This window comes from Juglans microcarpa x Juglans regia, chromosome 1S, assembly GCF_004785595.1.
Source record: "Juglans microcarpa x Juglans regia isolate MS1-56 chromosome 1S, Jm3101_v1.0, whole genome shotgun sequence".
Taxonomy (NCBI): Eukaryota; Viridiplantae; Streptophyta; class Magnoliopsida; order Fagales; family Juglandaceae; genus Juglans; species Juglans microcarpa x Juglans regia.
In genome coordinates, this window is record NC_054595.1 from 9,799,174 (window position 1) to 9,871,262 (window position 72,089).

General features: G+C 35.7%; 1 protein-coding gene across 1 annotated transcript; it reads left to right on the forward strand.

Moving 5' to 3' along the window:
- Positions 1-1,787: 1,787 nt before the first annotated feature.
- Positions 1,788-37,903, forward strand: LOC121247054 (calcium-transporting ATPase 9, plasma membrane-type-like). The gene is made up of 33 exons (XM_041145384.1): positions 1,788-2,020; positions 4,149-4,265; positions 4,355-4,394; positions 6,396-6,505; positions 6,604-6,735; positions 6,818-6,907; positions 15,837-15,906; positions 16,302-16,372; positions 16,454-16,537; positions 16,625-16,702; positions 17,051-17,122; positions 17,436-17,519; positions 17,611-17,693; positions 17,778-17,886; positions 18,171-18,226; positions 18,349-18,391; positions 18,504-18,587; positions 20,685-20,822; positions 21,963-22,025; positions 22,111-22,209; positions 23,104-23,214; positions 23,940-24,107; positions 24,681-24,740; positions 29,050-29,214; positions 29,382-29,498; positions 30,146-30,244; positions 32,561-32,698; positions 33,415-33,515; positions 34,213-34,258; positions 34,358-34,486; positions 36,888-36,995; positions 37,088-37,179; positions 37,683-37,903. Exons 1-33 carry the CDS (start codon positions 1,817-1,819, stop codon positions 37,786-37,788), a joined length of 3,267 nt encoding a protein of 1,088 aa, XP_041001318.1. The 5' UTR covers positions 1,788-1,816; the 3' UTR covers positions 37,789-37,903.
- Positions 37,904-72,089: the final 34,186 nt, after the last annotated feature.

Genomic DNA, 72,089 nt, shown 5'->3' on the forward strand with positions numbered 1-72,089 from the left:
TAAGAAAAAGAAACATTATTTGCTCCTTTTTGGAAACAACAAAAACATCCTGGGTGTTTCTTGTTTTATTATTACAATATTTTTTTTTAAATAATGCAATAAATTTTTTAAATCATAAAATTTTTAATTTTTTATGAAGAAGAATTTACCTTAACAATTAGATAAAATAAAAAATATCTATTGCATAAATAAGATTATTGTAGCACGATCTTGGGTATAGATCACAATCTCCCCAATCAAATTACAACTGAAATTCAATTGAACCATTCAAAGCCCAATTCCAAGCACTATACAACCAATGTGGGGCTTAGCAAATACAGGCATATTGCCTTCTATGTCTAACCACGGGATCCAAATCTACCCATAGGACTTTCTTGAAAATATTATAGATAGTTTTTTAGAGATTTTTTTTAATGCAATAGGTCCCTGTATTGGATAGTATGTTTGAATTTACAAATTAAGTTTTTAAAATGTATTTTCAATGGTATTTATGAAAGTGATTTTGTAGAATCTGTTTTTTAAGGTAGTTTTTGTTAAGGTTATTTTATCATGGAAAATGGAAACATTTAATCTAACAATGCAATCTCAATATAACACCAAAATACACTTTGCATGCACAAGAACACAAAGAAAACATGAACACATGCACATTTTAGTTTAACATGCATCCGACACATCATAAATAGATGCAAATTTAACTGCAAACAATTGCATATACCATTCATTGATAAACACAATAAATTTGATTTTTCAGTCCCTATGCGTATTAATATACAATGTCTATTCATATGGTGCGCATTTCGATGGACTGGTTCAATTGCATAGCCACTAGTGTCAAATGTAAAGTGAAGTGATAAAATTTGTTTTTAATTAAATTGAGTTATGGATTACCCTCCAAGCTTGAGTGCCTCGAGGGCACATTCTTGGTGTGGGCAATGTCGAAGAATCAAACGGTGGGATCTCAATCTTGTCATTGCAAAGGTATTATTGGAGCGAGGTCTCGCCTTCTCATCATGGTGGTGGTGGTCTTGGTGTACCGAGGCGGTGGAGAGTGGCGGCAGGAGGCTATTGGTGAAGAATTGGAGGCAATCAAGGCCATTGAAACCTCAACAACTCCAGCATGGGGGAAGAAACTTTTGCAAAAGAGATGGCACAACCCTCATCATAGAAATCTATTACGGCTGTCTCGGGCCATATTACCAAAAATGGAAAAAGAATTTTTTTCGGAATCAGAAGAAGCAAACAAAACCACGAATCAGAGCAAAAATGATAGAAAGGCAGAGGATTCCGTCACCATTTGGTGGTTGCGACAAAAACGGGGTTCGTTTCTTGTTAATATATATATATATATATGTATATATGAATCAATGATTTTTAATTTTTTGCGGTGGGTAACGTGAATCGGAGAATTGATAGATTTAAGTCCCGCAAGAGATGCATCAAGCAAAACAGAGAGCACGAAAAGATAGGAAGAACGATATTTGCAATTTGAGGTGCTGAGAGATCATGGCAAATTTGAAATTTCTAGTTAAAACTAATACCGTACATAAAATATAAATAAATAAAAAAATAAAATGATGTAAAAAAATATCATCCAATACGGTAGAATGGCTGCAATTGAAAACTGAACTTTATTTTTGAAAGGCTGCAATTTTTTTAACAAAATACGCCGTTTTTGTCGCAACCACCAAATGAACTCTTTTTTCATTTTTGGTAGTATGGCCCGAAACAGCCGTAATAGATTTCTGTTCTGAGGGTTGTGCCATCTCCCTTGCCAAAGTTTCTTCCCCATGCTGGAGTTGTTGAGGTGATTTCAATGGCTTCGAGTGGCTCCAATTCTTCCACCAATAGCCTGCTGCCGCCACTCACCACTGCCTCGATACACCACCACCATGACGAGGAGGCAGGCCCTCGCTCCAACAAGATCTTTGACGATGAGGAAATTGAAATTTCGCCGTCTGATCCTTTCGATATTGCCCACACCAAGAATGTGCCTCTCGAGACGCTCAAGCGATGGAGGGTACGTAATTCATAACTCAATTTTTAGAAAAAAAATCTTTATCACCACACATTACATTTGACATTATGAATACATTCATACATAAATACATCATATCTACACGCATACACTAGTGGCTATGCAATTGAATCAGTCCATTTAAAAGCGCGTCATATGAATGGACATTGTCTATTAATACGCATAGGGGTTGAAAGATCAAATTTATTGTGTTTATCAATGAATGATATGTGCAATCGTTTGCAGTTAAATTTGCATCTATTTATGGTGTGTCAGATGCATGTTTACCTAAAATATACATGTGTTCATGTTTTCTTTGTGTTCTTGTGCATGCAAAGTGTATTTTGGTGTTATATTGAGATTGCATTGTTAGATTAAATGTTTCCATCTAATCATTTGCATCGATTTCCATGATAAAATAACTTTACCAAAAACCTTAAAAAACAGATTCTACAAAACCACTTTCATAAATACCATTGAAAATACAAACATACTATCCAATATAGGGACCTATTGCATTAAAAAAAAAAATCTATATATTATATTTTCAAGAAAATCCTGTGGGTAGATTTAGATCCCGTGGTTAGACATAGAAGGCATGTATTTGCTAAGCCTCACGTGCATTGGTTGATAGTACCACGTGGAATTGGGCTTTTTGAATGGTTCAATGGAATTTCATGAGTCGTAATTTGATTGGGGAGATTGTGATACCCTAGTTGTGCTCAGGTGCTTAGTGTACAATAGTTATTACTGTGACGTACGTCATATGGAAAAAGGATAGAGGTAAGAGATACAAGTGTATTGAGGTGTATGGAAAAAGTTAACAGAGCACGAGTGTAACGAAGTCGCAGCGGAAAGAAAAGACAGAAGTCACCAATCTATGGCTTAATTTTCAGTATCATAGGAAGTCTATAAACTCCAAATTCGGCATCAAGTGCCATGCATAAGTCACCAAATTCGGAAATCCACAACTTCGACGTTATTACAAACCACCCATAATGTTTCAAAAAGATTACAAAGGCACCCCTCAGGGGTTAAACCGATACATAAAAAGAAAACTAAAGTAACAGATCATGGCCGATGCAGGGCCAGTCCCTTTCTATTCTTCCGGTGGCGCCAGGTCCTCTTGCTCGTACCCACCTTGAACTGCGACATAATCTACCGTTTCAAGGAGTAAAACTATATATATATATATATATATATTTGAACCCTCATTTTAGATTTGACTATTATGATCGATGAAAACTAGACGTGGCACATGGTGAATGAATTGTGATCAAAGGTTCAAATTTCCAATGGATGGTAGTTGGAGTGCAAAATGTTGTTTCTTAAGTATTATTCTTAACATGGTGCATGGTAAAATCCTGGAAATGAGTATCGGATGTTTAAATTAATGTTCAAGTAAATTGCCCTTCACCTAAGCACTGTATTCTAGTAAGTACGAAGTTCTCATTACCAGCAGGCATTGGGCTAGCTTGTGGCTCAGAACTCCGTTCCATTTTAATCTTCCAATCCGTTTTCCTACAGTTTCTTGGTTTACCGTTGTCTTTCTTTTTGCTTATAGTAAGATTTTTTTTTTTTTTTTTTTTTGGTTACGATGCTTGCTCATTCACGTGACTAGTGGTCTATCTTGAGATTTTGTATGTACTACATGAAGACATGAGTAAATCATGAACTCTGCCACTCGAGCTCTTAAAATTTTTGATCTGTTTTTATAGATAAGATAAGATGAGATGAGTTGAAATTATATAATTAAAAGTTAAATAAAATATTGTTAAAATATATTTTTATTTTGAGATTTGAAAAAATTGAATTATTTATTTTATTTTGTGTGAAAATTTGAAAAAGTTGTAACAATTAGATAAAATAAAATGAATTAAGAAGAGTTGTGAAAACAAACGAAGCTTAATTTCGACAAACGTTATGAGTTTTTGCTCGTTTTCGGTGCCTGTTTTACCCATACATAGTGGACATATAATTATGTTTTGGTCTATATTTCCCTGCACACTATACCAAAGTTATAGTTTGTTACATGTTTTTCGTTTGTTAAAGTACTCTAGTTTGAGCTGATAAAAAAAAAAGTACTGTCTTTTGCTTGGGATCTAACTGAAAGAACTTTTATTCTTAACAGAAAGCAACTCTGGTACTAAATGCTTCCCGTAGATTTCGGTACACGTTGAACTTAGTAAAGGAAGAAGATAAAGAGCAAAGAAGAAGGATGATTAGAGCTCATGCACAAGTCATAAGAGTAATGTTCTTAATGCTAACACATGTTTCTGTTTGGTGTTTTAGATTGTTTTCCTATTTGAACTAATTAATGATTACTTCTTGTATTAGGCAGCATTACTTTTCAGACTGGCTGGAGAAAGGGAAATTGGTATATCACTCTCTGAATTGAATTTATATTCTTGTGACCCCCTTCCCGTTAGGAATAGATACTACATATCATTCATATCATAGCTTAAAGAATGAAAAAATTCCGTAAACCAAGAGCCTAATATCTCGTTTGTTTTTACAATTCCTCTCAACTCATTTCATCTAATCATTACAATTTTTTCAAATTCTCACACAAAATAAAATTATAAACAATTCAATATTTTCAAATTCGAAAATAAAAATAATATTAAAACAATATATTCTAATAATATTTTATTTAACTTTTAACTTTAATATTAACTTATCTCATCTCATTTGTAAAAATAAACGAGGCGTTATACAAATATATTGATAAACTTTAACAATGATGTTTTTAGAACTCATTGAAAGAACTTTATTATTAAACTTTTTTTTAATCTAAAAACATCATACTAAACACAAACCTCCATTGTTATACAAGTAGTAACTAAAATCATTGTCTATCTTAGGGTTCCAACTGTATATGTCCCGGCTTATAGATTCTTTCTCGATAGTATCTAGCTAGGTAGTTGAAGCATAAAAACAAAAAGGGTCAAATACCAGTAAAGAGATATATCATACAGTAAAAAGAGTTGTGAAAAATAGTAGATTTTTGAAAAACATCAGTAAAATATTTTACACATAATAAAACATTTCAAGGGTGGCAAACCAAGATATTAGTCGCAGTGAAAGAGAAAAAGGTATTAGTCGGAAACTAATATTAATAGTACAGGGATTTGTGTATTAGTCGCTCATTAAAAAGTGATATCCATAAGTCACTTCCACTTCATCCATAAAGTAATGATGGTCCAATATCTGTTCATCGCTCACTCAAATAATATTACACCTCATCTCCCAAATACAATAAAAATCCTAAATTTACAAAGATTATAAATTTAATGGGACAGACCCCACTCTAATCCTCGGGCTGCACCAGTCCCTCCTCCTTGAAGTAACCCTCATAAACTAAATTTGCACCAAAGCCTATTGTTCTACGGGGCAAAACCGTAGTGGAACTACTACGGTGATATTTTAATGAAACATGGGTAAGTTAAAACTCAAGACGATAACTATCAATGTAAGAAAATGGCATGAATATGAATGCATAAGCTTTATGTAAATAAAAGCTGAAATCACATATATTGTAAGTATACAGAAGATTTAATCCATCAAGTAAAACAACATAATCATGAATCATTGTAAACATTACCGAGCACCCACTCTAATATCCACTCTATCCACCCTAATATGTGTGTTTGAGAGCAATATAGGTATATTTTTTTTTTTTATAGTTTTTATAGGTTTTATTGAAAGCTAAAGATGGTATATATTTTGCTTGTAATAAGTTAGTCACAAGCAGGGTACTATGCGTATTTATGAACATTAAATTCCTCTCCAGTTTATGAAATATAAACACATTTTTACACAGTTTACTAAGATCAGAACTTGTGGACTATTTCCATTCATATTCCTTTATTTAAATTTTCATTAATTTATAGAATGAATTTTGAAATATAAAATTTCTAAGATTTTTCTCAGACAATCACATTAGTTGTCTTGCATAAGATGGTTTTTAAAATTTATATTATATCATATTTGCATATTCTCTTTATTATGGAACTCTTGACATTAATCAATGATCAAGTTGTACTTTCTTGTTACAACTACATAGTTTTACAAATTTGATCTTATGGTATGTTGTAACAGTGTTTATCGTTTGGATAATGAGATGAAATGAAATGAGATAATTTTAGATAAATTAAATAAAATATTGTTATAATATTATTTTTTTAATATTATTATTGTTTTGAGATTTGAAAATTTTGAATTATTTATTATATTTTATGTGAAAATTTGTAAAAGCTAAAATGATAAGATAAGATAAGATGAAGTGAGACGATTTCTATATTTATTTTTGTTGCTCATATATATCATCCAATTAAGTTGCATGCTCGCTGATTGTTTTTGAATTACCTATTGTTAGGTCCCACAGCAACACCCTCAACTCCAACTGGGAATTATGCAATTGGTCTGGAAGAACTTGCTTCAATGACCAGGGATCATAATATTTCTGCTTTACAACATTATGGAGGGGCAAGTCATCTATGAATTGAATTTTCTTCGATGATATGATTTTCTTATGCATTCTTCTAAGGTTAACTGATCATGGCAATGATCACATTCTCCATCAGGTTAAAGGCTTATCAGAATTACTGAAAACAAATATAGACAAAGGGATTAATGGGGATGAAACTGAGTTGTTAAAACGGAGGAGCTCATTTGGATCAAATACATATCCTCGGAAGAAAGGGCGCAGTTTCCTGGTATAGTATCGTACTGAAAGACTGCTTTTCTTTCTTAATTTTGTTTTTCATGATCACTTCATTCCGGTGCTGTTTTCTGCAGAGGTTCCTTTGGGAAGCCTGGCAAGATTTAACCCTTATCATCTTGATCGTAGCTGCAGTGGTTTCATTGGCTCTCGGAATAAAAACAGAGGTGCGATTGGCCTTTATAGTTTTTTTCTTTTTTTTTTTTTTTTTTTTTTTTTTTTTTTTTTTTTTTTTTTTTTTTTTTTTTTTTTTGCATTTTTTATCATTAGCATATTATTTTTTCTTTTGATTTTGTGGAGTACGCATTTCTTTCCTACATGCAAGGAAGCTCCTAAATTTTGGGTGAATTTATCAGGCTCTATTTAATGAAAAGTTGATGATACTTGCCATACTGTATAAAAATTGAGAAGGGAACTAGGAATTTATGTATGGGGGGAGCCACAAATTGCAGTAATATCATCTGTGCTGAACAAAGAGTACATAGAATCTTGAAGGTGTGAAAGGTCATCAAAGGTGTGTTCACAAGTTTACCTTAATGATATAAGACCTTTCACTGGTGGGTGTGACCACTAATTTGGCTGCGTTTGGAGGTTGAAATGAGTTAAGTTGAATTAAGTTGAGTTGAATTGAGTTATGAATAACAATATTTTGTGGGTCTCATTGAGATGGGTTAACTTTTTAAGTTAAAATGTATGAAGTAGGTTGAGATGAGTTTAACTTTTTATGAGAAATTGAAAATGCAGCGGGTCCCATCAATAATTGGTTTGAGATGAGTTGATATGAGTTGAGTTTGGTACCAACTTTTCGAGAGTTATAAGGATATTTACAACTATAAGCCAAGCTGCTCAATCTATCATATCTCAAGATACAAGTTACTTGACGACAAAGTAAATAGTTAACAGTAAATACCAGTAGTATAGATATTACTCTGTCAAGAAGCAATAATTCAATATTACAAAGCATTTCTTCAACATAGTTCAAAAGCATGTACATCAACAAAGCAATTAAAATCATTTAAACATGACACAATTATATCTAGGATTATGTGCACTTTCAACAAGTAAATTTAATATTGTCACACAGTACGTGTTATGTACAAATAACATGGTAATTTTATAAAACTACTTAGCATGAAGTAAAATTGTTTGATTAAATACACAAGCATTTTTGTAAATGCAAGTACAGTACCTTAGCTTTCCTTTTTCAACAACTAGGTCTAAAGCATCCTAGACTTCATCACTTTGAATGAAAAGGATTTCATTTTGGTGGTTATTGAATGGCAAAGGTGATATGAAATCTCAAGAACTCATGTGTTACGAAGTTTGGGTTACTCTAAAATGCCAATATATATATATATATGTATATGTATATATGAGAGAGTAAAAATATGATTGATGAAGTGAATGTATCTTTCACTATTTGAAACTTGATGAACAAAAATATTCTTAAGTCTAATTAGAAGAAAGGAGAGAAACAATGAGACAGATAAATATAAATATAAATACGATGCAGTTCATGATAATATGCTAAGTATAATGAGAGTTAAATACTACATGAAATCGAATTAGTACTGCAACTCAAACATTGTAGCACACGAGTTATTGAGATTTCATATATATCACCTTTGCCATTCCATAACCACCAAAACGAAATCCTTTTCATTCAAAGTGAGGAAGTCTTGGATACCTTAAAACTCTATTGTTTTCGCAGATGAGATGAGTTGAGATGAAAGTTGAAAATTAAATAAAATATTGTTAGAATATATTTTTTTTAATATTATTTTTGTTTAGGGATTTGAAAAAGTTGAATTGTTTATTTATTTTGTGTAGGATTATAAGAAATTTATAATAATTAGATGAGATAAATTGAGAAGTGCTGTGAAAACAAACGAGACCCGGATGCTTGGGGAATAAGATGAGATGAGAATTTTGTAAATAATAGTAAAATGGTTTGTGAATGGTAATGAGATAGTTTGAGATAAATATTTATTGGGTTTTGGGAAAGGAAAGAGAAAAAATTGAATAAAAAATATTATAAAGTTAAAATATTGTTAGAATATTATTTGTTAATATTATTTTTATTTGTAGATTTGAAAAGTTGTGAAAGTTATAATGATTAGTTTGAAAATGTTTATGTTTGAATGATGTTTGGGAAAGAAACGAGATAGGATGAGATGAGATAGGATGGAATGAAAAATGTTTTCAAAGATCCCCTAAGGTCGCAAGAGTTTTTATCAAGAGTACTTTCTTGTCATCTAAGATGTATCTCTTTTTTTCGCCTCTCTCTAGAATACCTCTATTGATACTTAGAAATTTTGAATTTAGGGTGAAAAATTTTGAAGACCGAGAAAGAGCTTTATTTATTGAAAATTTGAGGAACTAAAAACATTTATTATCTCACTCCTTGATAGAAGTTGTCAAGCTTAATTGTCCAAAATTACTAAAACCTCATAATCTTCAAATACGCTTCCAAGGAAAATGAGGATTATTTTGAAAAGTCAACGGCTTATAATAAGATCAAACAGTACACCCCATGGACTTCCACAACATCATATCCCCACCATTACCATCAAGCCTCAAAGAGTATAAAAAGCTGAGGAAAGCTGAAACTTCCTCAATTTTCCAATTCTAAACAACTCTAGTGAAGCAAACAAGTAGATCAAATACAAAAGCATACCAATTAGAAACCAACCAAAAATAGCTAGAAACACCCTTTGAGGGCTCGATCACCACACCAAATGTCAAATAAAAAACGGATCCTACATCCTCTTCAACAACATAACTAACATGGCTAACAAAACTCTCTTAGCCCTTCCTATTAATATCTCCATAACCACTTTCCCAATAAAGCTTTATTAAAGACCCTATAATTACGAACTCCCAAGCTTCCACTTGAAATAAGAGAACAAACTTTATTCCAACTAACAAGATAACTTAGTTTTCTCTCCCAATATTCCACCCCACAAGAAAGCACGAAACAACTTTTGAATCCGGTTGGCCACCCATACAGGCAATGGAAACAATGAAGCAAAGTAAGTGGGGAGATTGGAAGGAGTTCTCTTAACAAAAGTAGTTCTACCCCCTTTAGATAAATATAACAACAACTTCCAAACAATCAACCTTTTTTCAATTTTCTCAACAACCTCATCCCATATAGCATTAGCCTTAAAAGGTGCCCCCAATGGAAAACCTAAATATTTCAAAGGTAATAAAGCAATTTACAACCCAACAAACTTGCCGAAATATTGATGTTACACACCACCCCGATTGGAACCATCTCAAACTTTTCAAGATTCACCTTAAGGACTGAGACGGCTTCAAAACATAATAACACATCCCTTAAGGCTTGAATTTGACCATGTTCTGCACCACAGAAACTAAAAGTGTCATCTACAAAAAGAATATGAGAAAGTGTAATAAACCCATTATTAGCATTACCAACCGAGAAGCCTAAAAGGAAACCCCCTCCAACCACAGCCTCCACCATTCAAACCGACGTCTCCATAATAATGACAAAAAGAAAAGTGGACAAAGGATCCTCCTGTCTCAAATCATGAGAGTTATGAAAAAACCAATAGGGTAATCATTAACAACACCAAAAAATGGGCGGTAAAAACATAGTGGCGAATACGATTAGCAAGTACCTTCAAAATTATCTTATAAACTCCACTCACAAGACTAATTAGGACTGAGAGCAATAAAAGTAGCATTGAGTGATTTTCAGACTTTTTAAAGGAAAAGAACTCCTGAAATGCTTGCATCACATCTTCATTCACAATCTCTCAGCAAACTTGGAAAAAGGCCATTGAAAATCCATCCGGACTAGGAGTTTTATCTTTAACCAACCTACTGACCACCTGAAAACCTCATCTTCATCAAATGATCTCTCCAACCAACTCACACTAAGAGAATCAAAAGCCAAACCGTCAATTTTAGGCCTCCAAGAAGCTGGTTTGATGAGAAGACCTTCATAACAATGCAAAACAAGATCCTGAATCTCAGTGGAGATGAAATTACACAATTATCGGAATGAAGCATCTCAATAGCATTGTTTCTCTGGTGTGTTGTCCATTCTATGAAAACATGTTGTACATTTATTCCCTCCTTTCAACCAAAGAGCCCTTGATTTTTGTTGCCATGAAATCTCATCCATTAACATCACTTTCTCAAGCTCAGCCTCCACTATTTTTTTTTTTCTCAAAAAGACCTCATCAGCAAGAATTACATTCTCCTCCCCAACCTTCAAATCATGTAAGTCTCCATAAGAGAGTTTTTCTAACTGTTAATATTCCCAAAAACTTATGATTTCCACTTCTTTAAGTATAACTTCAATGCTCTGAGCTTACGAGCAAGAATGAAACTAGGAGTACCTGTGAACTGATAAGAAGACCACCAGATCCTAACCTTAGCAACAAAATCATCAACTCCTAACCACATGTTTTCAAACTTAAAATACTTCTGACCCCATTAATACTACCACTATCCAACAAAATAGGGAAGTGATCCGAATATACCTGAGGCAATCTCTTTTGACACAACTCTGGATAATGTACCTCCCAAGAAGGAGAAACAAGAAATCGATCCAATCTCGACCAATCCCGACTGTTGGACCAAGTGGATACACCCTCCCAAAACAAGACGAAGATCCAAGAGAACCAAATGAAAAATAAACTCAGAAAACTCTTCCATTGCCAAAGAAATACTAGATTCACCTAATCGTTTACCCGATAATCGAGTAATGTTGAAATCCCTACACATACACCCTGGCACATCCCAGAGAGAATACAACCCCACCAATTACTCCCACAGAAAACTTCTTTCCCTATCTAAATTTAGACCATAAACACTCACAAAGGCCCACTCCCACCCATCCTCCACAGTTTTAAAAGAACAAGCTATAGAGAAATTCCCTGGACTCTATTGACTTCACCACTCTTGTATCCCACATCAAAAGAACACCTCCATAAGATCCCATAGACGACAAATAAGCCTAACCCACCAAAGAACACCCCCACAGACTATGAATTAAACATCTATCAATAAAGCATAACTTTGTTTCTTGAAGACAAACAATATCAACCTAGGATTTGATACGAATATGCTTGTTCGGTAACTAATTTAACTATAATTAACTAACTTGACCATTCACTCTTAGTATTGATAAAAGAACAGTTTATTGAGGCCATTGGATTAATGCCAATCATATCCTGCCAATAAATATTAAATCTTTTAAATATATTATGACAATATTTTTTTAGAGGTATTTTGAAATTCTAGGGTTCTAGAATATCAAAGGACCTTAAAGGTGATGTTAATGCATAAATTTGAACAATAGACCGGAAGGGAGGAAATAATCATTTCTAGCCCACGATCGTGATTCAGGCTTCGATACGGTGTGCTTCGCGTTCGTCCATGAAAGTAAACACTAAAGAAGAAAATAAAAATAGATAAAGAGAGACAGAGATTTGCGTGATTTGACATAATGCCTACATTCACAGGTTGTTTGAGGGCGAAATCCACTATAATGGATGATTTTAAAATCTCTTATGGTCTCATGTATCTCTCATTACAATGGAGGAATTTAGGGGAGATCCTTTGGAGTCGACATGTGGTGGAATTTGCATGTAGGGAGTTTGTCTTGAAAGACTGTCAGATTTGTAGGGATCTCCGCCTTATATATATGTATATTTCCTTAGTGTGATTGAGTCCAACTTGCCTTGTGAACCATTTTCCTTTTAGGAGTTTGAGGGTCCTTCATTTTAGGAGTCTGGGTTTCTTTCCTTGTTTCTCCTTAGTCTTATCTCTTAGCTTGACTTTCAGCTTTATCTTGAGGTTAACTTTTAGGCTGCTGATTTGACCCTTATAGATGCCCACAATTCTTAAGGTCGATTTGCTCAACAAGAAGGCATTGAAAATCTTCAAGTTAAGAATCTACATAATAGATTTTGAAAATTGGTCCCTGGTTTTCTATTTGTTTTGAGCTAAGCGGTGAAGAGCTCAGCTTGGAGAGATAGGTGTGAGATGTACTCGACTGCATTAGGTGCGAGCACAGAGCTCTGCTTTGGTGGGAGATGTACTCGATTGCATTAGGTCTAAGCATGGAGCTCTATGCTTGGGCAAGAGATGTACTCGACTGTGGTAGTAGTGAGCACGGAGCTCTGCTTGGGCGGTAGATGTACTCGACCTCGTCAGGGGCGAGCGCGGAACTTGATTTTGAGTTTGTTTATTTGTGTGGATGTTTGCCTGATAGATTTTTTATTGTCGACGAAAGGTGCATATTTCCATGATTGGTTTTTTGTTAATGTTGGTAGTAGTGGATTCTCAGTCCCTTGGTTTAAATTGTTGTTTGATGTTCCCATTTTGGGGTTGATGTTAGAGTTTATTTGTAGTAACCCGCACTTAAAAATGGTCATGAAGCCCGTCAACTCCTTGAATCCACATTAGGCGGTTGCCGAGCCGGTTTCCCAAGGAAACCCACGTGAGGCAGTTGTGGAGCTCGGTGGCTGATCCTGAAAGTAACCTACTGGCGACTGTTGTGGCACGAGCATAAACACTAGGTGTATACTGGAGAAGATGTTGTGCTTGTATTGTTGCCCAGGTGAAAGAGATCGAGTAGTCCAGAGATGCCCACTTGTAGGTACCTAGGAGGTTGAGCAGTCATTGACCTTTCCCGCCTGTTGGCTTGTCATGAGTGAGGTTGGGCGGTCCCTGACCTTTTTCGCCTGTTTTGATGGCAAGGGTCGCAGTTTGTGACTTGCGCACCCTTTTCACCACGAGTCCTTGGACTTGTCTTTGGTGTTTGGGGGGTCACAGGGTCTTTTGACCTCTGCGCCCATTTAGTCATCGCGAGTCTTGGGGCTCGACTTTGGTGTTTGGGGGGTCGCAAGGTCATTTGACCTACGTGCCCGTTTGGTCACCATGAGTCTTGGGACTCGACTTTGGTATTTGGGGGGTCGCGGTGTCTTTTGACCTATGCGTTCATTTGGTCACCATGTGTCTTGGGACTGTATTTGGTGTTTGGGAGATCGTGGGGTCTTTTGACCTGCGCGCCCCTTTGGTCACCGTGAGTCTTGGGACTCGACTTTGATGTTTGGGGGGTCGCGGAGTCTTTTGACCTGAACACCCATTTGGTTACCGCGAGTCTTTAGACTCGACTTTGGTGGTTCAAGGTTCTGGGGTCTTTTGACCTCCACCATTCCACCACAAGTCTTTGAGCTTGGCTTTGGTATTTGAGGGATGCTCGTCTGCACTATTGTGACGGGAGGCTGAGTTCAACCATCCTGAGAGGTTTTCACCAAAAACGAAATAGGTTAATATAATACAAATTACAAATTTGAGATTTGTGAACCAGAGCCATTTGGCTAAAGCGTGATGAAGGCTTGGGGGTGCCTGCGATACTGAGCAATCTATTATAATGAAGACAAATTAAGATGCTTGAGAGGGGCTTTGTATGCAGTATTCCGTTTCGTGCGAGTGATTTCCTGCGAAGTATATTGTTGGGTTGTGTAGCTAGTGGGATTCTCATGGAATGTTGAGGAATTTTACTGGGAACCTCCAAAAATCAAATTTGTTAGTGGAAAAATGAACTTCAAATAACATGATTGAGAGGGACAAACCTGATTAATTTTTGCCCCTGCTTTCCATTTTTCCCATCTGGAGTTGTTCGTTGATGAATGTCTTTTGCTGTGGGTGAGCAAAATACTTTGGGAGAAAAACTCGCAGTGGGTGAGCACATGGGGGCAGCGATCTCCTCTGTAATGAGCAAAGTTTTTGTGAGTGGACAATTATTGGCCACTCTGTGGGCTGCTCATTGGTCGAGCAAAGGTGAGTTGTTGCCAACCATGAGGGTGGCGAGATGTTGCTGGGTTGTTTAGCCGCTCAAAGTTTGCGAGCTTGCTTCCGGTCGCTAGGGGCGAGCAATTGTGGATGCCTAATGTTTTCTGGAGAAGATCTCGTGAGCCGGAGAATCATCCTCCTATCGTTACCGGAAATAATGAAAAGTCGTATCCCATAGACGGCGCCAACTGTTAATGTGTAAATTTGCACAACAGACTGGAAAGGAGAAAAGAATCATTCCCGGCCGGTGTGCTTCGCGTTCATCCATGAAAGTAAACAATAAAGAAGGAAATAAAAATCGATAAAGAGAGGCAGGAATTTATATGGTTCAACATAATACCTACGTTCACGAGTTGTTTGAGGGTGAAATCCACTCTAATGAACGATTTTACAATCTTTTGTGGCCTCACGAATCTCTCATTACGATAGAGAAATTTAGGGAAGATCATTTGGAGTCGATATGTGTGGTGGAGTTTGCATTTAGGGAGGTTGTCTAGAGAGACTGTTGGATTTGTGGGGATCTCTGCCTTATATAGAGGTCTATTTCCTTGGAGTGATTGAATCCAACCTACCTTGTGAAGTTTTTTCCTTTCAAGAGTCTTTTTCCTTTAAGGAATCTAAGGGTCTTTCCTTTTAAAAGTCAAAGTGTCTTTCCTTATCTCTTCTTAACCTTATCTCTTAGCTTGATTCTCGGTTTTATATCTAAACTAAATTATAGGCTGTTGATTTGACCTACAGGTGAAATCAGAAAGATCAAATTCTGAATTTTTCTTAGCCTTCCAAAATTTCCATTGTTTTCTCGCATTTTCTGAACAATTCACTAGAAACTTTCTAGACCTCTAGGTTCAGCAAAAGGTAAGTTTTCTGAGTTATTTATTCATTTATTTTTGTTTGGTTTCCTTCCATCTTTCGTTCACTTTGTAATCACCCATCATTATCTCACTCCTAACCCTTAATTTGGATGAATTTCCTTAACAATGAGTCATTGAAATGGGGGCATTACATGAAGTGATACCTAAAACCCAGCTTGCAAAATAACAAAACATTTTGGTCGTCTTACACTTGAATGAATGCTTATATAAAATATGACTTGCTTTTGTTGCAATTAAAGTATACTTGTTTTTCCTCCTCTCCTCTCTCCTCTCTCCATTCCCTTGCACTTATGGGGCTTGTTCATCTGGTTATGTTGGCATATTTATACCTCGAACTCTTATTTCTTTGCTTTTTACTTGGCTGTTCTTTTTTAAATATATGTCACAGGGTCTGAAAGAAGGATGGTATGATGGGGCAAGCATTGCCTTTGCTGTTTTTCTTGTGATAATAGTCACAGGTATGGAATTTGATCTTGCCATTGTTTCCACACTTAAAGCTGTGCATTGAGCCATTTGGATGGAAGGAAAGTAAAAAAATTATTGATTTTGTGGGGTTCTGAGGCTAATAATGATGCATTCCTTATCGTCTTTCTCTTCATGTCTAAAACACAAACTCAAGCTAAGCCTTAATTCGATTTGAATTGGACCACCGATTTAAGTTGTTATTATGTTCTTGGTATGAAGAATGTATGCGTAGATGTTATTATAGATTCTTTACTGGATCTTTATGAGTGTTGCTTAGAGTAACATATTTGTACTAGAGTTGCAAGCTTCGGCTTTTCCTTCAATATCTTTTGTTTCAAGACTACTGATACTCTTTAATTATTTCTATTTTGTTTTTTTGGTTAACCAGCTGTCAGTGATTATCGACAATCTCTTCAGTTTCAGAATTTAAATCAGGAAAAGCAAAATATACAATTGGAGGTGTGTACAGTTCTGGAATGGAAGTGTTATTCTTCATGTTGGGGTTCTTAATTCATTGTATGCATTTGAAACTATGTACAGGTCAAGAGAGGTGGTAGAACAGTAAAGATTTCAATATTTGATATTGTTGTTGGTGATGTTGTGCCTATGAAAATAGGCGATCAGGTGAGGACCTTAATGTTAAGTTTCTTCTGCTGGAAAATTAAATTTTATCCTCTCAAGTATTTACTCCTTTGGGGGGGCTTTCCATAGGTTCCTGCTGATGGCATCTTAATTGCTGGTCATTCTCTGTCCATAGATGAATCAAGCATGACTGGAGAAAGCAAGATTGTGAGTTACTTCTATCTTCTAGTATTTTCACATTTTAGGGTGGGTTTAGATAGACAGTTCAGATGAGATTAGATGAGATGTTTTGAATTAAGATGAGATGAGATAGTTTGTAAAATAGTGTACATTTTGATAGTGAGATGAGATGAGATAGTTTTGATTTAAGAAATGAAATACTGTTTATTTACTGTTCATTTAAGTGAATGTTTTCAAGACTTAAGAGATGAAATATTGTGTTTGGATAGCCAAAACTACTGTACGGTACAACTCCAAATGAGATGTTTTCATCTGAACTGGCTATCCAAACCCACATCTATTTTGTATTATTCTTAAGTATGGCATCTCTTGCAGGTTACCAAAGATCAAAAGGCCCCTTTTTTGCTGTCTGGCTGCAAAGTAGCAGATGGTGTTGGTACCATGCTGGTAAAATTATTGTCATTTTCTTTTGCGTAGTGCCATAAATGTTTTGATTTCATGTTTAGAATGGATCGTTAGGCATTTTAATATGTACTGCACAGTGTTTTGGATGCTAGTGTCCACAAGTTTAGTGAAGACTTCATTCCATTTTTAGCTGTTCATGTATTGAATTACAACTGCAGCACATAAATTTTACATGCAAGGAGTGTACGTCCAGAATCCTTTCGTCAAGATTTTGATCCTAGTTTCTATCATAGTTCTATCATCCATTTAGCTATCTTTCTTTCTGTGAAGCTTCACCTGTTTTAGCTATCCGTAGGTGACTGGTGTTGGCATCAATACAGAATGGGGATTGTTGATGGCGAGCATCTCAGAGGATACTGGTGAAGAGACCCCCTTACAGGTTTTTCTTTATCTCCTTAAACATTGTTGCTTCTCTGTAGCTTGTGGTGTTTCATGTTTCAAAGCTCAACAATTTTTGGGTGACGTTTAAGGTACGCTTGAATGGAGTCGCAACTTTTATTGGCATAGTTGGGCTTTCAGTAGCTGTTTTTGTGCTTGCTGTCCTCTTGGTTAGGTAAACCTCTATCATTAAATAATTAATGTTCTGTTAAAAGAATTTGATGGTCCCCATTACCATAATCTAATTTTATATTTTTAGATACTTCACTGGACATACAAAAAATCCAAATGGAAGTGTCCAATTTGTCCGTGGCAAGACTAGCATTAGTGATGCAGTAGACGAAGTTATTAAAATATTTACCATTGCAGTAAGTGCAGTTTCTAAATTCTTTTAATGTAGCTTCTTAACAAAGAGTAATGCTACATGCAGTTGTGAGTGTGCAAGCACCGTACAATTATTTTGAAAAAAGTGAATAAATACGGGACTCATATGAAAATAAAATTAATTTTTAAATAGTAGACTTCACTATTTTTCAAAGCGACTATACAATGTTTGCACATTCTACGATTGTATGTAGTATTACTCTATAATTGTAACAATTATATTTGCTTTTATATTATGTCTTGACTAATTATAAACCCATTATATTAGGTTACCATTGTCGTTGTTGCAGTGCCTGAAGGGCTTCCTTTGGCTGTCACATTGACGTATGTATGAGCAACTACTTTGTTTCAGACTGCAAATATAGTAGAGCTAAGGCTAATCTGTTCATATTCTTAATCTCTATGATTCTTTTCCATTTTGTTTCTGTATGTCCATTCTGTGGCAGCCTAGCTTACTCAATGCAGAAAATGATGAAAGATAAAGCTTTGGCAAGTTTCAGTATCTATTATTCTCCTCATATATTGCTTTAGCTTTAACACAATTGATTTTGTTTCAGTTTACTTTTTTTTTAATCCCTTTTCTAATAATGGAGACTTGCAGGTTCGTAGACTTTCAGCATGTGAAACTATGGGCTCTGCAACTACAATTTGCAGTGATAAGACGGGAACATTAACCCTGAATCAGGTGTGTTCTCATTAGTAAGCATTGAAATACTCCACGTGTTCTGATGTTATTTGACATTTGGTGCCTTCAGATACTTCTCAAATAAATGCTGTATGTAGTTTCGAATACCCACATTTAGAGCATGAGATTGCTGTAGGAGTTTTAAAAAGTGTATAAATAGTCTTAAAAACTCTTTAATAAAAAAACAAAAATAGGTTGTTTTAGTATTACATATTCAAGTACTTTTTAATCTCAAATAAATTAAAATACTTTTTGATACTTTTCCTCAAACTACTTTTCCGGATAATCCGAAATGTAGTTGAAATTTTAAAAAGAATGTTAATGGGCGAAAATACCTATACAATTTTCATATAATTACAACTTTCAAACTTTTAAAGATATGGCCATAACCTTTAAGGGCTTGGTTGGATACATAATCCATCTCATTTCATCATTACAACTTTCTCAAATTTCCACACAAAATATAATGAACAATTCAATTTTTTCAAATCCTAAAACAATAATAATATTAAAAAAATAATATTATAAGAATATTTTAGTCAACTCATCTAAAATCATCCCATCTCATTTTATCTCATCTCATTATCCAAACAAACCCTAAAAGATCAATGATCGTCATTTCTACCTCATAAAGTATTTTTTTAATTTGTTTCCAAACAAATATAATGTGTTTGAAAGTACTTTAAACATATGGTTTAGCTATTTTTCATTTATATGCAAAATGGCTAACAATAGTTTAAAAAGGGTCTCCGTCGGATAATGTAAAATAACTGCAAACCTATTTGTGCTGAGGTAATTCACTATATGTGAATAAGCACTGTTCATCTAATAATTTTTTTTTTTAATTCTTTCTTTCCTTTCATTGTTTATATTTATCAACATCACACTATTTCGCTCTCACCCCTTTATCTTTCTCACAATTACTCTCTTTTCTTTTCAAAAAGGTAGAAACATAACACTTCTATAAAACATGATAAAGACCAATATTATGAGAACATTGTATTTTGATAGAGATAAAAATAATCGTAACTCTACTAAACATTGCAATCACATCAGTATATTTGTTGAAATTGCAAATCTTGGAAGATATTATGGGGATATTGCAAATTTATTTGTAGTTAGAGGAGGTAATCATATTTTTTAGAAGGAATAAGACCTATCAAAAATTTGTTTTAGAAGGAATAAAGAAAGAATAACTAAATTATATGGAGAAAGAGTAGATAAGGTGATGTAGAGTACATTTCAAAAGTCATTAGCTAAAATAGATAAAGTAGTTTTGGTTATCTATTTCAAATAGGAATTTACACGTCATTGGAAATGCTCTGACCTATCAAGGCTTGGTTGGACCAGATTATTCTGATAAATCTACTCATTTATGAAAAACCTTGTTCCAAATGTGCCAGGTGTACTGATGGATAACAAACTTTATCTTTAGTAAAAACTCTACGTGGAGTCACTTTTGCACTCTTTGTTCACTCCACTAATGTGATTAGCTGCGTCAGTTTTTTTTAATATAAAATAACTACATTGGTCAATCACATCAGTGGAGTGCGCAAGGAATAAGGAAAAGTGATTGTATGTAGCAAAACTCTTAAAATGGTTACCCTCATATAAGAGATTTGTTTTTGATAGTCTATGCTTTTCAAATAGTTATCGCTTGTGGTCAGAAATATGCCTAAGATGGTTAGAATAGTGTTTTTGAGGCTCTCACTATTTTGCATAAAAATGTGTTATGCACTGTATTAGCACTAGTCTGCTAGGTAGATTGTAGTTTGGATTGTTATATCATGGAAAAGGATCATTTTCAACGAATATGTTTTTTGTTTTTTCATAAATTTTCTGTAAATGATGTAATTTTGTTGAAGAATCATCTGAAATATTTATATTCTTTAAAAGGAAAGCCACCTCAGAAATTTGGGATCAAATGCTGCTGGGGTGACTATTGAATAAGTTTCTAGTAGCACAATATCTTCATTGGGGGATTTTATATTTCTTTTTTAAACTTATTACGGGCAACTATTTGGATTTTTTTCTCCTAATTTTGTGCTGTTAATTTTTTTTAATTATATATGCATGTTCTAATTTTGTGCATTGCAGATGACTATTGTTGAGGCATATGCTGGGAGAAAGAAGATAAAGTCACCAGGTGACTCTTCGCAGTTGCATCCATTGTTATCCTCTTTACTTATTGAGGGAATTGCACAGAATACCACAGGCAATGTTTTTATATCCAAGGTTAGTGCCTCTCTTTTGTTCTACAGTATCTAGCAAGAACTTAGTTTCTAGGTTGTAATCTTAGTTATTGTTTGTGAGTGGTTTTTAGAAAGCAAAATGAACTGTATTCTTACAAATTCTTATTTGCCTCAACCCTCTTGACAAATGATTAGCTATGTGTAATGATCCAAGGAAAACCTAAATCAACTATGAGTTTATAATCCAAAAGGACTGGTCACCATTAAAACTGGAACTTGATAGAATTATTATTTATTGCAAGAAATCCTTCTTTCTGTATAGTATCATATATCATCCCTCTTAAGTTGAATTTGGGGTGTTAAAATCTCCTACTGTTAAATCCCTAGCATCCATATCAGATCAATCCTAAGCTGGCATGGCTCAAGTTCCACAATTTTGGCCGAGATTTTCTTTAATACCACTTGTTATGATTTTAGGAAAGCCTAAGCACATATAAGCTTATCCTCTACATGGACAAGTCAATTTTACAATTCGAGCTTCTTGGAATCATTATAAACTGTAAAAGTGTATCCTTTCCAGGCAACGTGGGATCCTATTTGGCACCTTCTACACAAAGTCTTAAGTACATCATGTCTCCACTTGGTATATTATCCTGTACACATGGTTGTGAATATGCTTGTCGTCCCATTGAACACCGGGTTTGAAGCAATGTGTATAGAGTGGGATCTGAGTAGGTGCTAGAAGGCCTAATTCCTGAAGAAAGTGTTGTAACCATGTCATCTCACTTGCGATATGAGCCATAGATGAACTACAAATTGAAGGAAAAACGAGATATGTGTAAAATAGATAAAAACTCAAGGATGGGACTAAAATGAGTATTTTGGAGCCATGAACTTTGGCAAGGAACCATTGGCTAGTCTTAGAGGTGATTTGTAAGTTTGATCATCAGAGAGATGAATGGAAACACTAGTCATATGCTCAATGGCACTGGAGTTGATGTTGCATTGATTGTGACTAGATGAGAAAAGATAATGGGAGGCACCATCTAATTGAGCAAGAGTGGATATAGTTAATATTTAGTTCCATGAATTTATCTGGTTGCTCTTTCATAGTTAATTTTTCCTATACATTATACGGTTGTTTCTATAGGATTAAATTCTATCTATGACTTTTCTATGGCAGGATGGACATACAGAGGTTACTGGATCTCCTACAGAAAAGGCTATTCTTTCTTGGGCAATCATGGTATCGTTGTTAACTTGATCTAGTGTCCAAGGTTGTTTCTTCTTGTACACTGTAGAGTTCATTTTAGCATTGATTTGTACTGTAGCTGGGAATGAAATTTGATGTTGTGAGATCAGAGTCAGTTGTTCTTCACGTCTTCCCTTTCAATTCAGAGAAAAAGCGTGGTGGTGTTGCTGTAAAACGGGTAATTGATTTATTCCAAGATCTCATTTTTCTTAACTGTGTTCTTCATGTTTGATGAGGAAATTTAACATTAATTCTGTATTGGGCCTCGCTCATTGAGGGAGAACTTGGGTCCACACTTGAAGAGGAGTGCTATAAGACTTGTTAAGACATTAAATTTATTTATTTTTCTCTATCGGGTTAAACTTTTGGAACAATTGGTAATTTATCAGTTTTATCGATCAGTATCATCCCAAGGGTATTTTTGACCCATAATTTGGTACATCTGTGCATGCTATTAATGTGTGATAAAACGTGACAAATGGTTGTCAAAAAAGGTTTTTTCAAGACGGATGCCTTCCAAGCTCAAATTGGACATTAAAGAAAAAATAATCTAATTTGACTTTATAATGGATAACCCCACCCCCCCCCCCTTATTATTTAATACAAACTTTTGAAAACCTTGAAAATAAGATGGTAATCTAAGCTCAAAATGGATAGAGTACATGATGTTCATGTCAAGTTTAATGTCTTGTCACTTACATTTAGAGGAATTGTTTACTGCTTAAACCAACTGGTGCCTACATTCCAAATTATCTACTCTGAAACTTTGGCAACTCCAGATGTCAGGTTAAAGGTTTACATGGATGTGATAAAAGATTTGTAGTATTTTTTTAAACAGTAAATAAGAATTTTATTGACAAGAACTAGGCATAGTCTAGGTACACGGGACATATACAAGAGCAACACCTAGGCATGATTGACTAGGGATAGATGGAATTCATGGATATACATGATTGACCATTGAACTAGTATCATTGCATGTTAATTTTATATGTTGAGCATCTCTATTGTTTGCCTAATTCACCCAATTTAGCAATTGCTCATGAGCTTTCATAAATAACTTTTGTGGCAGAATGAGTCTGAAGTTCATATACACTGGAAGGGAGCAGCTGAGATTGTTCTAGCCTCATGTAAAGAGTATCTTGACTCAAATGGTTGCCTGCAATCTATTGAAGAAGATAAGGTCAGCATGGTGGTTTCTTGCTTACAATACCTCTGAAGGAAGTTTCTGTGAAAGCAATGGCAACAAAAAATGAAAAAATAAAATAAAAACCCAAAGGAATTAAATAGCAGAAGTGATGTAAATTAAGTGAAAATGTAGATGCAAGAAGTTATGGATGAAGAGTGCATACATTATTTTATATACATGAATCGTGGCTTTTGGTTACGTGAACAGAAGTTGTCCTTTAAGATGGTGGTAATTCAGTGTGTGCAAATAGCTAGCCATTAGTTGCATAAACACAATCATATCCCGCCACAAAGATGGTGGTAATGCACAATATATAGAAAACAGACATGATTGTCAAGGTAACGTGAACTAGAAAAGAAATTATTAGTTTCAGTTCTAACTAAAAAAATGATATTTTGATCTTGCCAGTAAGAAATCTTTATTGTTTTAGCTACGAATTGGTATGTTAAGCTATGCGTTTGTTATGTGACCATTGATGCAACCGTTTGTAATGGTTATACTCCAGATATTTTGTGATCATTGAGACAGCTCATATGAGACATAACTTTTACATGTTTGTCTTGGACTATAAGTCTGAACAGAACCTTGTTGATTAATATATGTTACACGAAATGACTTAGCATTAGCGGATTGATATCATTTTGTTTAAGGTGAATGTCGTTTGAAGCATTGAAACTTGTACTTAAATTTTGAAACTATGCCTCAAATGGTTTCCCCAGGACTTCTTTAATGCAGCTATTGACAACATGGCTGCAAGCAGTTTGCGATGCGTTGCCATTGCATATAGATCATATAAATTGGACAAAGTTCCTACTGATGAGGAGTCTTTAGCTAAATGGGTTTTACCTGAAGATGGCCTTGTTTTGCTCGCTATTGTTGGTATAAAGGTAAACATCAAGAAACAAAATTGTTAATTTACCATTCATTATTGTTCTTGCTTTCCTTTATGAGAATTGTTAGTGTATAATCAAGTATATCCAATGAATGTATAACTGTTAGATATAAGAGGGTAGTGTGTGATTTTTCCCCAACCCACCATTTTCCTCTATTCCAATTCTTCTTTTCTCTAAACTCCATCTCTAAAAAAAAAAAAAAAAAACTACTTGGTATTAGAGGTTACTAGGACATTTTTTGAATTTACTTAGTCTCTCTCTTCCGTTTATTTTCTCTAAAAAAAAAGGAGGGCTATCCATGATAGTCAAAATGGGATTGTGGTTCACAGTTTTTTATGGCTATGATGTTATTTGTTCTTTGTTGGTAAGGGTCACCAACCCTGTCTAATGTTGGTGGTGTAGTAGTGCTGATGAATCTGTTGTTGTAGTGTCTGTGGATCATAGCATTCAACCAAGTCCAAACAATTAATTCTGCTGCATATGATGCTAATATTATTCCCGTGGTGCCTTCTAATTTCATCAAATATTACAAATTCACAACGTACTTGTCCTTTGGATTGTGTGTAGGATCCCTGTCGCCCTGGTGTGAAAGACGCGGTCAAAGTGTGTACAAATGCTGGTATAAAGGTAGTCTCTTGCATCTTTTTGAATAATTGGTTCACATTTTTTCTATGTATAGTCATGGTGTCTTGATTTGCATTGTGCACTGAAACCATTATCATATGGACATGTACCCTTGTAGAGTATGTAGTGCATCTCCAGTTTCAGGTATTGGTGACAGATTTATATCCTTCTAGGACTAAATTCAATGTTCTATTTTGCTACCTGTTATAGTGTTATTTGCCTGTTCTGCAATCCTCCTTGGTCAAGGAATGGGAGTGATGAGAATTTTTTTCACGAGTGATGCACAAGCTTAGGTTTTTGACTTGAACCGATATACGAGCAGTAGACTCCACTTGAATGTCTAGGATGGTAATGGTAACTGTATGTCTATCTCTATATGGTGTTCCACGAATTATCTTCTTCTACATTTTAAATCATCCAATATTTTAATTTATTCAGAAATAGACATGTTTTGCTTTCTCATCAAACTTTTTGTCGGTCTAATGCTAGTAAAATCCTTGATAATTCGATACAATTGCATTACTGGTAAGGACAACAGGAGCAGTGCACACTAGTTCTCATAATCATGGCTGATCTTTATCATGCTGTTCTCATTTATTCTTTGTAAAGCATATAGAACTACATCATCTTAAAGTCTTGAAAGACATTTCATGCTTTGGCGTCCATCCTGTGGATAAGACATGAGGTTCATGCCTCGCTGTTACATACAGTTCAAGTATTGTAGGGCTAGACAGCAGCTCTTGGAAAGATTTTGACCTTGGATAATCTAATGAAGAGAAATGCCATAGTTGTGGATTGGTGTTGCATGTGCCAAAGGAGCAGAGAATCTGTAGATCACTTTCTTCTCCATTGTGAATATGATTTTAAGAATTTTTGTGGTAGAATTGGTCATTCCTAGACGGTTCACAGAACTACCAGATTTTTTTTTTGTAAGTAAGAAATTTATTAAACCATGTAATTAGGCATAGCCCAAGTACACAGGAAGTATACAAGAGAAAAACACCTAATTACAAGCTAAAGCTGGAAAAGAGCACAAAAGTCATTAAGACTAATCCCATCTATTACAATAACAGAAGCCCAAAGCAACAAAGTATGAAAAAGGAAGGCTCTAATCCCTTCCACATCTATTGTTGAATCAGTGCCCATTCCTCTCATTCCAAATACACCACATAAGACAAAGAGGTACCATCTTCCAAACGGCTGCTATTTGATAAGTTCCTTGAATCCCTGTCCAACAGGCCAAAAGATTCACCACCCTCTTGGGCATCACCAAAACAATGCCAAGCTTAGCAAAATCCTCATCCCCAAAGGCCTTTGACACATTACAATGGAGAAGAAGGTGATCTGCCGATTCTCCACACCTTTTGCACATGAAGCACCAATCCATAGCAATGATATCGTGCTTTCTCAGCTTACCAATAGTAAACATTTTCCCATGAGAAGCGAACCACCCGAAGAAAGCCACCTTGAGAGGCATTTGCATCTCCAAATATTTCCAAGGAAAAAAATCAGTAGAAGAATGTGATGCCAAGGCCTTGTACAAAGATCTAACCAAGAATTTCTTATTACCAAGCTGATTCCAGAGTAATCTATCCTCCCTCCAGATTTTATATTTGAAGCATAGAGCAAGCTATAAAAATCAATGATGTCTCTCACCTCCCAATGCTGGACATCTCTAATAAAGCTTACTGACCACTGAGTAAAACCAGCAGTGTTGTCCATATAATCAGCCACGGAAGTTCCTTTATCCAAAGCAATTCAAAAGAGAGAAGGGAAAACATTCTTCAAGGCCTCATCCCCACACCATAAGTCATGCAAAAAACGGATCCGGTTACCTCTACCCACCTCAAACCTGAAATTTCTGGAGAACAACCCCCATCCATTATGAATGAATTTCCACACTCCCACGCCGTATCCCCCCCCCCCCCTCCAAAGAGCATCGCATTCTTGATGGTACCGCCATAACCATTTCCCTAAGAATGCCTTATTGAAAGTTTTCAGCTTTCTAATCCCCAAACCTCCCAAAGATAAAGGAGTACAAATCTTGTCCCACTTGAGCAAGTGGAATTTCTTCTCATCCTACAATCCACCCCACAAGAAAGCACGAAATATCCTTTCCATTATTTTAGCCACTCCTACAGGCAAAGGAAATAGATATAGGAAATAGGTTGGGATATTAGATAAGGTACTCTTGATTAAGGTGATTCTACCACCTTTGGACAAATAGATCCTTTTCCAACATGCCAATCTACATTCAATTTTCTCTATAACCCTGTCCCAAATTGCCTTGGATTTATAAGTTGCCCCCAAAGGAAGACCAAGATACTTCATACGCAAAGTAGAAACCTTGCAATCCCAAATTTTCTTTTGATAGGTAATCGAGAAGAACCCTTGCAACCCAAAATATCAGCCAAATCCCCTAAATTATTGACCAAACCTAAAGGGACCATTCCAGACTTTGACAAGTTCACCTTTAAACCGGATACAGCTTCAAAACATAGCAAAAGTGCCCGTAAAGAACGGATTTGATCAAAATTTGGCTCATAGATGATCAAAGTGTCATCTGCAAAAAGCAAATGGGAAACATTAATACTGCCACGAAGAACTGCGCACCAAGAAGCACAAGATGAAACCCCTATCCACGGTCGCCTTCAACATTTGCTCAACACATCCATACTTTGATAGGTTCACAGAACTACTAGATTTTGAAGAGGTCAATTGGGAGAATGCTCGGTTTTAGCTGCTTGGAGGATGACCATATTGTGTTTAATTGGACAATAAGGAGAGTGCATAAATGCTTTGAAGATGGTGAGATTTCAGTGGAAGGGCTGAAGAAATTGGTGGATGAATCACTTTATACATGGGCAGGGGTGTATAATGTCCCTGTTTTCTAATGTTTCTGAATTTATGGATGTTCTTCTTTTACTCATTGAAGGGTTTATCTCTTGCATACATCCTGTATAATGGGGTTGCGTCCCTCTGTGCTTTTAATGAAATGAATTGAATTACATATTTATATATGCATGTATATACAAATGCCATGTTTGAGGCATATTGTCCATAGCATAATGAAAAGAAATTGGCTTACCATGCTCCTGTAATACTTTTCTGGAAAAACACAAAATGCCTTGATAGCCTTTGTCCCCTAAATGGAATGAGAGCTTCTGTAGAGCAGTCCATGCTTGGGAAGCTGATGCCTTGTGCAGAAGTTCTCAATCTCTTGTATTCTTCTAGAACTTTTCTTGGTGGTCAGATTAGATTCTTTTGTACCCCTTCCAAGAAAATGAAGTTCATTGTTCGATCATTTTATCAAGTCATTGTGCCTCAGAATGCTAACCCTTCTCGTTCGAGTGGTATTTGACAAACTAAGGTGCCGCTAGTAGGGATTTTTTTTTCCTCGCTTGGATGGCCTTCTTGGGCAAGATCCTCATCATGGATAATTTAAGATAACATTGCATCATTGTGATATATTGGTGTTGTATGTGCAGAAAGAACGGAAATCTGTATACCATTGTTTACTTTATTGGGAGATAGTTAGAGCCTTGTGGGATTGTATTTGTGGTAGAGTTGGGCTGGCTTGGGTTATGTCGAAGGATAGTAGACCTCTTTTAGTTGGAGAAGTTTATATGGAAGCTTACAAATTGTAAAGTGTGGAGGATGGTTTCTATCTGCCTAGTGTGGTGCGTTTAGCGGGAAGGAATGATAGAATATTTGAGGATCGCAATCAGACGATGGAAGAGTTTAAAACTTTCCCCTTCAATGCTTTGTTTCTTTGGGCAATTGCTATAAATTTTAATGACCTTAGTTTTCATCGTTTCCTTGTATCTTTTTCTATTTCTAATTAGGTGTTCCTCTTATATAGATCCTGTGTACTTGGGCTATTTCTTTTATGTTTTTTGATAAAATAATTTTATTAATTGTAAACAAAGGGAAAAATAAAAACTCAATTCTTCCTCTCTAAGAAAATTGCACTGCATCGACTGAGGAAAATATAATGTAAATTCGAGCAAGTTATAGTCTTTTAAAGTACAGCTTACATGACTGAAGAAAGAAGAAGCATTTCATCCATATTTTCCCATAATAATGTCGATTGAAAGGCATAAATTGATGCAAAGCTGTTGATTAGAAAAAAAATGCGTCCAATGCCTATCCAACTTGGAATTAATCTAAAATCAGGTTTGATTTTATACAAGATTTCCATCATGTGTCTATGAATGTTGTTTATGATTATTTGTTTGTGTATTTCTTTAGATAACTTATAAGGAAAAAATATCCCAAAATTACCTGTGGGAACCATATTTGTCATTTATAGGTGAGAATGGTCACAGGAGACAATCTTCAAACAGCAAAAGCAATAGCTTTGGAGTGTGGGATACTTGCTTCAAGTGAGGAAGCTACTGAACCTAACATTATTGAGGGAAGAAAATTCCGTGCATTATCTGAGAAAGAAAGGGAAGAAATTGCCAAGAAAATTGCGGTATGGTTCGAGTAGCGTGGTTTTTCTATATTAATTTGCAGGAAGTTCATTAAATATAAATTACCCCCCGGCAGGAGCGTGTTCCTGATCTCAAACTCAGAAATATTTCTTAATTACTTTCATGGAATATAATATGTTGTAATAGATCATTTATGGCTGATTTATAGGTGATGGGTAGGTCTTCTCCTAATGACAAGCTCTTGCTTGTGCAAGCACTTCGTAAGGGGGGAGAAGTTGTTGCTGTAACAGGAGATGGCACCAATGATGCTCCTGCACTTCATGAGGTTTGGCTTCTTTATCAAGATATTTATTTAAGTATCTTTGAATTTTTATATCCTTTTTTCTAACCTTAAAGGCATGCGAAAGTGGTTCATAAATAACGGCAAGTTATGAAGATATACATGCTGTCAGAACGCAAATTCAAAGTTGTTTGGATCGAGATGTGTTTCACTAGGAAATTTCTCATTACATGGATATAAAGATATACATGTCCAGTATATGATTTGTAAACGCAATCAGTACCCTATCTGTGCATTAATCCCACACTTAATGCTACAACTACATAGTGTCTGCGTGAATGGGAGAAGCCCAACATGTATCTTATACCAATTAATATTCCCAGCAATAATAACACATGTCTAGTTGCATCAGAAATCATAGATGTTTATTGAACTTGAGATTTATACAACTCAAAAGTGTAACCATAAGTGTGTGTAAAGCATAGATTCGGATATATTTGAAGTAAGACTTCAACAAAAATGTCCAAGATTCTGAAGGTATTGGGCTTGTGTTCATGTGCATTTTGCCAATGTGTAAGCAATTTCTTGCTGTGCCTCTTATAGTTCGAAAACTTTTATTTACTACACTTTCCATTATTACATGAATGACTTCCTCATCATAGTTGATCACATTTATACCATTTGGATTATAGGCAGATATTGGTCTTTCTATGGGCATTCAAGGAACTGAAGTAGCAAAGGAAAGTTCGGATATTATTATCTTGGATGATAATTTTGCTTCCGTTGTAAAGGTCAGTGGGCATCTTATCATTTGTACTTTATGCAGGTATTATTAGATAGGGGTTGAATCATCTTTACCATCTTTACATCAGCACGTACCATGCGGCATGCACTTCAAGTAGAAGCCGGTTTGTAAAATGATAGATGATGGTTTGTATGGTTATATAGAATAGGATAGAGTAAATAAGAAAATAACAACTAATTGTTATGCTGGTGTTCTCTATCCATGGACGCCGGAGTAAAACATCAGATAAAACATTCAAAATATATTTCAATGGTATAAAATTATGTAAATTGGTCCCTGATTTATTGTACATACAGAACTCTATGCAAAGTTTGATGTTTAATGTATGTGCAATTTTGTATTGCGAAAGTTTCCATGGGAGATAATATATGTGCATGAATGTCTGCTGGTATACTCTCCTATGTAGGTCAATTGAATATTGGTTGTAATCCACTTCCATTTATTTACATATACTTTTCCATCACTAACATACAAACATAAGGAGAATAGAAGAAGAGAAGATCAAGGTGCTAAGCCAAATTTTGGATATCAATGTGCTGATATTGAGAAACTCTTAAGAGGTTTTAGTCATTGTATATTGGCTCAGGATATGATAACTTGACTACATATATTATTGTTTAGTCAATAGTTTGATCTATTAGGGAGCATTACAGCGGTTCTGCAATGAGTTTATTTAGTAAATAGAACAGCTATTTGGAGGGGAGAAAAAACTAAAACAGCTACATGAAACGAAGCAGATTTTTGCCTTGTTTTGCAACAAATAGGCCCATGGTTTTGATGTGATTTAGGCATCGATTGCATGTTCTAGGGCATGAAACTATGCCAAAATATTTAGGGATTTGAAATTATATAAACCTGGAAAAGGTTCTCGACAGTTCGAATTTTAAAGTAACAAGTTTATAATAACTAAATTGTTGTAATGCTCATAATGGCCTTGCAGCTTAGTAATCGAATATTTACTCAACTCAATAAGGTGAATCTAGGATAATGACACGCTTTGGGGAGATGTAAAAGCTAAGGTTTTAGGGTGTATTAACACCATTTGATTAATGCACAAGTATGGAGGAAATACCAGTATTAATAAAGGAAGAAATTAATTCTTAAGTGGCTTGATAAAAAAATGTGGAAAACATAAACTAGTGTAAGGGCATGCCAGATTACAGTTTTTTTGGATAATAGGTTCTGGTTATGGGACCATGAAAACCCTTGTATTATATTTCTTGGAAAATCATGTCTTGCCTGATATTCACCCATACAAGAAAATCCTCTTCTGCAAGTCGTTTCTCTCTACTTCCAGCATTAAAAACCCCAATAATAACTTTTTAACTTTGAATTATCGAGGGCCTGAAAACTGGTTTTCACTTATCAAAGGATCACTCGCTGAATAACTCAAAGCTCTCACATTCTCCTCCTATCCCTCTTGATGTTGCCTGCTAGGTAACCAGTACTTGGTCAATTGGTTTTTCAATCTGTTGTCCCTTTGAAAATACTTTCACATTAAAAATAGTTTCTATATAAATCATTTGATATTTATTTAAAATCCATGCAAAAATCATCTTTACAATTAAATGTTCTAGGTTTGACCTAAAACCTTAATTAGTTACAAATTCAATTATTTTCTTGCTTGATTCGTAAAACAACCCTTTTTTGGAAGTGATGTATAATATAAAGCCTTACCCTGCACTTAGTTTCCTATTCCAGTACTCTTCCCTTTCTAGAAAATCATTCATAATCCAAATGTTTCTTCACAGGCATCTAAACCCTAACCTTTATTTTTGTGGTGTGAATGCATTTATAATGTTAAAACATGCTTAGATTGGGAGTGTAATAACCAGACCTGTTAATCTGTTATTGGTTCAATCAGCTTGAAAGTAATTGCTATTTTGAAATTCTCCTATCAGTTCATTTGTGTAAGAGATCCACTTTAAGATGCTTTCAAAATTTACTGTCAACCTTTTTATAGTTCTTGTTGGGGAGAGGGATTGGTTGTGCTACAATTTAACAGCCTAAGCTTCTCAATGGGGACTTTGTTGAGTTTACTGATTATATATTATCCCATCAAGGAATAAGTAGCTGCCTCTTTCACGTGGGGTTTACCACTATGGTCTCAGGTAAGCCATTTAATGTTATATATGATCCCATGAGTCCAGTGCAAATACCTTGTAGATTTATGTTGACTAATAATAAGTTATGGTGCACATATTTTCTTTCTTATGTGATTGAATATGGTAGAAAAGTTATAGTAATCCCCAATATCTCATATTTGTAATGTGTATGGATTTTCTTTATTTACTCTGGCTAGGTTGTCCGCTGGGGACGTTCTGTATATGCAAATATTCAGAAATTTATTCAATTCCAGCTCACTGTTAATGTCGCAGCTCTTGCAATTAATGTTGTGGCGGCAGTATCCTCTGGTGATGTTCCTTTAAATGCAGTGCAGGTTCTTCTCTCTCTCTCTCTTTCTCTCCCTCCCTCTCTACCCCTCAGATAGTGGGTACTGTAATAATTGGTTATGAACTTGCTTTGAGCACTCTCAAATATGACATGTGGACCGGATGAAGAATCTGGGAATAGGTCCAAAATATATGCATTTATCACTACTTTTGGCATGAGCTTTCTCGGAAAATTTAAGTTTCTGATGAATATACTGACAAAACCTGCTTTTTTTCATACCATTGCTTTATTCATAAAATAGACTGTTGGGCCCCACACTCTATCAGTTCCTTCATATAAATGTGTTTTGTTAATCTTAAGATGATTACATGATCTCATTGCATAAAAAAAAATTTATACACAAGGAGCTGGCAAAGATAACAATTGGAATTTAAGTTTGTCTTTCTATATGTGTGTGTATATATATATATATATATGTATGTATGTATGTATGTATGTATGTATGTATATGTCTGTTTCCTGATCTTTCGATATCACAATGAGCTATAAATGCTTTTATTTGTTCATTTTTCTCTGGGGAAGTTTTCAAGTACACAACATCTGGCACTTAATCTTTCACCATAATTTAGTGCTCTTGGTTTTATTGGTTGTCTATGCCATCATGAAGTTGAATTGCTTGCAGTTGGCCATTTTTTTATGTTATCACTCAATTGTCCCTTCAAGTTACCAAGAATGAAATTGCCATGTGTCTCATTGCTGCAGCTTCTATGGGTTAATCTAATAATGGATACTCTTGGAGCACTTGCTTTGGCTACAGAACTACCAACCGACCACCTTATGCATAGATCACCAGTTGGCCGAAGGTTTGTGCTAATGTTCATTACTGATTATGTAGTTATATAGTTATAGATTCAGTGCTTTTCAAGTTCTATGTAGTTTGGTTTCATGATATTATATATGTTATTGCCATTATATCTGTTTTATAAATTTTAGTTCATATTGTTGTCACTTTTTAGTGTAGGTTTTGCTTGTACTTGTAAAATACTCAGCTGATTACCCTTGTAAAATTTCAAGACAAATGGCTTAGTACATACTGTTCATTATCACAATGGTTTCTGTTATTTCAGTAGTATCGGATATCGTGAGGAAGCAGGATCCATGTTATGGTTAAATTTATTTCCAAATGTTTGATGCCACAATCTGCAGGTCTACTGATTTGGCTTGGCTTTTCTGAATTATTATGAATAATGCTGAATTTTCATCATTCTCGGTCTAGTGCATTATTAAGCTGAGTGTTTTTTCTGTTAGGAGAGGATGGAAAGGAGGTGTAGAGTCATGGTCCACTCTGTTTTAATTTCTTTTCCTCTCTTTACCCTCCCTTAATTCATGCTTGTTTTAGAACTATGGGGTTTAGGATCTCTTTAGTAAATTAAAATTGGAGAAGCTTTATGTGGATGTTTGAATGTTTTTTCTATATTTGTATGATCATATTGACTGCTTGAGCCACTATTTAAATCATATGATTTGGAGTGATGAGATATCTTGTGTCTGTTTTCCTAGGGAACCTCTAATAACTAATGTCATGTGGAGGAACCTACTCATTCAGGTATCTGTTCTCTATGAGCTTTATTTTATTGGAAGATAGCACCACAGAAAATGTGAAATATATTTCTGTTCTGTTCTACTTATATACTTGATATTGCAGGCCTCGTATCAAGTTAGTGTTCTCCTTGTTCTCAACTTCTGGGGCACGAGTATTCTTCATCTTGACAATGTAGAAAATCCAACTCGAGTGAAGAACACTGTGATATTCAATGCATTTGTCCTTTGCCAAGTAAGTAATTCATTCCTGCACCCATGGGGGGATAGAGAGAGTGTGTGACCGTCGGAGGAAAAGAACCCATAATTGGGTTCTCATTCCAATAACCTGTTATTTGTACTAGAGTCGGATAGGTACAATATAGTTGTGTGAAATGCGCTAATAGATTCTTCCATTTTCAAAGTATATTCTAAGCTGTGACAAAGATATTTCGCTTGCAATCATGTTGTCGGGCCAGTTGTGTGCTATGTTAATTGCTGCCCTATTTTCATAGCACCATCTTACGGTATCATTAGTCATACCCTTCTCCCTTCAACAATATGGTCAACTATAATAACTCAAACTACATGTGCCATGGCTTTGAACAATGCTTTTGCAACTTGGCCTAGCGACCATTATGTTTTTTTGCAATGTCAAGTCACAAAATTTTCTCCCACAAAAGTGCAATACCCTGAAGTAGATTACTAGACTTGCAATTCACAGCTGATCCAACCTAATATGCATTTCTATTAGTTTCTATTCAGAAGGGATCATGTTCAGAAAACAACAAACCTTTGCTAGGGAAGGATTTTAGATCATGTTCAGACGGTGAATGCATAAGCAATTTATAGGTGATTGTGAGAAAAAGTATTTAGTCTACCAAAACTTAAAATCAAAGCAAACTTTATTGATAGACTAAACAACATACCATGTCATGAAAACCTCTTAGAGGTTCACCCTCTTAAAGAAACTTAAACATTAAACTCAGTCTTCGATATGAAAATAGCATATTAAATATGAAGTTTCTACTTTGCTACAAACACTTAGTACCTCTTCTTGGTAAAGACTCCAACTCTAGATTCATGCGACCATGAAGTCTTCTACCCTGAGATGACCAATTTTCCTAAATAGTATACCTCACCCTGGGCTTTCTTCTGGTATCTCGAATAATAAGGATGGCAATGTCCCAATGTGAATCTCAGAATGTCTTAGAACTGACTCACCACACTAACTGCATATGAGATATCTGATAGTGTGATGGTGAGATAATTGAGTTTCCCAACTAGTTGATTGTTTCTGCTGAGATCCAAGAACAAGTCTCCTCCATCTATCCAAGATTTCAGCTTCCTCGAGCATATACATACTTCCTCTGAGATAAGTTGATGCCTATCTTTGACCTTGCAACCTCAATTCCAAATTCCAATGAAGTATGCAAGTTTACCCAAATCTTTGGTGTGAAAAGCACTGCTGTAAAAAATTGTTTCAGCCTGATAACTCCGCCACTTGCTATATTCACAATGTCATTGACATAAAATCATCTTACCTTCCTAAAAAACTGAATTCAATTTCAAGCCGAGCTCGAGCTCGCCTTGTTTTACTTTGTTTGATTTGAGCTCTTGTTGAGTTCGAGCTTAGTTAGTATTATATGAACCAAGTTTGAACAAGGATCCCCATGTTTTATTGAATGTCAAGACATATAAATTAATCGAGTATTCACTATTCAGCTCAAATTGTTGATGATACGAGATTCTAACATTAAGTGACAACATGGCTTGTAAAACTTTGTTTTCACCAATTCTAGCTTTGTTTCAAAATTCTAACATGCCACTTCAAAAGTATGTTTAAAAATCATACATCATAAAATCAAGCAACATTGCCATAATCATGTTGTTTACGGAACTTATTATTGGCAGATTGTGTAGACAGCAGAACAGCACACTGAATGCATCTTTCTCCATTTTTATTTTATTCTAAAGTCTTGACTTAACATCAACACAATCAAAAAACAAACTGGAGAGGAATGGATTTCTCATTTAAAAAAAAAAAACACTGTGAAAGAACCATGAGTAGCCAAAATGGTTGTCATGACAATCACACTAGTTTTTGTGAAAGATCGATTCTTGCACTGGTGTTGTCAAAACCATTCAAGAAGATAAAAGAATCCATTGGGATGGTCATTCAAGAACTACATGTGAATCTTGAAGGAAAAACTTAAGACAACATAGAGAAAACTCATCTAAATCGCCAAAGACGAGTCGGAAACTAGGGTTTGAACACAAATTGACTTCTGAAATCTTGTGGAAATTAAATTTTAATTGAATAGCTGATCTTTGTGTTTTAGAACCTTATGAAACTAATCTAAAGCTTAGAATATCAGGGTAGAAAAGTAGAAACTAATGTTTGGGCCAGTCTAGTCAAATAACTAGTTAACTAATCATTGACAAGAGTGCCTTGTGAATTTAGTCTTGGGTTCTAATTCAACATTTTGAACCAATTAAATCCAATTTGAAAAGGTTTTAAATTAATTGGATATCATAGATGGATTTCAATGAAATAAAGATAACTGACCTTTTACCTAATTGTGTACTTTTAACTTACTTTTACTTTCCTATCTATATATGTTGCAACATTTAGTTTGCCAATGTTTCAAATACAGATATTCAACGAGTTCAATGCTCGGAAACCAGATGAAATAAACGTCTTCAGTGGAGTCACCAGAAACCACCTCTTCATGGGTATAGTTGGAATGACTTTAGTACTTCAGGTAACGAGCCACTATAATGTTTTAACAAACTCTCAGTATTTCACATGTGCAATCACTTGCTATTAATAATGCTTGTTTTAACAATTTTGTAGATAATTATCATTGAATTCCTTGGAAAATTTACATCAACAGTAAAACTCAGTGGGATGCAATGGCTTATAACCATTGGTATTGGTCTTGTCAGGTTAGTTCAGTCATTTGTCAGTAGCTATTGATAAAAGACTTCAAGTCTGGATATAAAAATAATTGGAGTCTTGTTTCATCGAATTTCTGAAACCTCTGCAATGCATCCTATATTGTGTCAGTGTGTTATCACATTTACATTCAACACCATTTAATTAGTCTAAACTGTAGGAAACCATTTTTATGTCGAAAAAAGGAAATATTATTTAATGTTATACCAAGCTTTGTGATATTTTCCAAAGAACTGCCAAACAGAGGGATCTTTAAACTGTATAGTCTATCCTTTCTTGCAGCAAAAAAAGGAAAATGGGAAATAACTGCGAATGAGGGGTCACATGATCTAAAACTATCCGAACATTGTTTTGACAGCCAACTAATTCCTAATTAGACCTCCGAACTAGTTCTCATTACATTTGTTACTATAGGTGAACAAAATAAAGTATGTAAAACTGATTTTACTCCAGTTGATATGGGCTTGAACTTTTTCCCTTGTAATTCTGACAGCTGGCCTCTGGCTATGGTTGGGAAGCTCATCCCAGTTCCCAGAACTCCGTTCGCGAAGTACTTCCGCTTGCCAATCCAGCGATGCAGAAACGGTCGTAATGCTTGAATTACAACTAATTATGGCGAGATGTTAAAAGCAATGCCACATTAGGCACTTGAACAGCAAGAAATAATGATATACTTGTTTACATCTGGAATATGTCATTTATTACTACTGACCATGCAGCTTGTGTCCCTCCTTTTGTAAAGAAATTGCATATGCAATAAACAATCCATATGTGATAATCGTACCATTTGTTGGGTATGAAAAATGTCTCATAAAAAAATCTTCTTGTCAAAAGAAAAGTATCTTGTTGACTGTGGTAAGCTTGACGGGCAGGGTTTCTAATGAGATGTATATAACCTATGCATTGATAATGGCGGCAGTGAAAGATGTCGATCACAAAGTGGCATTCACGATTAGTTGTCGCTGGAAGTGGCAGCAATGGTGTTTTAGCCAATGAGTTTTCTTTGAGAAAAGGCTCAAATTCTTTCATAAAAGTTTAGTTCTGAAAAATTATTACCTGCTCAGCTTCGTTTGATACATAAACTTATTTTAATTCATTATTATAATTTTTTTAAATCTTTACATAAAATATAATAAACAATTCAACTTTTTCAAATCTTAAAATAATAATAATAATATTAAAAAATAATTTTTTAATAATATTTTATTATCTCAACTTAATTCAATTTAACTCAGTTCAATATCTAAACGCAACCTAAATAGTCAAGGCCAGAGAGCTGCTATAAGGGCATGAAATAGCCATTGCATGCTAAGTTTGGGCTTCGTTTTCACTCGATCCATGATTGAGACTTGAGAGAGCGCACTTGAGTTTTTCAATTGGTTTAGTTCATCTTATCTAATTATTATAATTTTTTTAAAATTTTTACATAAAATAAAATAAATAATTTAATTTTTTTAAATTTTAAAAAAATATTATTAAAAAAATATATTTTAACAATATTTTATTTAATTTTTAATTTTAATGTCAATTCATTTCCTTTTAAAAAAAAAACAAACGAGGTTTGAATGCATAATTAAGCATGGTGCCGATTACCAGTCTGATTTATGACTTTTGCATTTTGATCAGTAATGGTCCTTTGGATCATCTCCCCTGAATAATCGTAATCGTCATGTTAAATCCAATTGAAGTTTGACACATATTTTAGACATCAACTCTATTGATCAAACGGTTATGAAAATAACATCAAAAAAATCAAACGACTATTTAAAAACACCGAACTTGGAATAAAAAATCAAATTAAAAAAGCTAAGAAGTAATTAAACCTTTTAAAAGACTTACAGATTAAATATTAAAAAAAAAGGTAGTACCGGCTTTTTTTTTTTTTTTAATGTTTTTATTTCCTCTTGGTTTTTAAATCTTATTTTATTTTTTGTAGTGTTAGCAATCAGCTTGTAAGGAAAAAATCTATTTATCATCTATTTTCTCATAATCTATTTTCTCTTCATCCTCTCATCATTCTATGATGTGGCATTATATTATAGGTTCACAAGTGAAATATAATAAATAGTCTCCAATAATTTAATGTCACATCATTCATAAGATGATGGGAAGATGATGGAAATTGGAATGATGAGTAGCATTACTCGTAGGGCTGAGCTCCGACTCTGACGGAGTTGGAGTTGTCGTTTCCGTCCTCCAAGTCAGAGCCAAATTTTTCCTCTGACTCCGAACAACTTCGACCTCTGTTCGGAGTCCGACAGTTTGTTTCTCTACGTTTCTTACAAATCGAGTTGTACGTCAGTTTAGGACATTTGTTTTGTGTATAGAAGACGTTGTGGAGACAAATTAATATGCCTTTGGGGTGCCAGTACTATAATATATATCAAAAGATTCAAAACTTTACTACCTGCAAATGAATGAAGAATCTGATACTAATAAAAGTTTTAAACAACATGACTCAATTGGCCAAAATCTTAATTGCAAAGAAGATAATTAATATTGGAGAATATGAAAAAGAAAAAGAAAAAGACAAAAATCAATGCGGCTTAAATTAGAGTATCACGTGGTGGGTCCTTATTTTAGTCTTTGCTAGGATCGAGCACAATGTAATGTAACTACATAAAAATAACTACATAAATATGATCACCAAAGCCCAAGTCCAAATCTGTAAAAAAAAAAAAAAAAAAAAAAAAAAAAAAAAAAAAAAAAAAAAAAAAAAAAAAAAAAAAAACAATAGTTTAAAAACTAAATAACGTGGCTGATGTAATCATAAGTTATAACAGTCTCATTTATAACGTAATAACAACATTGATTTGAAATTGAAATATAACTAAATAAATATTAAACACAGATTTCACTCAAATGCTTTTTAGTCATGCCTGAAATGAAGATAGAAAGTTGCAATCAATAAATGAAAAAATACTTGATAATAAAAAATTGAACACAGTAAAAGTAGAATTTGATTCTTACCAAGAAATAGGGTTCTCTCAACTCCATCCCAACTCTCAAGGGGCGTTCGTCTCAGACTCTCAGTCATCGGTAATTATGTTAAGGTTCACAATTAGATCTATAAAATCATAAAAAGTAGAACTTAGAAACATTAAAAATAATTAAATAATCATTTAAAAGCATATAAACTTATCTGTTTCAAGCATATAGCTCTCAGCATCAACACCAACGGTATCTAGTCCAATGAGCGTTTCACTTATCCAATTCTACGTGCAAACAAGGGCCTCCACGGTTGACGGTGACAATGAACTCTGATAAGCATCCAACACGTGACCTCCAGTGTTAAATGCCGACTCTGAGGCAACCGTAGTGACAGGAATGACTAGCACATCTTGGGCTACATGAGAAAGAACTAGATACTTGGTGGAATTAACTTTTCACCAAGTTAATAACTAAAATACATCACTAGGTGCCTCGACAGCTTCCATAAAATATCGTTCAATCTCAGATGTACAATGCATAATATTCCTTGTTGACATGAGTTGATGATACTGCTGGATATTACGATGGCCTCTAACCCCTACAGATGGGTCAGTATCACCTGAGGAAGTTGTCAACCCCATCGGCCTCGAATGTGAGGAGCTACCAGCTGCGGATGAAGGCTGACAACTATTGCTATAGTGATTATATAGGTCATCAATATCACTTTTTAGCACTCTAATAAACTTTACAGCCTTCACTGCGCTGAGGACGAAATTTACCCAAAATTCTAGAATGGCCAACTTATATCAGATGTCAAGGATCACAGCCACAAATAGCAATCTATTTATCTTCTCAATATTCTCCCAATATTTATCATATTTGGTTTTCATCCTCGTAGCCATAGCAGGTAACAATCCACCAAAGTCAGTACAACTATTTTCCAAGTGGAAGTGAAGCTCCGAGAACTCGCTGAAGAATGAGTTCGCAGTCGTATATTTGGATCCAGATAGCCGCATGGTTATGTCATAAAAAATTCTTAAAAATTCAACAAAGTAGCTCGCATTGGTCCAATCATGTGCGTCGGGAGCACCGAGCCCCTGTCCTACTAGCTCCAACAAAGCATACCTCAGGCCCCCATCCTCGACCTCCATTTGCTCGAATGCTTTTTGGTACTTCTGTGCCACATCTAACATTATGAATGTAGAGTTCCATTGAGTTAGAACGTCCAAACACAATATACTAGAACATTCAATCTTAAGATCTTCTGCTATTGCCTTAAACTTGGCAAGCCTTTGAGGAGAACCCCTCATATATCGTACAATGTTGCGGACTCGGGTAATGGAATCATCAATCTCTTTTAACCCCTCAACAATTATGAGGTTGATGATATGAGCACAACATCAAACGTGAATAAACTCGTGGGCCTGAATGACATCATCTCTCACTGTCGTGTTCCGCTTAAATCAATCAGTTGTTGTTTCCTTGGCACTGGCATTGTCAACTGTAATACACAGCACTTTTCGAATTCTCCAGTCCTTCAAACAATCATCCATTTTGGCTCCAATGGATGCACCTTTATGATCCACAATATCTTTAAAACTAATAATCTTTTTTATGCAAAATCCACTCACTGTCAATGTAGTGTGCTGTGATACACATGTAGTAGATGTTCTGTATGGAAATCCATGTGTCAGCCGTAAACGACACTCTTTGGCCAGTGGTAATAAACATATTTCTCATCTTCGCCTTGACTTTCGCATACCTCTTCATACAATCCCGCATCATCGTATACTGTGATGGAATGGAAAATCGTGGCTTAACAAAATTTAGAAACTTTCGAAAGCCTCTTTTCCCGACTGTGGTAAAGGGCATCTCATCAGTAATTATCATCTCTACAAGCATGTCCCTCAACATCTTCTCACTGTGTTGATTGACCAATTTCATAGTCTGTGTACCATCAGTGGCTGTAGAAGTTTGGTAATTAAGGTTGGTTTTGATCAGTGGCCACCAATCCCTTCACTATCTTATATCGTTGACAACCATTTAGATGTGCTATTAACACACTGGTGCCTTGCTTCTTCGAATGACATCTACAAAGTGCCCACAGTAATGACATCTTGCTACCGGGTTTGCAATATCACCAGGAATTTTGGTGAAATGCTCCCATGTCTACGACCTCTTTTTAGAAGGCCGTGGTGGTTGATCTTGCTCAATGGGCTGCTCTAGATGTCTATTGGGAGTGGGAGTCGACTACTTACACAAGATGTAGCTGCTCTAGATGTAGCTGCCCTAGATGTGGTTCTAGGGGTGGAAGTACCCACCGGTGTAGGAGCTGTAGCATTAGCATCCGCCACATCCCCTTATGGACGATCCATATCACAATCAAAGAAGCTGAAAAAATAAATTAGAAACAAAAAATTAGTTTAAAAAATAACTAGGTTATATTAAACATTTAAATTAACGCAAAAATAAATGTGGTCTTCCAATATAGACTCCACTAAAAAATTTATAAAAGAGTAATGCATAGCCCTAGTGCAATAAAAAGAATGTGTTGCATGCTCTCAAAAGTCATAACCTTTTATTTTTTTAAAAGGTCAACTTTTTATTTTTATATTCAACAGTAGCCTTTTTAGTTTTTTATTTTTATTTTTCTATATTTAGATAAGAGGCAATGAAATGCAGTCCCTAGAATGCACCTTACATGGAAACATGGCCATTCCTTTTAACGGGTTTTACATGGAAACCGAGTCTCATATAGTTAAAAAAGGGACTGATGTAGATGGCGACTGTGTCAAAGTCTCATTGCAGAATTTACACATAATTATTTTATTATTATTGATTTGAAAACCCAATAAATGATTAAGGAGTTTGGTTTACGATTGGATATATATAGGGGTGTGGGTATTCTCTAAGGATTAAGATGGGAACTTTCCAATGTGATCACCAACTTTCAATGATCCAAAATCTCAATAAAAAAATAAAAAATAGCTCCAGCTTTATGCAAGTTGCAACCATCATAATCTCAATGGCCTTCGAGATCAGGCACGTTAGGCCTGCTACCCGCATGGTGCGGGGCGGGGGGTGCCCTTCCCCGCACCCCGCCCCGCACCATGCCGGGTTGGGGATTTTCCCCCCGCTCCCCACCCCGGTGCCGGGGGGCGGGGGAAAAACCCCCATCCGCCCGCCACCCGCCATTATGTTAAAAAAAAAAAATTTTTGGTCTAAAAATATTTTTTTAGACCAAAATTATAATATATTTTAAATAATAAATTAAAATTTATAAATATAAAAAAATTTAAACTCATTAGAGTTAAATTTTGGATTGATTTGGCCTCCTAGGCCAATCTTTATATAGGGGGCCCCGCTGGGGTCATCTCGCCCCCCGCCCCCGCTATACCCTCTCTATGCGGGGCGGGGGACCCCGCCCCCGCATGGGCGGAGCGGGTTAGCCCGCCCGCCCGCCCATGCGGGGGAGGGGCGGAAGCCGGGTGGGGCAGCGGGGGCGGGGCCCCGCTGCCCACCCCTAAGGCACGTATCTTAAACGATACGATCAAAGACTTGTCAAGTTGTCATCATATGGCTGATGGCAAGTAATTGGAGTCTTTGATGGATCATACGATTATTTACTAGGATTTGAAACTATTCTATATACTCCAATGCAGCTATATACTCAAAGTCTCATTTCCTTCAGCTTTTGAGAAGAAGGAAATAAGCAAAAATGCAGAGAAAAAAAAAACAGTAAAACACAGGAAAAAGAAGCAAAAATATATAACACAGAGAAAAGAAAAAATCTGATTCTTTTGATTGCACAAGGAAGTCTCTTATGTGATCCTTAAATGCAGAGAGCTCATTTCTTGATTCAAATTGCCCGTTTACAAATTTACACGCAGCTTTTTGAAAGAATAACATCTCTTACACATTTTATCAAACACTATGCATGCATGCAACATAACTTACAAACACATCATACATTTCATTAAACACATTTTCTTACTATAAATTTACAAGACCAATTCATAAGAATCACAACAAAATACCAATTCACAAGAGATGTGCACATAAAATTAATTAATTAAATTGTTTGATTTAATTTTAGGGCTCGGAACCCCTCACTCTCACCATAGGCTGAAGCTGAATGGAGGCTAAAGCTCGGCTTGAAGTTGCACGGAGGAGCAAAAAGGAACGACGGCAACAGAGACGTGAGAGAGACGTGAGACACTTCACTGGTTCAGAGTCTTCAAGCGTGAGACGCGAGAGAGAAGGGAGAATGAAGAAGGAAGAAGGGAATGGGGGGGGGGGGGTCCTGCGTTTTGGCCCCCCCTCGTGTAATAAAACGACGTCGTTCCACATTAAGTGGAACAACATCGTTTAATTTTTTAAAAAAAAACCCAGATGTCACATCGTTTTACATCTTGATTTATTTTATTTTTTTAAATTAGGAGTCCTCCGATTCCTACTCCGACTCCAACTCCCTATTCGGAGTTACTCCGAAATCCAACCACTTCGACTTCGTCGGAATCGGAGCGAATGACGGGCGGAGTCAGAAATTTTGAAATTTTGACCAACCTAATTACTTGCTTATAAAATATTGCACAACTTTCAAATGGTACGTGTCAGTAGGCCTAGAAATACTGAGTTAAGAAACATTTAAGTCGGAAATAGCCTTCCCACACTAATTATACACACACACATATATATAGTGCTACGTGCAAGGCATATATGCCTAGCATTCGGTCGAGGGAATAAAAAAGTCCCAATAGGAATAAAATCCCTCATCAAAAACAGATAATAGTAGAAATTCATTAAGTAAACTCTTCGAAATGGAAGAATAATGTTGATGTCGTGTTTCGCGGGCCTGGGCAACTCTATGCAAACAGTGCTCGAATCATCACCTGCACAATGGAGAAGGGGGACCTTGGGGTCCATTGTACTTCCAATACTTAAATCAGTTTTGGTGTAGGAGATGAAGAGAGAATAATAATGAAGATGAGTGTAAAAATTAACTTTCTTGTTGGTTGCAGGTGGTGTCTACTTATACTTGCCGACCTGATCTCCATGGTATTGGGGTGTTGTTTTGTATGAGATCATATACTTATGCCGCCTACTCGCCGAGCTATAAAGCATTTACGTTCGCTAGGTGTAGTTTGAGCTCTAGGTTGCATTGAATGGGGCATGCTTTTTGCTCTGAGTTCCTCCTATCTCATAAATATGGCGGCGTGTCTCCCTTTTCAAGCTCTATCATCTGCATTTGAATGCGGCAAACCTTTTTTCCTAAGTTTCTACTATCTCATTAATACTCGGTGTGAATTGCTCTGAATATTCCTAGGTTACATTGAATGCGACATTCCTTCTTTCTTAAGCCTTTCATGTATCTTCTGATTGGGCTCCTAACATGAACATGGCCTGACTCGGATCTCATACCCAGGTTCCAACCCAAGTCTTCCCAATATGTTCGGCCCTACCCAAACCACATATCTGGGCTCTGACTTGGGCCTTACTTCTATAGCACGACCCAAGGGATTTACTCCCTTCACAAATACATTATCATTTTATAACTTGGAGATTCATGAAAATTAAGTTGGGAACGTTGAATTGATGACAAAAACCAAGATGAAAGCTCTTCAAATACAGATTCTAAGCAACACCCAATTAAAAACACCATTCTTTACATAAAGAAAAATGCTAGAGTCATCGACATTTGGGTCTTGATAAAAACCATTTTTTTTTTTGTTACTTAGTGATTAAGGAAGTGTTTTTTAGTGCTATTGTGATTTTTTAAAAAAAACTATTTAAGAATATAAAAAAAATGAATGAGAAAAAATAAATAAAAAACAAATTATGTTCTTCTTGGGACCGGTCTCGTGCTACATCCTCGGTGGATGTAGCACTGCTCTTACATAAATGGGCCAATATACAAAATCACCATTCAATTGGCAAGCTCTTGTTGGTGAGAGTTGCACATCGAAAATTATCAAGTTTATAAACACAATTCTTTACATAAATATTATAGGTTTGGCATCTAGGTGAGGAATTCCTTTTTCATGTATAAATTGCAATGACATATAATAATAGTACAAGAAAATTCATATTTAAGATATTCAGATTAGTTGAAGAGTATGGAGCACCAAGTTCAGAAAAATTAAAACAAAAGATTATGCATTTCATTTTTTATTTATTTATTTATTTAAAGCATTGTATCATGTATTCATATAAAGAACAAATCTGAAAACCAAATTACAAAACAGGATAACCCTCAAATCTAGAATTCTTCACAAAGTTCAATGATAATGCTTATTTCCATGCTAACCATGGGCGCCTTCCAATATTTCATTTAACATAAGAATATTCAAATATGTCTATAGTGATTGAAATGCACAGCACACAGGAAATAAGTAGCTTATAGGTAAAATATTAGCATCCAAAACAAATGGATATTTAAAAAATTAAAAAAGGTATAAGGCCCTGTTTGGTTTGCCAGATGAGATGAAACTTGGTCTGTACAGATGAGATAGTTTTGTCTATCCAAACAGTTAATTTCACATCTCTTTTTCATCTCTAATTTTTCAAACTCATCTCATTACTTTCTGACATAAATAGTAAAAAGAATCACACAGTAAAAAAAATCCATTTGTGATTAAAATAGAATAATATATTTTCACAAAGAAATTGATAATTTTGTGAGTATTGAATAGAAGTGCATTTTGGGGTTTTATTAAAAAAATTGAAATTATTAAATTATTTAAAACAAATCTACAACATAATTCATATACTTATTTATTACAATAATAAAAAATATTATAATTTATAAGTAGAATAAAAAATGATGAATTTCTTATATACAGAAAAATAAATAGATAAAAATATCTTTTAAAAAATAAAAATTATAAATTTTGGCCAACAACTTCCCAATATATTTTGGGATTTAAATCATTTTTTAGAATAATAATATCTTTAAGAATAATATCTTTTAAAAAGGAGAAATTATTTTTTAGAATTATAGATTAATTTCAGCCAACAACTTCCCAATATATTTTGAGATTTAAATTTATTTATGATAAATTTTTTAATTACTCATAAATATTATTTTTTATTAATATATTTATAACTATTACTCAATCATTGGTGGGACCCACCCCTTTACTAAAGAATGCTTCTACACCCACACATGGGGATCTCGACTAGGATCCCACCCAGTGTGTATGCCAACCTTACAGTTGAAAATATATTATGGCCATATAACATGTTGCACATGTAGTACCTGAAGTCATAACTTTTTTTTTTTTTAAAAAAAGAAACTTCTTCATAGTATCATTCTTAAAATGTAATCAAGAATACAAGAGGGAATACTGCCTAGATCAACAGATGATGCAGAAGACAAAATGGCATTCTTGGCAAGCACATGAGCTACCTTATTACCCTCTCTTCGAATGTGTATGACTGACCATGATTCATAGAAAGATAGCTGACCCTTAATATAATCAATTATCATGCCAGATGCAGACTAGTTCTCTATTTGCCATTAATAGCTTGAGTAACTAGGAGTGAATCACCCTCTAGTATTATCCTTTTAAGTCCCAAGTGAGAACCAAAATAGGCAGCTTCCATAGCCCCAACAGATTTAGAAAGAAAAGGATCAGGATAGAGTGACCTGAATTGTCTTAATGTTGCCAACACCAACCCATTCCAATCTCTAACAATAAGACCAATACCAACTTTGCATATGGACTTGTCAATTGCTGCATCCCAATTAATTTTGGAAACCTAGAAAGGTGGGGTAGCCAAGTTGAGAGCATCTGTTGTTGCTGTCGAGACTTAACTGAATCTTGTGAGTTCAGATCCATCAAATCCTTTAGTATAGACTTGGCATGCTCAACTACTGAATTAGGGCCCTTAAATTCTTTTTGGAAAACATAACCATTCCTTCTCAACCATATGCGCTTGCCAATCACTGCTAACTCTTTCACTATCTCCTGGCCCCCAACTGAATCCAGTTCAAGAAACAAATCTCTGAGGGTATTAAAATTGGATGGACTTTTTTGAATCTGTCTTAAACATTGATGCCAGACATCTTCTGCAACTGGGCACGTCCATAAGGCTTGTATGACTGTTTCTTCTTCTTGTAAGTAGATAGGGCAATAAGACGTCTCTAGGATTTTCTTCTTGTGCAGATTAAAGTTGGTTGATAAAGCCTCATTGCAGGCCCTCCATAGAAAAATTTTATCTGTAGGAGGAACTCTCAATTTCCACAGCTTTGACCATAATTGATTGTGTTGAGAGCTACTCGAAGCCTATCCATTATCCATATCTTTTAACTCCTTATGCAAATGGTATGCACTTTTGACTGCAAAAGCGCCTTAAGAAGTCTCATTCCAAATTAGCTTATCTACACAGTTAGAATAACTTATGGAGATTTGTTTAATAGGCTCTACCTCCTTCTGAGAGAACAACTTCTCCACCACTTGAGTCTTCCATTGCCTTGTATTTTGGCCAATAAGTTCACTGACTATACCCTCAGGATTCACCCCTCTCATAGCACCTTGAATTCTGAAAGAATATGGCCTAGGAACCAATCTGTCTTGCAGAATATTGCTGTTAGAGCCATTCCCCACCCTCCATCTAGCGCCTTTCTCTACTAGCTGCTTGGCTACCATTATACTCCTCCATATGTATGAAGGTTTACTCCCCCACTTTAGCCTTGAAGAAATGGCCATTTGGAAAATATTTAGCCTTTAAAACCTTAGAAGCAAGTGCTTAAGGGTATTGTAGCAGCCTCCACCCTTGCTTTGTTAACATAGCAAGGTTGAAGCTATGTAAGTCTTGAAAGCCAAGACCCCAATCATCTTTGCCTTTACCATGGAACTCCAAGAGATCTAGTGGATCTTTTTCTCCTTTTCAATCTGACCCCTCCAGTAATTCTTCAACAGCTTATTTTATTAATTTCTTTCAAAAGGGCCCAAGGAGTTGGAAAACTGCCATATTGTAAGTAGGCATTGACTAGACAATTAATTTGATAAAGATCTCCTTCCCTGCTTGAGAAAGCATCTTGACTTTATTACTGCTTAGTTTTTACTTGATTCTGTCCAAAATGAGATTGAATGACTGAGTTCTTAATCTCCCTATTAGAGCTGGAAGGCCTAAGTATTACTCATATGGCTGATTGGACCTCACACCTACTATGCTCATAATTAAATCCTTGTTCTCATGAGACGTGTTCCTACTAAAATCAATTGAATTTTTCTCTTTATTGAGGTGTTGACCAGAAGCATTTTCATATAAAGAGAGCACAAACAACAACCTACTCCACTCAAGGGAATTTGCTTTGCAAAATAAGAGGCTATTATCTACAAACAGCAGATGGTTGATGTGAACCCTTCCCCTAGCAATTGGAACACCTGAAATGGCCTTTGAATGTTCAGCATGATTGAGTAAGGAGCTAAGAACTTCTGCACAAAGAATAAAAAGGTAGGGAGACAAAGGGTCTCCCTGCCTAATTCCTCTAGTTGGCTTGAAATATTCTTGAGGGAATCCATTCAATAAAATTGAATAGCAGATAGTCTCCACACACTTCATCACCAAATGTATCCACTTCTGAGCCAATCCCATCTTTTTCATCACTTCTCTCAAAAACTTCCATTCAATCTTATCATAAGTTTTGCTCATGTCGAGCTTTAAGGCCATGTACCCCTCCTTAGCAGACATTATGTTATTCATTGTGTGCAAGACCTTGAATGCCACAATAATATTGTTTGAAATAAGCCTGCCTGGGACAAAAGTTGACTGTGTAGCAGAAATGATCTCTGGGAGTATAAGCTTCAGTCTATTTGCTATGGCCTTTGAGACAATTTTATACATGACATTACAAAGACTAATAGGTTGAAATTCAGATACTTTTGAGGGTCTATTAATCTTAGGAATCAATGCAATATTAGTAGCATTAATAGCATCAACATTGCCATTAGAATTAAGAATAAACAAAACAGATTCACATACCTCATTTTCCACTAGACTCCAATGATTTTGATAGAATGCAGGGTAAACCCATTTGGTCCAGGGGAGCTTAGAGGATTCATGCTAAAAACTGCCTCTTTCACTTCTTGCTTAGTGTACTTTCTCAACAGTTTTTCATTCATCTCGTCGGTAACTTTGCTCTCTAAATGAAGCAAGGATTTAGAAATACCCTTAGGATTGGAAGTTGTGAACAAGTTCTAAAAGAAGAGTTGGAATTTTGCACTGACTTCTTCAGGAGTCTTTGCTATAGAAGCAGCCTCATCTGCCACTGTTTTGATAGTATTCTTTTTTCTCCTTTGTGAAGCACACTGGTGGAAGAATTTAGTGTTCCTATCTCCCTCTTGGAGCCATTTTTGCTTGGCCCTTTGTTTCCAACGAGTATCTTCCTCCTCAAGCAGCTAGTCAATATCTTTCTTTGTAGCCTGGATTGGTCCTTTCAGATCTCCCTTATCAGCTTGCTGGAGTGCAGAAAGTTGTTGGAGCTTGGTGTGAAGATGTTGTTTGGTAGAGCCAACTGAGACTTTACTCCATGTCCTAAATCTTTCTTTGCGTCTATTCAGCCCTTCAGTTGTCGTTTCCAATTATTAGACATCATCCATGGCCTTTTCCAAGCCTCATCCACCACTTTATGACATTCCTCTTTAAGGTCCCAACTGGCCTCATATTTGAAAGATATTTCCCCCATTACCAAACTCTATCCTTCTGAAGCAATGGATACCACAAGAGGCCTATGATCAGAAAAGCTTGTTGCTACTGTTGTAGCTAAGTAACCACCAAAATTCTCAAGCCAAGCTGAATTAGCCCAAGCCCTATTGAGTCTCTCCTTAGTAAACTGAGGACCTTCCCTGTTATTGTACCATGTGAATTTGTCACCTTTGTACCCCATGCCATATAATCCACACTCCACCAGAGCTAATCTAAAACCTTCCATCTGAGCAAAAGGCCTAGATCCTCCCCCAAACTTCTCACCATAGTGTAGTATTTCATTAAAATCACCTAGGTAGAGCCAAGGTTTACACCAACCAGGTTTTAAAGCATGTATCAACTCCCAGCTTTGTTGCCTTTTTGAAGTCATGGGGTTTCCATAGAAACTAGTACAAATCCATCCCATCTTACCCCCCCTATTTGTCAATTACGATAGAGATGTGAGCTGGGAATAAGAAAACAAGTCCACTTGCACTAAATCATTCCAAAGAAAGGCCAAACCTCCACTTGCCCCTCTATTATCAACCAAAAAACTATTAGGCAACCCTAACTCCTTCCTCTCTAGCTCCACCTCATGTCTACTGCATTTAGTCTCCACTAGAAAAATGAGACTAGGGAACTTGGACTTCACCAAAAGGTGAAGTTCACGAACTGTTCGAGGGTTCCCAAGCCCTCGGCAGTTCCAACTTAAGCAAATCATAGCTGTTGATGGTGCTGCCTAGCAGGCACCACCATATGTTCTTTTTTAATAACCACTTCTTGTTTCTCATTCTGCTTCTATTTCTTAATAGGAATTGTGCTAACAAATGGGAGCTCCACCACTCTCTTCAAAGATGTTAAGGCACTCCCCATTTTGAGGTCCTCATTGTCACTATCCCTTAATGTCAAATGCTATCCACAAGCTTTTCTTTTACATTTTGAATGTTTTGGAGTAGTTAACTGTTTTATCAGTAAAAACAGGAAAAGATTGAGGGAGTTAACCTGAGATGCAAGTGATGGGTCTGGATCAACAAGAGGGTCCTTCTCCTGATGGGCCTTCGAGCTCAGGTCCACCATCTTCATGTCTATAAAGGAATCACTCCCCTTTTCAACCACCATAATCTCAGGTGCAGCCTGGATGCAAGGATCTACAATGTTTTGGTAAGAACTCAGAAGGATAATCTTCTCCCGATTATTGGGCTGTTTTGACAACCTTCCCCTTTGAATCCAAATCTACTTCTGAGCTAGGGATGTCAACTTTCCTTATTGGCGAATGCCCTGCTGATTCCACCGAGATATCTGCTTGATTTGAGGGAATATCCCCCATGTTTGGGCCTTGATTAGTCTTACCAAAATTAGAGACATCCTCTAGTCCCTCTAGCCACCAGTGAGGAGCTGCATCGCCCCTACCACCACCATCATACATCTTTGTAAACGAACTACTTGGCTTTGGAGGGGTAGCTCTCAACCATGCACCATATTCTGGTTTGTAAGTCTCACTGCTGCCCCTACTCAACTTGGAGCATCCACCCTCGTGTTTTATGACTCCACAATGAAAGCAAAAGGATGGTAATCGTTCGTACTTGATTCGGAGCCATAACTGTTTGTCATCAAGGTTACGAAACGTACCTCTGATCAAAGGTTTGGAGAGATTAACACAAACTTTCATACGTCGAAACTGACCCCATACACAGCCTGAACTGTCTATATCTATTTCAATGACATCTGCAATAGCCAATCTGCATTCCAGTACCTTTATTCATGCTCACCAATGGCATATTATGGACTTGGACCCAGGAAATCTCATAAGAAAAGAGAATCTCTTTAGGTGGAGTAGTCCTGTCAACGTTCTCCATGCATATTAGAAACCTGTCAAAAGTCCAAGGTCTTCCCAACAGAACCTTGTTTTTGTCTTGCTCACGTTGAAACTCCACCAAAAACTTGTTTGCCCCCATATCCTTAAATTGGAGCCAACCCACGGGATACCATACCTTGGACATCATGGCACGAAAAGCCTCCTTATTGACCAACCTTTCAAAGACAACCAAAATCATCAAACAAAACTTCTTTAGACCTGCCACCTTTGCTACCTTTGATTTCGAAATTTCCACTTCTTCTTTTTCCTGATCTGTCAAAGTAAAGCCTCTCCATAATCTCTCCAATTCAGTCTCCATACGTGTCTCTTCAATCAAAAACTAAGAGACTCACTTTGATATAGGCAAAGACGAAAACCTCACCCTTCAGACAGAGAGGACCCAGAGAGATTCCTCATAATTTTTCATTTTCACTTGAAGTCATAACTAAACTGATCACATAGAACATTGTTGCATTAGTTTTATTTTCTTTTGCAAAAGGAACATGGTTATGGACCACAAGTCTAGAATGCCTTTTTGAAGAATATGACTAAGAAGATACATCTACTGCTATATCGTTCCTATCTTTTCCTCTAAAAAAGACATAGAAGTAGATATGATTGATTGCTCCAAAGTCAACTCTTTTAAGCCCCGTTTAGATATTGAGATGAGATGAGATAAGTAGTGAAATAATTTGTGGATAATAGTGAAATAATTTGAGTTAAGATATTTTATAGGATTATGGAAAAAGGAAAGCAAAAAGTTGATTAAAAATATTACAAAGTTAAAATATTATTAGAATATTATTTTTTAATATTATTTTTGTTTTGAGATTTGAAAAAGTTAAGTCGTTTTTTTTTTAAGTTTGAGAAAGTTGTACTTATTAGATAAAAAAGTTAAAAAAAATTGAAAATTTTAAATTGAAAAGCGTTTGTATTTAAATGGTATTTAGATGTTGAGATGAGATAAAATAATATGTGATGGGATTAGATGGGTTCAGACCATCTGTGAAACCAAACGTGGCCTTATTTGTAACAAACCACTAGAAATTATCTGGTGGAATTTCTATTGACTTTAGGAATCTCGTGAAAACCCTTAAGTTTTTACGAATCGACCAATCGTACAAGTTTTAGTCTATCAATATAGTCAGTGTTATCACTCACTATGATGTTAGAAATATGAGTTTAATTACTTGAGGTAGTTAGAAGTGTCATAATACGTTATAGTCTATTCTATTAGACTCAATTGATTATTTAGGATTTTATGGTGCAATAGTCAATTTTCATAATTCTGAACGAAACGCCTGTTCGAAATTGTGAAATTATTTTTAGGGGCATTTCGGGGTTGAATTTCAGTAAACGATTTTCACAATAGGTTAGTATGAATATTTAGAATTTTTTAATACTAAGTTTATTATGCATTTTTTTGGAGTGAATAGTAAGCTCAATAAGCGCACCCAGTGCAGTATTTTCAAAATCACAATGTGAAATGTCCAAATTAGGTTAGAAAAGTTTTATTTGGACACTTAGCAAGATCTTAGCCACACATAGTGAATAGTATTAGACACTTAGCACCATGAGGAACTATTAGATGGATTTGTGAAGGAAGTCAAGACGTGAGATCATGCCACCTAAGTAAAACTTTGTTTCATTTGATCAACCAAATTGTACTAGACCAAAGAGGGTTTCAACCCTAGCAAAACCCTAAATGGATGGAATCCAATTGAAACCCCAAAAGCTTGATTGAAACCAAAACCCTAAACGGTTTCCCAAACTCTAAAGTTGGCCTCCAAACCCTTTTTAATCCGATTTCTAGCATTGTATTTAATCACTTGATTAAATCACTTCCTCATGGTATTAATTAATCAAATTCTTGTTATGACATCATTATCCAACCTTTTAAACCTTGGAAATTTGATTGGGCCAAGAAAAAAATTGGTTTTGGGCTTGATAACATCTCAAACCCTAACCAAACCCTCTTTAAACTCCAAATTGAAGCCCACTTGGTTGGGGCCCACCAAGGCCCACGAATTTGGCCACCATGGCAAAGCTTCTTAAAGAAGTTTCCTCCCCCACATGGGAGTCCATCCACTGCTATTGGCTGCACTCATTAGTGCCTTGATGTGACGGAGAAGTCCACTCCATCAACCTCCATCTCTCACAGCTGCTGCAGGCAATCCTTTGCCCTCATTACTCTCCACTTTATGTCACATAGCCAACTCCAATCAAAGGTCTTTCAAGCCCATAACTTCCCCCTCTGGGAATCTAAAGTCGTGCAAGACACACTTCTCTCCATTTTATCACTTATTCCCCCCAGTCCTTAGAGAGAAACCCAAAAGAGCTCTCTCGGGCAGATTTCTGGGTCTTTTGGCATGGCCATTTTTTACCCCTTGTAAGTATTTTCTCACGATAACTCTTTTATAAAAGTTGTTCTTCTTTGCGTCTAGTTTCCGTGGATATCTTATTAGTCTCATTCCATTCTTATTTGATTTTTCAATCATGGAAAGGTCATTTTGGACGTGAAACTGGAGAGTATATTATGTTTTGAAAGTTTTGACCAAACTAATGGACATATCTTGGTCCAAAAACTTTATGGATTGTTTTTAGCATATGTTTATTAATGTTATTTGAGATTTTATTGCATAACTAAAACTTTTGATGATAGATTTCCTTAGATTTAGAAACTTGAAAACTGGAAGTGGAAAAACAGTTTCTGTTTTGTAAAAGTTAGAATATTTCGTGGTTTAATCTTATTCCAAAGGTTTTGATATTTTTATATGATGATCCTAAGCCTCTTACATGTTAGGATGTTATTTTGAAGATATTTAGTATTAGTTTTAAAGGTATGATTTTTCTATGCAAGAGGATTTCGGTTAGGCCTATGATTTGATTTTTTTGGATTAGATCCATGTTTTATTGAGTTTTAGCCATGTGATTTTAAGTTTGATGGTTGGATCTTCTTGAGGACACATTTTTTAAAACATGAGATGTTTTAGTTTGAAGATCACATATTTTTAAGCCATGAATCAAGAGATTGATCAAAATTAGTGGAGAGAAAAGTTTCTGTTTTGGACTTAAGTTTAAAAACCAAAAAAACTTCAAGTGTTGTTTTGTGATTTTGGTGACTTTTGTTTGATGACTTAAAGCATGGTTGATCTTAGGATGATGTTATGAATATGTTAGAAGTAATATTTGATTTTTTTGAAATTCTTGGAGATGTTTTTTATTAAGGTCAAAACTTGTTGACATGAACCCACGGGAATGAAATCTTTTGAACCCACAATCAATTTGAAAAGTCCCAAAGAAAGCCAAATTCAAGTCAATAGATGGAAAACCTAGACCCAATGAGAACTCGTACCAAGAACCTAGATTATATCAAAATCTAGACCCGTAGAAGAACCCGTCTCAAGAACCTAGATTACAAAGGAGGAACGCCACAAAGGTTGTGATTTACCTTTGATAAGTTCAAGAGTTCAATCAAGAACAAGAGGAGAAAACTCAACTCACAAATAACATTCAATATTGTCTAACCTTCAAATGAGACTACAAAGAGTATTTAAACTAAACCTAATTAAAACCCTAACCAAAATAAAGCCCCTTTTACCCAAAATGCCCCAGATGAACAGTGTCGCGCTAGAGTACGCGCGGCTACAGTAACGCTACAGTACCTCTTAAAACCCTAATTCCTAAAAAGTAACTTTCCAAATAAGCCCTTGGCCAAAATACAAGGCCTTCCCGAAAACCCTAGTTCATTAAAAATAAAACGTGTGGGCCAGGCATCTTCAATCGCACTTATTCTAAACTAATAAAATAAATCATTTAACCAAATTGGAAGCCTCCAATAACAATAAGCCTTATCTCTAAGTCATGTCTTCCACAGCTTGAATCAAGTGGATCAAAGCTGGTTCTCCTTCTTTCAAGCCCATCTTGAGTGTTGTGCTCTTGCTAGCTTCATCCCAAGTGGATTGTACCAATCCGTGCATTGCTTCTGATGGAAACCAAGGTGGGCCTACTCTTAAAGATCATTTGCAAGTTCCAAATGGACCAATTACAAGATCAAGGGCCAAGAAGATCAGGGAAATAATGCACGGATTGGTGCAATCCACTTGGGATGAAGCTAGCAAGAGCCCAACACTAAAGATGGGCTTGAAATAAGGAGAACCAGCTTTGATCTACTTGTTTCAAGCTGTGGAAGACATGACTTAGAGATAAGGCCTAGTGTTATTGGAGGCTTCCAATTTGGTTAAATAATTTATTTTATTAGTTTAGAATAAGTGGGCTTGAAGATGCTGGGCCCACACGTCTTATTTTTAATGAACTAGAGTTTTCGGGAAGGCCTTGTATTTTGGCAAAGGGCTTATTTGGAAAGTTACATTTTAGGAACTAAGGTTTCAAGAGGTACTGTAGCATTACTGTAGCCGTGCATACTGTAGTCGCAACACTGTTCATCAGGGGTATTTTGGGTAAAAGGGGCTTTATTTTAGTTAGGGTTTTAATTAGGTTTAGTTTAAATACTCCTTGTAGCTTCATTTGAAACTTAGACAATATTGAATGTTATTTGTGAGTTGAGTTTTCTACTATTGTTCTTGATTGAACTCTTGAACTTATCAAAGGTAAATCACAACCTTTGTGGCGTTCCTCCTTTGTAATTTAGGTTCTTGAGACGGGTTCTTCAATGAGTCTAGATTTTGATATAATCTAGGTTCTTGAAACGAGTTCTCATCGGGTCTAGGTTTTCTATCCATTGACTTGAATTTGGCTTTCTTGGAGAGTTTTCAAATTGATTGTGGGTTCAAGGGATTTCATTCCCACGGGTTCATATCATTTGGCATTTAGAGCAAGGTTTCCAATCAGGTCTGATTCTATCTTTTAATTTCTTGCATCCTTAAAGTTAATTCTAGGGCTACATTGTTCTATGGTTGCCAAAAAAAAAAAAAGATTGCTGAAACAAAAAGTAGGCTGCCGAAATTCTTAGGGTTTTGGATTTGGCTGAAATTTGCATCACCTAGGGGTTTCAAAATTCTAGGGTTTCCTGTATCTCTAAGTTTGTCAATTGCTTGGAGTGTTGTTCTAATGATTCTCTTCTATTTCATTGTCAATTCTTGTGTGCTTGAATTCAATTGCTTGATTTTCACAATTGAGCATTGTTGTTTGTGATTTAATTAGAGAGAAGAAGAGAGAAAAGAAAATAAAATAAAATTCAAAAAAAAAAAAAAAAAAGAAGAAGAATAAGAAGAAGAAGATAAGAAAATGTAGCATATTCAATGGTTGCTACATAGTTACAACAAAGAGACAGAAAAACATTTGTTGATTGAGCTTTATCATCAAATGGGCTGAGTATATCTTTCTAGTTGGTATCTTGTTTTATAGTTACTCTTTCTCTCGTATAAATTCCTTGAGTCTCGTGTCATTTTATTCCTTCCTTGTTTCTTGTTTCTTGGATCTATATTACTGGTTAGAATAATACAAGGTTGTGTATTGTCTTGATTTAGTTCAACTAGTTCTTAAAGAACTTGAGCGGAAAAACTATTAAGGTAAAAGACAAGAGAGTGTGAGACTATTATTGGAAAAAAGCCAATTAAGAGTAAAACACGAGTGGAGTGCCATTATTTGAGTGTAAACACGTAAGAGAGTGTGTGAGGTTTTCCACTAACATTCTTTTGTGTAGCACTTTACAATATCTCACCGGAGTGGCTTTTCACCATAAGGGATGACAGATAACTCATCCTTTGTGTTGCAATCCATGCAACAACAGTTTGAGTGGTTGAACTTGGTGTTGGGTGAAGTGAGGGATAGTATGGATCATCAAGAAGCAGTGATTAGAAATCTGCAAGGTGGGAGAGATAGGCGGCGACGTGAGCCTATTGAGAATGGGTATGAGAATAGAGAGCATGGTGAGGATGAGGAAGACCTAACATCTGAAGTTGGATTGGGTAGACATGGAAGAGTTAGGCTTGAAAGACGACTTGAGGGGAATCTCAAGGGTCGGGATGGTGTAGATAAAGACCTTGGGAGCATCAAAATGAAAATACCATCTTTTCAAGATAGAGCTGACCCTGAGGTTTATCTAGAGTGGGAGAAAAAAATAGAGTTGGTGTTTGATTGCCATAATTACTCTGAGGGGAAGAAAGTGAAGTTGGCGATAATTGAGTTCACTGATTATGCTATTATTTGGTCGAATCAATTAATGACCAATAGGAGGAGGAATTATGAGAGGTCAGTAGAGACATGGGGAGAGTTGAAAGCTCTCAAGAGGCGGAGATTGTTTGAATAGGGACATAGCCAATGTAATTGAATTGCAGCATTATGTGGAGATAGAGGACATGGTGCACATGACTATGAGGGTGGAGAGGCAGTTAAAGAGAAAAGGGACAGCAAGGTACACTTCGGTTTCTAGCACTTGGAAATCAAAGCGGGATAGGATTGATCAAGCTGAAGCAAAGAGAAAGACTGAACCACCTAAGGGAAAAGATGAGGGAACTAGCAACAAACTCAAGGTAGAATCCCAACCTTCACGGAATAGAGATATTAAATGTTTTAAGTATTTGGGTTCAGGGCACATTGCTTCTCAATGTCCAAATATGAGGGTGATGATTATGTGTGACAATGGGGAGGTGATGACTGAGAGTGAGGATGATAGTGATGAGGTGCCCGAGTTAGTTGATGCTAGTGATGATGATGGAGTGGTATATCCCGTGACAGGTGAGTCTCTTGTTGTTAGGCGTGTCTCTTGTTGCTAGGCGTGCTCTCAATGCACACATTAAGGTAGATGATGCAAAGCAACAGAGAGAGAACATTTTTCATACTAGATGCCATGTCAACAATAAGGTATGTAGTATGATCATTGATGGGGGAGTTGTACTAATGTGTCTAGCACTACATTGGTTGAGAAATTGAATTCACCAACTTTAAAACACTCCAGACCATACAAATTGTAGTGGTTGAATGATTGTGGGGAGGTTAAGGTGGACAAACAAGTGTTAGTTACTTTTTCTATTGGGAAGTATCAGGATGAGATGCTTTGTGAAATTGTGCCTATGCATGCTGGCTATATTTTGTTGGGGAGGCCATGGCAGTATGATAGGAGGGTGACACATGATGGGTTCAAGAATATGTACAGCTTTGGAAAGGAGGGCAAAACAATCAAGTTTGCTCTTTTAACTCCAAGCCAGGTCTATAAGGACCAACTGAACTTGAAAAGTGAGGTTGCTCAAAAAAGAAAGAGTGAAAATGAGAGTGATCAAAAGAGAAAGAGTGAAAATGAGAGTGATAAAAAAAAGAAAGAGTGAAAAAGTGATTGAGCAAAAAAGAAAGAGTGAGAGTGAAAATGAGTATAAAAGAAAGAGTGAAAAAGAAAGTAGAGAGGTGGCTGAGAGTAAAGAAAAAAGAGTGGAGCCACGAGAGAAAAAAGAAAGAGAGTCTGTAGAGAGAAAAGGAAAGGCAAATGTTAGTTTCTATGCAAGAGAGAGTGAGGTTAAGAGGGCTTTCTTCACAGATCGCCCTATGATTTTTCTTGTCTATAAAGAGTCTTATCTTACTCTCGATGAAACTAACCAGTCTCTTCCTAGTTTGGCTGGTTACAGGAGTTTGAGGATGTATTCTCGGAGGAGATGCCAAATGAGTTGCCACCCATTAGAGGCATTGAGCACTAGATTGATTTTGTGCCCGGGGCTGCTATTCCAAACCACCAGCCTATAGGAGTAATCCAGAGGAGACAAAGGAGCTTCAGAGGCAAGTTGAGGATTTGATGGGCAAGGGGTATGTGAGGGAGAGCATGAGCCCTTGTGCAGTACCAGTGCTACTAGTGCCAAAGAAGGATGAGACGTGGAGGATGTGTGTTGATTCTAGGGCGGTCAACAATATCACGATAAAGTATCACCATCCCATTCCTAGATTGGATGATATGCTTGATGAATTGCATAGCTCATGTATTTTCAGTAAAATTGATCTTAAAAGTGGGTACCATCAAATTAGAATGAAAGAGGGTGATGAATGGAAACTGCTTTTAAGACTAAGTATGGGCTTTATGAATGGTTGGTTATGCCATTTGGACTTACAAATGCGCCCAGTACTTTCATGAGATTAATGAACCATGACATACGTGCATTCATAAGCAAGTTTGTGGTTGTGTACTTTGATGATATCTTAGTATACAGCAAGGACTTAAATGAACATATTGAGCATTTGAGATATGTGTTTGATGTGTTGAGATGTGAAAAGTTGTATGCTAATTTCAAGAAATGTGCCTTTTGCATGGAAAAATTTGTTTTCCTTGGTTATGTTCTAATTACAAAAGGTATTGAGGTGGATGAAGAGAAAGTCAAGGCCATCAAGGAGTGGCCAACGCCAAAAAGTATCATTGAGGTAAGAAGCTTTCATGGCTTAGCTAGCTTTTATCGGCGTTTTGTTAAAGACTTTAGCACTATTGTTACACCACTCACTGAGGTAATTAGAAAGAATGTTGGGTTTTATTGGGGGGCTAATCAAGAGAATGCTTTTGCCACTATTAAAGAAAGGTTGTGCTCTTCACCCGTGTTAGCATTACCTGATTTTAACAAAGTTTTTGAGATTGAATGTGATGCCTCAAGAATAGGTATTGGAGCCGTTTTGATGGAGGATAGGCGGCCCATAGCCTTCTTTAGTGAAAAGCTAAGTGAGGCATCCCTGAAATACCCTACTTATGACAAACAACTTTATGCTCTTATTCGTGCATTAAAGACTTGGCAGCACTACCTATGGCCAAGGGAATTTGTGATCCACACCGATCATGAATCATTGAAACATCTCAAGGGTCAAGGTAAGTTGAATAAAAGACATCATGCTAGATGGATGGAATACATTGAGACATTTTCCTATGTCGTCCGTTACAAGCAAGGTAAGGAGAATATTGTTGCTGATGCTCTATCCCGGAGGTATGTACTTCTTACTTCTATAAGTGCTAAAATGGTTGGGTTTTGAATATGTGAAATAAATGTATGCCGATGACGCTGACTTTTCTGATGTGTATATGGCATGCGTAAAGTGGCATTTGGTAAGTTTTACAAGCATGATGGTTATTTATTTAAGGAAAGCAAATTTTGTGTGCCAAGTTGTTCTATGCGTGAGTTATTGGTGCGTGAGGCACATGGTGGGGGATTAATGGGATACTTTGGTGTCAAGAAAACTTTAGACATTTTGCATAAACATTTCTTTTGGTCTAAGATGAAGATAGATGTTAATCGTATTTGTAGAAGGTACATTACATGTAGAAAGGCTAAATCTAAGGTTTTACCACACGGGTTGTATACACCCTTCCCGTTCCTAGTGAGCCATTGGTAGACATATCTATGGACTTTATTTTGGGGCTGCCTAGGACAAAAAGGGGTAGAGATTCTATTTTTGTGGTTGTGGATAGATTTAGTAAGATGGCACATTTCATTCCACGCCATAAAATAGATGATGTCATAAACATAGTTGACTTGTTTTTTAGAGAGATAGTGCGACTCCATGGTGTACCTAGGAGTATTGTTTCTGATAGGGATGTTAAATTCCTTAGCTACTTTTGGAAGGTGTTGTGGGGGAAATTGGGTACTAAGCTCTTATTTTCCACTACTTGTCATCCACAGACTGATAGTCAGACTGAAGTAGTTAATAGGACTTTAACTCAGCTTTTACGCACTGTTGTTCAGAAGAATTTAAAAACTTGGGAGGATGGTTTGCCATTTATAGAGTTTGCATATAATAGGACCATGCATACTAGTACTTCATATTCTCCTTTTGAAATTGTTTATGGATTTAATCCACTTACTCTTTTGGATTTGATGTCTTTACCTGTTGAAGGCAGGAGTAGCTTGGATGGATAAAAGAAGGCGGAGTTGGTGAAGTCACTTCATGAAAGGGTACAGCTTCAAATTTCCCAAAAGAATGAAAGGGTTGCTTCCCAAGCCAATAAAGGGTGAAGGCGTGTCATCTTTGAACCAGAAGATTGGGTTTGGGTTCACATGCGCAAAGAAAGATTTCCAGCCCAAAGAAGGACTAAGTTGCATCCTCGAGGAGAAGGACCTTTCCAAATTCTTGAGAAAATTAATGATAATGCATATAAAGTGGATCTTCCAGGTGAGTATAATGTTTCTGCTACTTTCAATGTTTCTGATCTTTCTCCTTTTAATGTAGGTGAAGATTCGAGGTCGAATCCTTTTGAGGAGAGGGGGAATGATGGGAACCAAGGTGGGCCGGCCTACTCTTAAAGATCATTTGCAAGTTCCAGATGGGCTAATTACAAGATCAAGGGCCAAGAAGATCAGAGAAACAATGCACGGATTGGTGCAATCCACTTGGGATAAAGCTAGCAAGAGCCCAACACTAAAGATGGGCTTGAAATAAGGAGAACCAGCTTTGATCTACTTGTTTCAAGCTGTGGAAGACATGACTTAGAGATAAGACCTAGTGTTATTGGAGGCTTCCAATTTGGTCAAATAATTTATTTTATTAATTAAGAATAAGTGGGCTTGAAGATGTTGGGCCCACACGTCTTATTTTTAATGAACTAGGGTTTTCGGGAAGGCCTTGTATTTTGGCCAAGGTCTTATTTGGAAAGTTACATTTTAAAAATTAGGGTTTCAAGAGGTACTGTAGCGTTACTGTAGCCGCGACATTGTTCATCAGGGGTATTTTGGGTAAAAGGGGCTTTATTTTGACTAGGGTTTTAATTAGATTTAGTTTAAATACTCCTTGTACCCTCGTTTGAAACTTAGACAATATTGAATGTTATTGTGAGTTGAGTTTTCTCCTCTTATTCTTGATTGAACTCTTAAACTTATCAAAGGTAAATCACAACCTTGTGGCGTTCCTCCTTTGTAATCTAGGTTCTTGAGACGAGTTCTTCAGCAGGTCTAGATTTTGATATAATCTAGGTTCTTCAAACGAGTTCTCATCGGGTCTAGGTTTTCCATCCATTGACTTGAATTTGGCTTTCTTGGGAAGTTTTCAAATTGATTGTGGGTTCAAGGGATGTCGTTCTCACATGTTCATATCAGCTTCCTTGATCTTCTTGGCCCTTGATCTTGTAATTAACCCATCTGGAACTTGCAAATGATCTTTGAGAGTAGGCCCACCTCGGTTTCCATCACTTGTGACTTAAGGTATTTACTTTTTGTTAAAAAGTTTTGGTATTTTTACAGAAAGTTTAGTGTTGATGATTAATTCTTTTTCTTATTAGATATTTTAAGTGTGCTTTTAAACTTAGGATAGGAAAATCCTTGTTACAAAACTTTGGTTTAATCATGGGTTTTGAAGATGGAAGAAATTGCAAACAAAATAAGAGAAATGACATATAAATGTTTCGGCTATTGTGAGTTTTTCATAGTTATGAATGGTTTTAAATTTTTCTGAGTTGATATTTGAGTCTAGGATAAAATTTACATGTGGAATGTGAATTTTGGTAATTTTTGGAGTTAGGATGTGAAATCCTTAAGTTAGGGGTAAAATGGTCATTTTCCCACACGTAAAGAGTAAAATGGTAATTTTACTCTAAGTTTTTAATTTTCACTTTTCTAATTGTTAGTAACAAATTTTTAACTTTTAAAATACCTTCTTACAGTTCCTCGTATTTCACGCTTTATTCTCGTAGAACGTGACAATCGAGGTAAGTTAGCTCTTAACTTACTATTAGTTTACTGTGTATGTGTGATGGGTAAGGGAAATACAATTTATGTTTGTGTGTTGTTATATATGCCATGTCATCACATGTTTATCTATTACACGAATTATTCTGTCACTAAATATTTATCTGTTACACAATATATTTTGTCTCATGTTACTATCTGTTGCAAGTATGTCACATTACATATTCTATCTATTATATGTATATCATGTTACGTAATATTCACTGTCACATGTTTGCAATGTTATGAAATATTGTCTGTTACATGTTATGCCATGTTAGAAATATTGTTTGTTACATGTATGTCATATTATGAAATATTGTCTATTACATTTTATGTTATGTCTGTCATCTTACTTTCATGTCACATTCATGTCACGTTACGTTACGAAATGTCATATATGCCAATTAAGTTATTCATATTAGTCACGATCTTAAGCGCTAGGATGTGGTAATATCCTATTGGAACTCATTTCTTCACGCTGGAGTGTCTAAATAGGTGTGAAATGCCTTGGATTGACGAAGTATAGTCAACAGATTGCGAATGTGGCCTAATTAGCTGGTCACCGGAGCGCGTCAGGCACTAACGCCGATGGAGCCACACTTTATGCTATGTGTGTCCACAACAAGTGTGGCACACACAATTCATGGGACCACAACAACTGTGGAGCATGAAGTATGGGGCCACAACAACTGTAGAACATACACTACGTGAGATACAACAATTGTGACACTTAAAATACGTGGGGCCACAATAACTGTGAGTACGTATTAACGTACTCACAGCTGGTATAGACACTTGTATTGTGATGCGATAATCGACAAGGATACACAGCTCAAGGGGACCCGTGTCGCATCCGTATGGTCACTTTATTAATTAAGTCTATTGAATAAGATTCCAAGTTTATGTATTTCATGTTCAAGTCATATTTCACGTTATGTTACGTTCATATCAAGTTTCAAGTTCATGTCAATCATGGTGACCCCATGAAACAAGAATATGTTTCAAGTTCATGTTTATGTCATGTTAAGTTTATGTTATGTTCAAGTTCACGTTAATGTTATGTCATGCTCACGTTCATGTTATGTTTCCAAGTTCACGTTTATGTTATGTTGTGCTTAAGTTCATGTTATATTCAAGTTTATGTTCAAATTATGTATGTTCACGTTCATGCTATGTTTCGAGTCCATGTTATGTTTCAAGTTCACGTTCATGCTATGTTACCAGTCCATGTTATGTTTTAAGTTCACATACATGCCATGTCACATCAAGCTAAGTTTCAGTTTCAGTTCAAGTTATGTTATTTATGTCATGCTATATATCAAGTTATGTTATGCTTACTTATGACTTTGATTATGCATTCATGCTTTTATTGCCATACATGCATCATTAACCTGTGTGGAAGTTTCTGATTAACTTGCTGAGATTGTAATAAAATCTCACCGTGGTAGTCCCAACTACCATTCTCGCCGAATGGCAGGCGATATGTCAGGATCAGAGCAAGGAGCAGACACTAGTAGACTGGAGAAGGTTGGTTCACTAGACGCCATAAACGCAACACGGAGCTTGCAGCCTCCATAGTTAGGTCTTTGGATAGTATTCCGGCATCATTAATTGAGTTACACGAGTTACTCAACGAACTAGCCCAATAGTGTATTTTGGCAATATAATTATGGAGTCAGGTCTCAGTTGTTTTGAGATTACAATCTTCTGATACCCGTGCTGTAATCGTGGATGTTTTAAGTATGCATGGTTTATGTTTTAACTATTTGGGATATTATAAGTTTGGTGCATAGTATTGCTCAAAAATAATTATCCACTGCGAATATTACGTAATGCTAGATGCATGTTAGGAACACTACATCTTATATCTCAAGAACGGGGGCATGTAACCTTGTGTTGCATGTCCAACGCTTCGGATGTCCGTTCGATCCCAAGCGGAATCTGGGAGCATCACAGTATTGCTCAAATAAGTAAAATGGTCAATCATCCTAAGTCAAACCTTACATGATCTATCATTGGATTTTAATAAAAGAGTGATAAAAAGTTGAATAAAAATATTATAAAGTTAAAATATTGTTAGAATATAATTTTTTAATATAATTTTTGTTTTAAAATTTGAAAAATTTTAATTTTTTTTTATTGTATTTTGTTTGAAAGTTTGGAAAGTTGTAATGATTAAATAAAAAAGTTGAAGATTTGAAATTGAAAAGTGTCTATGATTTAGTGATATTTTGGAATGAGATGAGATGGAATGTGTTCTCAAACGAGCCGTTTGGATCCTCATATAAGATAAAATATCACTCAAACATAAACACTTTAATGTTAAATTTCTAACTTTTTCATCTAATTATACCTAATCATTAGAATTTTTCTAAATTTCCATAGAAAACACAAAATAATTCAAAATTTTCAAATTCCAAAATAAAAATTATTTTAAAAAATTATATTCTAACAATATTTTAATTTTATAAATATTTTTAGTGAACTTTTCTCTCTCATTTCCCAAAGCTCAATAACACATCTTAACTCAAACCATTTCATTTGTATTCACAAATATTTTCACAACTATTCACAAATTCCTCATCTTATCTCAATATCCAAATGAGATCTTAGAGCATTAGAATTTGAATAGGGAAAGGTAAAGCTAAAATTTGACTAAAATCACTTGTTTTGCCTTTACATATTCTATTCAAGAGAGATTCACACATTGAATTATCCATATGTTAGCCAAAATAAAAATAAAATACTATTAATTTAATAATATTTTTTTTCTAATTTTGTTTTTCATATTTCATATTTTGTTTTTGCCATTCAACAATCATATCAATAATTCTTGAAACCAAATATCCTCGTTTGCCAACCTTTCTTCTACCCAACAATCACATATACAATTCTTGAAACCAACAAACTCATTTTGCCAACCATTCTTCTACCGAAAAATCACTTCTACAATTCTTGAAACTATCAAACAAATTTTGCCAACCTGTCTTCTTCTACCAACTTTTTTAGTTGTAGTTGACAATCTCAAATTAAGCCTTATAAATGGATCAACATCTAACTACTTGCCACTCATCAGTAAACAATCTTTCTTCTTCTAATTATCTTCCATAAGGTTCATGTTCATGCATTCATACTCATGGTTTACCTTTACATGCTTATATTATCTTCTTGTATGTTATTAGTTTAACTTGCTGAGATTTCTTGAAATTTCACTATGGTAGTTTCCACTACTATTCTCCCCAAATGGTAGAAGCTGCGACAAGACCCGAAGACACTGCTCAGGATGGATGAGTTGCCTGACCTAACTGAGGATGAGTTCACCATAAAGGCTCGATACCATCTAGTTATTTCTTTTCTAAAAGCTACCTCACATTTTCTGAAGGAGATTCAAGATATCCTAAATGGAGATTATCTTTCGAGATGGGCTCTCAAGCTTGAGAAAGCCCTCACTCTAGAGAAATGCTTGGACTACGTGAATAACTACATAATCCAGGCATGGAGATTTATAGTGGAAGCCAAAGACGTCACTCGAAGTTTTGAGTTACAATTATTCGGGCCTCATAGCCATTTTGATAAAATTTTGTGAACTCAGTATCAAGGGTTGTGGTCTAAAACCCTCATTTTGTATTGGGAGTTTTTGGAACAAGTACTTTTGGGATTTAATAGTTGCTTTATTTGGTACCATATTTCAATTGCTCAATCTTTACTTAGCATTAAAAATTTTCCTATGTGATTATTGCATGCTGCTAGAAACATGCTAGGTGCATTTCATGATAACTGTCATGAACGAGTGGTGTGTAACCTTGAGTTACATGTCCCAACGCTTCAATCTCTGTCCAAGAGTCTGCAAGGAAAGATGTGAAGCGTGCATTCGGAGTATCCAAGGTAGATTTGCAATTGTGTGTGGACCTGCTAGGTATTTCAACCATGAAGTTTTAAAAGAAATTATGTACGCATGCATTATCTTGCACAATATGATCGTTGAAGGCGAACTTTAACCATATCTTGATGCTGACCAGTTCATTTACGGACAAATGAATGATACTCCCCATGAGTCAATTTCACACGATAATATACCTGAATTTATGGAGTACATTGTGCAACATCATCGTATTAGAGACAGAGGCACTCATTTTCAACTCCAAGCTAACCTCATCAAGCATTTATGGAGTACGCATGACCACTCATAATTTATTAGCCAAAATGTTTTGAAATTGTGTATTTTTTGTTTATGTGGTATTTTGTGGTTAATTGTAGTACTCGTAAAAATGTGGTTATTTGCACTACTACTATTTAAGATTTCCCTTTTTATTGTTAAAATGGACATGTATTTGTCTTATTTATAAGCTATTGAAAAACTATGTTTGTCTTATAACAATCCTGTCCAATAAACCACAATCCTAAATTAAAATAATAACAATTCAAAACAGCAAAAATAAAAAACTTTTTGGACAAAATATAGCTGGACAGATTATCCACAATCCAATAATCCACAACATTATCACACCCTGGCACCACTTATTGCACCAATTCAAGACAATAATTTATATCCAAAAATCTACAATATTATCACACCCTCACACCACTCATTGCACCAATTCAAGCAAATAATAACAATCCAAAAAACTGGAACTTAAAACTAGCCCAAGTGATAACAGGTCATTCTAGTACTTATAAAGTAACCATACATGCCATTTTGGTTAACATAACCAAACAAAAACCAGCCCACAATATATGCCATTTTGAAACTTAAAACCAATCCACAATATATGTCATTTTTGTGATGCCCCAACCTCCGCTTGTGATTGGATGGCGACTGAAACATCAGGACTTATAACTCAAGGCTACATACCCTTATACATAACATTGAAGATGCAATGCACCTATTATATTCTAACAATATGCAATAAATCGCAGTGAAAATTCTTGTAAATCTAAGTAAGATTTAGAGCAATTTGTAAAATATCATGGTACCATAATTTGATTATCCCAAAAGATTGCATTTGTTCAAATTACTTCAAAATAGACAATTTTATGAAATTTCCCAAAAACAACAGGGACCTCCAAAAGTAAACCATAAATCCTTTCCCCCCTTTTTTTTTTCACTACAATCTTCCAAGATCCCACTCAAAAACCCTACTAGGTCTTCTCTATTTTGTCTTATCCTTGTTAAGTATCTTCCTTAGCTCTTCAAAGAGCTGCTGCACTTCCGTAATGAACTGAACAACGACTTTTAGCCTCTCCACTATGGATATCTCTGATGAGCTCTCAGGGCTCTTCAGGGCCTCCTAGACTATTTGGGGTGATGGCCTCTTGCACTTCCTCATATTTGCTCTCTTATCCTGTAACAACTTCTACCATTCCGAGTTGGGAATAGTAGTGAAAAATATCACGGTAAGATTTTGATAAATCTCAGTAAGTAAACAAACAACATACAACAAATAACATAAGCATATAAAAGCAAACCATGAAATGAAGGCATGGACATATACTTGATGCAAAACTTGGCTTATGCAACTTAACTTTTAAATAAAACACTTTTTTTCATCTTTGCACATTGAACAATATACATGCAACATATTCTTAACTCATTGCCTTGTTCACTTCTAGTAACATGTGGTTTGGGTACCTCACAGCTCCTTTATGCACTGTTGGTTTCCCGCTAGTTATTGCATCATCCAACGGCCCACTTGAACGCGGTGACTACGTCATAATCCTTAACTATGCTGCAATTTGCAATTTTGCATTCCTCGCATATAACACATGTGAGGTACCCGCTAGCTTTAGGTGCTACCCCACTTCGATATCCTTTCCACAATGATCCATTTGAGATTCGCTGAAGATACTTTGTCGACTCAAGGGTTACCACTCCAATTTAAACACTCCAGAGTGGACATAAGAGTTCTACCAGGACATTCCCCCATCCTAGCATTTGGGGTTGTTATAAAACATGTACAAAATATTTTCTTTGAAAACAATATACAATCCAAATGCATGTGACATGAGACTCGTAACACTTTTCTTTTCATGGACCATATGAACATGTCAATGTCGTGAGTCATATAATCATGAAATCAAACATGGAACATCTCAGGTTACGGCTTGAAAATATTAGAACATTCGAATACTCGGTTTATAACATAGGCAAGACCATAAGGCAATGGTTGGCCAAAAGGGCACAACCATTGGTAAGGGATACATCCATTGGTAATGAGCATAACCATTGGTAAGGGGCACAACTATTTGAGTCAATCAAACGGTTGTGTCTCTTGATATTTCCTCAACCAACATCCCCCATGGTAACCATCACTATGAGAGGTTGTAAATCCAAAGGGTACATCACTTGGTGTGTGATCACAACCCCTCAAATCTATAGTGTCGTGTGTCACGGACATGGGTGAGATAATTTTTACATTACTGGTTTTAGCTTTATTTGACTTGTCCTTTTGAATGTTTTTCATTGCTTGATGGATGAGTTAAATTGAGTTTGACCTTTGTTTGGATTATTGGCAACTTAAAGGCACCTAGTGTCGTGTGTTATGGATACGAGGTGTTAGATAATTTTTACTTTTCTGGTTTTAGCTTTATCTTTTTTAATCGCCACACTCACTCAATGTCATTAGAATTGGCGTTGTAATTCCTTCTAATAGACTTGAAACGAAGTCATCAATTTCTTCATCTTCTCTTGTTAACTGAACTTTGAGGAACGACCAAACGTACGTTTGCAATCATTAAGCTCCATTTAGAACATCAAATACGCCAAGAAATCCAGGACGATAATTCTTTGGGTGTCCAAAGTACAATACGGAGGTAGAACATATTTTTATTACTTTGACGTTTCATGGGTTTTTAGAAAATTTTAAAATTTAACATACTAGTTGGTTGTTTGTGTATAATCAAGAATTACCATACTGCAACTATTTCAAATGGGTAGATAGTAGTGAAGACAAAGAAAAAGAACTTGTAAAAATAGAAGCTGACCTTGTTAACTGAACTTCTAAATACCTGGGTGGCTAGACTGGTTGATGGATTTGTAGTAAGAGGTGTTGAGAAATGTGGATAAAATGGTCTTGGTATCACCTAAGATATAACCCAGTCATGATAATGAACCAAAACTGGGTTGATGGATTTGTTGATGGATCTGTGTGTAGGAGGTCTTATATGAGATGTGTGCTATTTCCCTTTTCCCAGTCTAGAGAATATTTATCAATATTTTAGAACAATAAAAATCATCTTATAACAAAAAAATTCAAGCAGAAAAGATCAACACAAAATCAACTTAAAATATCAACAAATTTTAATGAAGCTTGATAGCAAGTATAAGACGTGTTATTCAAAAGAAGGATAAACCGAACTCAGTTGGTAGTCCATGTATGCGAAGCTAAATAATGATAAACAAACACCAGAAGCCAACCTGCAAAAATAGACAAAATCAACACGGACTTTTAAGTACATTTTTTGCATACTGCTTAACTGGCAGTAATATGAAGCAGTTTCTTTATATTTTGAACATAATGACGGTGGATTTCCTCTCTAGGGTTTCCTACGTAGAGCCGATTTTACTGCCCTGGTGTAGTTTGGTTTCTTTCTCGTTTTCTTTTTTTCCTCCGGTGACTATGGAGAAATCTCTGCATGCTCTGTACCAACGCCTCTCATTGACTAAACAAGAAAATGTGGAGGTGGTGGCGGAAGCTACTCTCTGTGGAGGGAAATGTTTGGTCATGAAGTTGTTCACTGAACGGCATTTTAACAGGGATGTTTTCAAAAGTACTATGCGAAA

What these genes read in the sequence shown, in the direction of transcription:
- LOC121247054 (XM_041145384.1), top strand. Translation starts at nt 1,817, where the DNA reads ATGGCTTCGAGTGGCTCCAATTCTTCCACCAATAGCCTGCTGCCGCCA. An exon ending in CTTTACAACATTATGGAGGG is followed by an intron (nt 6,506 to 6,603) that starts GCAAGTCATCTA and finishes ATTCTCCATCAG; the next exon opens with GTTAAAGGCTTATCAGAATT. An exon ending in TCTTGTGATAATAGTCACAG is followed by an intron (nt 15,907 to 16,301) that starts GTATGGAATTTG and finishes TTGGTTAACCAG; the next exon opens with CTGTCAGTGATTATCGACAA.